Source organism: Anomaloglossus baeobatrachus, chromosome 1 (genome assembly GCF_048569485.1).
Source record: "Anomaloglossus baeobatrachus isolate aAnoBae1 chromosome 1, aAnoBae1.hap1, whole genome shotgun sequence".
Lineage (NCBI taxonomy): Eukaryota > Metazoa > Chordata > Amphibia > Anura > Aromobatidae > Anomaloglossus > Anomaloglossus baeobatrachus.
This window is the reverse complement of record NC_134353.1, coordinates 458,607,541-458,679,629: the sequence shown is the minus strand read 5'-3', so window position 1 is coordinate 458,679,629 and position 72,089 is coordinate 458,607,541. Positions and strand designations below refer to the sequence as shown.

At 46.0% G+C, this 72,089-nt stretch overlaps 1 protein-coding gene across 1 annotated transcript; it reads left to right on the top strand.

Annotated features, from left to right (window-relative positions):
- Window positions 1–22,373: 22,373 nt before the first annotated feature.
- On the top strand, window positions 22,374–68,261 carry FAM174C (family with sequence similarity 174 member C). The gene is made up of 5 exons (XM_075337913.1): window positions 22,374–22,483; window positions 32,358–32,406; window positions 39,891–40,144; window position 41,994; window positions 68,139–68,261. The coding sequence occupies exons 1-5, from the start codon at window positions 22,434–22,436 to the stop codon at window positions 68,259–68,261; spliced, it is 477 nt and encodes a 158-aa protein (XP_075194028.1). The 5' UTR covers window positions 22,374–22,433.
- Window positions 68,262–72,089: the final 3,828 nt, after the last annotated feature.

Sequence of the window (72,089 nt, the reverse complement as noted above, 5' to 3'; positions counted from 1 at the left end):
TGGGGTTATATAGATGTAATTCTGTACTGCTGGTGGTTCAGATGATGAATTTCTGTACTGCTGGTGGTTGTGATGCTATGTTTCTGTACTGTTGGGTGTTATAATTATGTATTTCTGTACCTCTGCTTGTTCTGGTGCTGTTACTAGTTCTGATCCTGTACACAAGTAACAATACATACATTCTGAAATTGGACAACCCCTTTACTAGAATTGGGCTACACTGCTTAATTTTATTAGTAAAGTCTTGTCCAGGTTTGAGATGAAAGTTTCCAGTCTCTCTAGGTGACTGCAGGCTTCTGAATTCTCACAGCACTTGCACACTTTTCGGATTTTCCGGTGCCAGTGACGAGAGTGGACGGTCATATGAGCGCAAGTATGAGATTTTTATATTTCTGGCCACATTCTGACTAGATGGGTCCGGCCTTACTCAGTTCATTTTTATTGAGCGAGGCCATACATGTCTAGTGAGCACGTGACCACATGTGTGTAAATCACATACTTGCAGTTTTGTGACCTCCCACTCACCGCCGGCACCAGAGAATCCTGACAGCAGGCAGTGTGAGAATTCAGAAGTCTACAGTCACATAGAGTGACACACAATGACTGCAGATTTTTATCTCAAACCTGTAGAGGCCCTTTACTTATAAAATTAAACAGTGTAGCCCAATCCTAACAGCATGTAATATACTCCCTGTCAGGATTCCACTCTGCTTCTGGTTCCAGCAGACACCACATGGCCTCTGCACTCATATGTGATTTTCATTCTTGCATGAGACAATTAGCTTTTCTTCCTACATTTCTCATTGAACATTGAGAGAATTATTAAGAGCAGCTCGTCATCACGTGATTAAATGTGCAAATCACATATAAATAATTGGTCACATGGGGGGGCGCCAAATTGAATTCTTGCCCCGGGTGCCGGAAAGCCTAGATACACTTCTGGTTATATCACACAAAATAGTTACTAAATAACATTTCCCACATGTCTACTTTACATCAGCGCAATTTGTGAAACATAATTTTTTTTGTTTAGAAGTTAGAAGGGTTCAAAGTTCATCAACAATTTCTCATTTTTCCAACAACATTTACAAAAACATTTTTTTAGGGACCACATCACATTTGAAGTGACTTTGTGACAGAAAATACCCAAAAGAGACACCATTCTAAAAACTACACCCCTCACTGCTCAAAACCACATGCTTCAAGTTTACTAACCCTTTAGGTGCTTCACGGGAACTAAAGCAATGTGGAATCTTAATTAGCCCCACATTTTACATTTTCACAAGGGTACCAGGAGAAAATGCACCATACAATTTGTCGTGCAATTTCTCCTGAGAACGATGATACCTCATGTTGTGGAAATCCTGTTTGTGCACAAGGCAGGGCCTGGAAGAGAAAAGCGTCATTTCAATTTTAGAGAGCAAAATTGTCTGGAATAGATAGCGGACGCCATGTCGCATTTCAAGAGCCTGTGAGGTGCCTAAACAGTGGAGCCCCCCAACAAGTGACCTCATTTTTGAAACTAGGCCCCTCAAAGAATTTATCTAGATCTTTAGTGAGCACCTTGAACCCCCAAGTGCTTCACAGAATTTTATAACGTTGAGCTATGAAAAAGAAAAAATACATTTTTAACACAAAAATATGACTTTAACCCCTTCGCGACCGCGGGCAGTAAAATTACGTCCTATTTTAACGTGACGTAACGACCAGGGACGTAATTTTACGGCCTAAACTTCATTTGATTGCCATGGCCATAGCAATGGCTTTCAAATGATGTCCCCTGCTGTTTCTTACAGTAGGGGACCTTTGCTTGACCCCAGGATTCATTATCCCTGCCAGCAGTGATCGGTATCTCTGTTTTGTCATGGTTATCCGACTTGTAGCCTGCCTTTATAACTTTCACTATTCTAAAGGCCCAGTCACACACAACGACTTAAGGCCCCGTCACACTAAGCAACATCGCTAGCAACATCGCTGCTAACGAACAACTTTTGTGACGTTGCTAGCGATGTTGCTGTGTGTGACATCCAGCAACAACCTGGCCCCTGCTGTGAGGTCGTTGGTTGTTGCTGAATGTCCTGGGCCATTTTTTAGTTGTTGCTGTCCCGCTGTGAAGCACAGATCGCTGTGTGTGACAGCGATACAGCAACAACTAATGTGCAGGCAGCAGGAGCCAGCTTCTGCGGAGGCTGGTAACCACAGTAAACATCGGGTAACCAAGAAGCCCTGTCCTTGGTTACCCGATATTTACCTTTGTTACCAGCCTCCGCCGCTCTCACTGTCAGTGCCGGCTCCTGCTCTGTGCACATGTAGCTGCAGGACACATCGGGTTAATTAACCCGATGTGTGCTGTAGCTAAGAGAGCAGGGAGCCAGCGCTAAGCGGTGTGCGCTGCTCCCTGCTCTGTGCACATGTAGCTGCAGCACACATCGGGTAATTAACCCGATGTGTGCTGTAACTAGGAGAGCAGGGAGCCAGCGCTCAGTGTGCGCTGCTCCCTGCTCTCTGCACGTGTAGCTCTGTGCGCTGGTAACCAAGGTAAATATCGGGTTGGTTACCCGATATTTACCTTAGTTACCAAGCGCAGCATCTTCCACGCGGCGCTGGGGGCTGGTCACTGGTTGCTGGTGAGCTCACCAGCAACTCGTGTAGCGACGCTCCAGCGATCCCTGCCAGGTCAGGTTGCTGGTGGGATCGCTGGAGCGTCGCAGTGTGACATCTCACCAGCAACCTCCTAGCAACTTACCAGCGATCCTTTACCTTTAAGGTCCAGTCACACTAAGCAACTTACCAGCGATCCCAACAACGATAGGGATCGCTGGTAAGTTGCTAGGAGGTTGCTGGTGAGATGTCACACTGCGACGCTCCAGCGATCCCACCAGCAACCTGACCTGGCAGGGATCGCTGGAGCGTCGCTACACGAGTTGCTGGTGAGCTCACCAGCAACCAGTGACCAGCCCCCAGCGCCGCATGGAAGATGCTGCGCTTGGTAACTAAGGTAAATATCGGGTAACCAACCCGATATTTACCTTGGTTACCAGCGCACGGAGCTACACGTGCAGAGAGCAGGGAGCAGCGCACACTGAGCGCTGGCTCCCTGCTCTCCTAGTTACAGCACACATCTGGTTAATTACCCGATGTGTGCTGCAGCTACATGTGCACAGAGCAGGGAGCAGCGCACAATGCTTAGCGATGACTCCTTGCTCTCCTAGTTACAGCACACATTGGGTTAATTAACCCGATGTGTCCTGCAGCTACATGTGCACAGAGCAGGAGCCGGCACTGACAGTGAGAGCGGCGGAGGCTGGTAACAAAGGTAAATATCGGGTAACCAAGGACAGGGCTTCTTGGTTACCCGATGTTTACTGTGGTTACCAGCCTCCGCAGAAGCCGGCTCCTGCTGCCTGCACATTTAGTTGTTGCTGTCTCGCTGTCACACACAGCGATCTGTGCTTCACAGCGGGACAGCAACAACTAAAAAATGGCCCAGGACATTCAGCAACAACCAACGACCTCACAGCAGGGGCCAGGTTGTTGCTGGATGTCACACACAGCAACATCGCTAGCAACGTCACAAAAGTTGTTCGTTAGCAGCGATGTTGCTAGCGATGTTGCTTAGTGTGACGGGGCCTTTAGGGGTGCTTCACACACAGCGAGCTCGCTGCCGAGATCGCTGCTGAGTCACGCTTTTTGTGACGCAGCAGTGACCTCATTAGCGATCTCGCTGTGTGTGACACTGAGCAGCGATCTGGCCCCTGCTGCGAGATCGCTGCTCGTTACACACAGCCCTGGTTCCTTTTCTTCAAAGGCGCTCTCCCACTGTGACACACAGATCGCTGTGTGTGACAGCGAGAGAGCGACGAAATGAAGCGAGCAGGGAGCAGGAGCCGGCATCTGGCAGCTGCGGTAAGCTGTAACCAAGATAAACATCGGGTAACCAAGGTGGTTACCCGATATTTACCTTAGTTACCAGCCTCCGCAGCTCTCATGCTGCCTGTGCTGCCGGCTCCGGCTCTCTGCACATGTAGCTGCTGTACACATCGGGTTAATTAACCCGATGTGTACTGTAGCTAGGAGAGCAAGGAGCCAGCGCTAAGCAGTGTGCGCGGCTCCCTGCTCTCTGCACATGTAGCTGCATTACACATCGGGTTAATTAACCCGATGTGTACTGTAGCTAGGAGAGCAAGGAGCCAGCGCTAAGCTAAGCGGTGTGCGCTGGTAACTAATGTAAACATCGGGTAACCATACCCGATGTTTACCTTAGTTACCAGTGTCCGCAGCTTCCAGACGCCGGCTCCGTGCAAGCGCAGCGTCGCTTGCACGTCGCTGCTGGCTGGGGGCTGGTCACTGGTCGCTGGTGAGATCTGCCTGTTTGACAGCTCACCAGCGACCATGTTGCGATGCAGCAGCGATCCTGACCAGGTCAGATCGCTGGTCGGAACGCTGCTGCATCGCTAAAGTGTGAAGGTACCCTTACCAGCGATCCTGAAAACGATGTGACCTGATAAGGATCGCAGGTAAGTCGCTGGGAGTTCGCAGGTGAGATGTCACACAGTCAGATCTTACCAGCGATGCAGGAACAATACAGGTCGCAGTAGTGACCTGTATAACGATCTCAGCAGTCACTGTGACCCCTGTCACCAGTGTCAAACACAGTGATGTGTCCTGCTCAGCAGGACATCACCTTTGAAGAAAATGGCCTAGACCATTCTTCAACAACTAGAGATCTCACAGCAGGGGCCTTATCGCTGGTAGATGTCACACATAACAAGATCGCTAACGGGATCGCTACTGAGTCACCAAAACGGTGACTCAGCTGCGATCTCGTTATGTGTGACAGTACCTTTAAGGTCCAGTCACACATAACGAGATCGTGAACGAGATCGCTACTACGTCACACTTTCTGGATCGTTTATGAGTCGTTGTTGAAATCGCATGTTGGGTGTCACACATAACGAGTTTATGAACGAGCATGCGTCCCGTATAACGATCTTTCAAATCGCTGGGACCCTGTCACACAGCAACTATGTTAACGATTCCAATCCCATTAGGGGCGTAGTAAAATGCAGTGAGTCACGTAGGCGTGCATTTGCGTCGCCTTTTCCATACCCCCCTCCACTTTCATTGGCGGCCAATACTGCGTTCTGATTGGGCATGCAGGGGGCGTATCTAGCGGTTAAATTTTGGATCGCGTCACCCTTTGTCACTTCTTTTGCGCTTTGCTTTGAGATAGAACCTGCGTCTCCACCCTGATTCCTTCGTCCATTGTACCCGGTCGCTTTGTTGGTGTGTTTTTCGGATCGAAGCCACACCTGCACCTGGAGCTAACCAATCGGTGCAGAGAGGGGCGCGGAAACGGGGACGCAACAACACGCCTTCGTGCATCTCATCTAGGTCGTCAACGAAATCGTTAATAGGGTGTCAAACATACAGATTCATGCAGCCCAGCAGGACTCCAACGAGCCAGAAATGGCCCAAGCTGTTCGGCATCGATCAGCGATTTCGCAGCAGGGGGTGAATCGTTGGTACGTGTCAAACATGACGAGATCGCAATTGAAGTCGTTCTTGCGTCACAGAAACTGTGACGTAGTAACGATCTCGTTTACGATCTCGTTATGTGTGAAGTGGCCTTTAGTTTGTGAAATGCTATTGTGCCAGGATTAGCTATGTTATCTAATCCTTAATTGTGTTAACTTTCACAGCAGCCCTGGTCATTGTTTACCAAACTATCAGGCTGCGTTTACTTTATATCTACATTCAGATTGTCAAAACTAACATTTACTGGTTGCTGTGATTAGAGGTTATTAAGGGTGCCTTCACACTTTAGCGATGCTGCAGCGATCCGACCAGCGATCTGACCTGGTCAGGATCGCTGCTGCATCGCTACATGGTCGCTGGTGAGCTGTCAAACAGGCAGATGTCACCAGCGACCAGTGACCATCCCCCAGTGAGCAGCGACGTGCAAGCGACGCTGCGCTTGCACGGAGCCGGCGTCTGGAAGCTGCGGACACTGGTAACTAAGGTAAACATCGGGTATGGTTACCCGATGTTTACATTAGTTACCAGCGCACACCGCTTAGCTGTGTGTGCAGGGAGCAGGCACTGGCAGCGTGAGAGCTGCGGAGGCTGGTAACGAAGGTAAATATCGGGTAACCACCTTGGTTACCCGATGTTTACCTTGGTTACAGCTTACTGCAGGCTGTCAGACGCCGGCTCCTGCTCCCTGCACATTCAGGAATGTTGCTCTCTCGCTGTCACACACAGCGATGTGTGCTTATCAGCGGGAGAGCAACAATAAAAAAATGAACCAGAGCTGTGTGTAACGAGCAACGATCTCACAGCAGGGGCCAGATCGCTGCTCAGTGTCACACACAGCGAGATCGCTAATGAGGTCACTGCTGCGTCACAAAAACCGTGACTCAGCAGCGATCTCAGTAGCGATCTCGCTGTGTGTGAAGCACCCCTAACCCTTGCAGATTAATACATGGGTCTCTGTATTTATTCTTTGATATTATTGCCTCTCTTCTCCTAGAGCTCTTAAAGCCCCGTTACACACTGAAACTTTCTAGCGGGGATCGCTACAAACTCTCTGGTGAGCTGTCAAACAGGCAAACCTGGCCAACGAGGCAACAGCGATCCGGACCTGCAGAGCGACCTAGCTGGTCATTGGGACGTTGTAAAGCAGCTTTTTGAAAGGGAAGTCGCTAACGAAGTCGCTGTAAAGTCCCCTTACACACTAAAACTTTGCTGCACAGCGGGAAACAAAGGACCAAAGAATGGTCCTGAACGATTTGTAGCGATCATAACTTCACAGCAGGGGCCAGGTCGCTGATGTGTTTCACACACTGCAATGTCGCTGGGGAGGTTGCTGTAACGTCACAAAACCGGTGACGTTACAGCGATGTCATTTGCGATGTTGCAGTGTGTAAAGCCACCTTTACTTGCAATGTGCAATATATAATAAGCCCCATTTATGGTCACACCGCCCAATTTCTTGCTGTGTTGATTTTAAATTTGTCTGTGTATGTCCCTTATGTGTCACGCATAATAAATAATTTGTTAAACTTTTTCAAAAAATTGTGTGCATTGATGCCTTTATTGATAGTCTATTCAACTTTTAGACTAAGGGCGGCTTTGCACGTTGTGACATCGCAAGCCGATGCTGCGATGTCGCACGCGATAGTCCCCGCCCCCGTCGCAGGTACGATATCGTGTTATAGCTGGCGTAGCGAAAATTATCGCTACGCCAGCTTCACATGCACTCACCTGCCCTGCGACCGTCGCTCTGGCCGGCGACCCGCCTCCTTCCTAAGGGGGCGGGTCGTGCGGCGTCATAGCAACATCACACGGCAGGCGGACAATAGCGGCGGAGGGGCGGAGATGAGCAGGATGTAAACATCCCGCCCAACTCCTTCCTTCCGCATATCCTACGGAAGCCGTGGTGACGCTGGTAGGAGATGTTCCTCGCTCCTGCGGCTTCACACACAGCGATGTGTGCTGCCGCAGGAGCAAGGAACAACATCGGACCGTCGCGTCAGCGTAATTATGGATTACGCCGATGCTGCACCGATGATACGATTACGATGCTTTTGCGCTCGTTAATCGTATCATCTAGGCTTTACACACTACGATGTCGCATGCGATGCCGGATGTGCGTCACTTTCAATTTGACCCCACCGACATCGCACCTGTGATGTCGTAGTGTGCAAAGCCCGCCTAAGTCTAATTTCTTTAGTAATTTTTTGATACTGTGAGATCCGGCTATGATCTGCTCTAGCAGCTTCAACAACTCATAGCCGGAGCTCTAAAATGTCGCCCCCCAGCCCCTGCAGCACTGATTGGAGCGATCGTGCTATGACGCGCAATCGCTCCAATCAGTGTGCAGTGGGGCGGTCTGATCTGCCGGTGGCCGCCCTCCCCAGGCCTGTGCTGGCCTGCGAGCCCTCCCCCAACATGTCTGCAGCGTGCAGTGGCTGGTACTTGTGGTACCACGCCACCACTGCTGCCGCCGCCGCCGTAGCTGAGGTCACCGCTAATGCTGCACATGAGTACTGTGCTCACCTTGCAGCCCGTGCGCGCTCCTGTGGTGCCCCGTGCGCGCTCCCGTTATGGCCCCTGCCCGTGCCACCCTGCGATCTGCCCCTCCACGCCCCGATCTGCCCCCCCCGACATCCCGATCTGCTCCCCCCACAATCTGACTGCCTCCCCCATTATCTCTATTCTGCTTCTGCAGCTCCCTCTCCGGTCTCCCCCTCTGCTCTCCCCCCCCTCCCCCTCTGCTCTCCCCCCTCTCCCCCTCTGCTCTCCCCCCCTCTCCCCCTCTGCTCTCCCCCCCTCTCCCCCTCTGCTCTCCCCCTCTGCTCTCCCCCGACGTCCTCTTACCTGTCTTCACCGGCTCGTCTGAGGTCTTAACTGGCCCGATCACATCTGCCTCCATCGCTGGGTCCTTCTTGGGCATTCTGCTGATCTGCCCAACGTCCTGCCTGCTGCTCCTGTAAAGCTGTTCCTCCTGCAGCTCTTCTGGTCAGTGATCCTCTGGGTACTGTGAGTATAACTTTTTTTTTTTCTGTATCCCCTGTCCATTTTTACACTTCATCCATCCGTGCGTCCCGCCGAGCGCTGATCAGGGATGCAGATAACGGATCTGCATCCCTGCTCAATTTTTGGCATGACTTTTTTTTCCGTATCCCCGACGCTTTTTGTATCGCATCTGTCCGTGCGTCCCGCGAAGCGCTGATCAGGGATACACATAACGTATCTGCATCCCTGCTCAATTTTTGGCGTGACTTTTTTCCGTATCCCCGACGCTTTTTGTATCGCATCCGTCCGTGCGTGCCGCCGAGCGCTGATCAGGGATGCACATAACGGATCGGCATCCCTGCTCAATTTTTGGCGTGATTTTTTTCCGTATCTGCGACGCTTTTTGTATCGCATCCGTCCGTGCATCCCGCCAAGCGCTGATCAGGGATGCACATAACGTATCTGCATTCATGGTCAATTTTTGGCGTGACTTTTTTTTTCCGTATCCCCGACGCTTTTTGTATCGCATCCGACCATGCGTCCTGCAGCGGCCGATTAGTGCACCGTGTATGTGCGTTTGAAAAGTCAAATGGCATTTCTTCTCTTCTGAGCCCTGCCATGCGCCCAAACAATTACTTTCCACCACATATGAGGTATCTACGTACTCAGGAAAAATTACACAATATGTTTTATGGTGCAGTTTTTCCTGATACCGTTGTAAAAAAAAAAACTACCTGATTGATGCAAAAAAATTGTGGTTAAAAGAAAAAAAATAATTTTCACGGTTCAACGTTATCAACTTCTGTGGAGCCCCTGCGGGTACAAGGGGCTCACTAAATATCTAGATAAATTCCTTGAGGGGGTCTAGTTCCAAAATTGGGGTAATTTGTGGGGGAGCTCCACTGTTTAGACACCAAACGTGATATGGCGTCCACTAATGATTCCAACCAATTTTGCTGTCAAATGGCGTTCCTTCTCTTCTGAGCCCCGCCATGCGCCCAAACAATTACTTTCCACCACATATGAGGTATCTGCGTACTCAGGAGAAATTGCACAATACGTTTTATGGTACATTTTTTCCTGATACCCTTGTGGAAAAAAAAGCTACCTTGTTTGAGTGACAGTTTTGTGGTGAAAAAAAAAATTGTATTCCTGGCTCAACATTATCAACTTCTGTGGAGCCCTTTGGGGCTCGCTAAACATCTAGATAAACTCATTGAGGGGTCTAGTTTCCAAAATGGGGTCACTTGTGGGGGAGCTCTACTGTTTAGGTACCATAGGGGGTCTCCAAACGTGACATGGCGTCCGATAATGATTCCAACCAATTTTGCTGTCAAATGGCGTTCCTTCTCTTCTGAGCCCCGCCATGCACCCAAACAATTACTTTCCACCACATATGAGGTATCGCCGTACTCAGGAAAAAATGCACTATAAATTTCATGGTGAATTTTTTCCTCATACCCTTGTGAAAAAAAAGCTACCTAGTTGAAGCAACAGTTTTGTGATAAAAAATTTTTTTTTTCTTTTCACGGCTCAACGTTATAAACTTCTGTGAAGCCCCCAGGGGTTCAAAGTGCACATCAAACATCTAGAAAAAATATTTGAGGGCTCTAGTTTCCAAAATGGGGTCACTTATGGGGGAGCTCCCTTGTTTAGGCACCTCAGGGAGTCTTCAAACCCGACATGGCGTCCGCTAATGAGTGCAGCTAATTTTGCACTCAAAAATTCAAATCGCGCTCCTTGCCTTCCGAGCCATGCCGTGTGTCCAAACATTTGATTTCCACCACATATGAGGTATCTGCATACTCAGGAGAAAATGTACAATACATTTTATGGTGCATTTTTTCCTGATACCCTTGTGAAAAAAAAGCTACCTAGTTGAAGCAACCGTTTTGTGGTAAAAAAAAATGTTTTTTCTTTTCACGGCTCAACGATATAAACTTCTGTGAAGCCCCCAGGTGTTCAAAGTGCTTACCAAACATCTAGAAAAAATACTTGAGGGCTCTAGTTTCCAAAATGGGGTCACTTGTGGGGGAGCTCCATTGTTTAGGCACCTCAGGGGGTCTTCAAACCCGACATGGCGTCCGCTAATGAGTGCAGCTAATTTTGCACTCAAAAATTCAAATAGTGCTCCTTGCCTTCCGAGCCCTGCCGTGTGTCCAAACATTTGATTTCCACCACATATGAGGTATCTGCGTACTCAGGAGAAAATGCACAATACATTTTATGGTGCATTTTTTCCTGATACCCTTATGAAAAAAAAACAACCTAGTTGAAGCAACCGTTTTGTGGTAAAAAAAAATTTTCTTTTCTAGGCTCAGCGATATAAAGTTCAGTGAAGCCCCCAGGTGTTTAAAGTGCTCACCAAACATCTAGAAAAATTATTTGAGGGCTCTAGTTTCCAAAATGGGGTCACTTGTGGGGGAGCTCCATTGTTTAGGCAACTCAGGGGGTCTTCAAACCCGACATGGCGTCCGCTAATGAGTGCAGCTAATTTTGCGCTCAAAAATTCAAATGGCGACCCTTCCCTTTCGACCTCTGCCATGCGCACAAACAATTGATTTTTACCACATATCGGGTATCAGCGGACTCAGGAGAAAATGCACAGTAAATTGTAGGGTGCACTTTCTCTTTTCTCCCTTGTAAAAATGAAAATGTTATGGCTAAAGTAACATTTTTGTGTTAAAAAGTAAAATTTTCATTTTTTCCTTCCACATTGCTTTGGTTCCTGTGAAGCGCCTAAAGGGTTAATAAACTTCTTGAATGTGGTTTTGAGCAGTGTGAGGGGTGCAGTTTTTAGAATGGGGTCACTTTTGGGTATTTTCTGTCACCTCGGCCTCTCAAAGTCACTTCAAATGTGATGTGGTCCCTAATTCTTTTGTAAATTTTGTTGGAAAAATGAGAAATTGCTGATGACCTTTGACCCCTTCTAACTTCCTAACGAAAAAAAATTTTGTTTCGTAAATTGTGCTGATGGAAAATAGACAAGTGGGAAAGTTTATTTATTAACTATTTTGTGTGACATATCTCTCAGATTTATGGGCATACATTTTCAAAGTTTGAAAATTGCGAAATTTTCATAATTTTCACAAAATTTCCTAAATATTCACAAATAAACGCAAAAAATATCGGCCTAAATTTACCACTGACATGAAGTACAATATGTCACGAAAAAACAATCTCAGAATCGCCAGGATCCGTTGAAGCGTTCCAGAGTTATAACCTGTCAAAGTGACACTGGTCAGAATTTAAAAAAATGGCCCGGTCATTAGGGTGTTTTAGTGGCCGGGGGTGAAGGGGTTAACCCCAAATCTTTAATTTTCACAACGGTAACAGGAGATTTATTTACAAAAACTAGGTGTAACAGAAATATCAATGTGAACATGAGTTAAATGAAGTACAGTGGGGGAAAAAAGTACTTAGCCACCAATTCTGCAAATTCTTCCACTTAAAAAGATGAAAGAGGCCTGTAATAGACATCATAGGTAGACCACAACTATGAGAGACAAAATGAGAAAACAAATCCAGAAAATCACCGCGTTTGATTTGTCAAGATTGTTTTTTAAAATTATGGTGGAAAATAAGTATTTGGTTAATAACAAATGTTCATCTCATAGTGGAACCTTGGATTACGAGCATAATTAGTTCTGGGACTGTGCTCTTAAACCAAGTTACTCTTATATCAAAGAGAATTTTCCCATAGGAAATAATTGAATCTCAGACAATTCATTCCACAACCCAAAAATATTTACTGTATTTATACAAACTTATTACAGTAATACAAGATACTGTACTCTATTCATATAAAGTTATTACAGTACAGTAATACAAAATAATGTACTAAGTACTGTATTAAGAAACATATAAAGCAAATAAAACTGCACATTAGCTTACAATAGGATTGTTTGGTGTGTGGGAGGTACTATAGAGAGAAAAAATGATGTATAAATATGACAACCTTTATGCTAGTCCAATACACACCCCAAATCTATTCTCCACAAAATAAGGGCAGAACTGAGCCAAATGTGGGGTAGGAATACTGCCCAGGCAATTACATTACAAGCAATGTGCTGTACTGGTTATCAGAAAGAAACTACAGTACTGTATCCACAAATGTAAATTCATAGACATGCTATATAGTATATACTGTACTGTACAATGGTATACTGTATACAGTATATATGAACAGAAAGTTACCTCCAGAGCAGGTCAGAGTGTGGTGAAAAGACAGAACCGGAAGTGTGCACGGTGAGGATTTGCTCTTATTGCAAATCATTGCTCTTAAACAAAGTTACAAATTTGTAAAAAGCTTTGCTTGTCTTGTAAAATGCTCTTAAACCAAGTTACGCTTAATCTAAGGTTCCACTGTATATTCTTTGTTGGCAATGACAGAGATCAAAGGTTTTCTGTAAAGCGGGCTTTACATGCTACGACATCGTAAGTGATCTTGTTGGGGTCTCGGAATTTGTGACGCACATCCGGTTGCTTTAGCGATGCCGTTGTGTGTGACACCTATGAGCGATTTTGCATCCTCGCAGAAACGTGCAAAATCGCTCATCGGCGACATGGGGGTCCATTCTCAAATATCGTTACTGCAGCAGTAACAAAGTTGTTGACATGTCAATTGTTTTTGCCATTTGGGTTTTGCCCTGCAAAGCTGAGTTTTTGACCAAAGTTCTGCAACAAAAAGGCTGCAGTTTGAACTGCAAAGTGCGGACAAGAAACCCAAATTCCCATAGACTTTGCTTGAAAAGCATAACACAACCATTTTGGCATTAAACGCTGCAGTTGAAAAAGCAGCAAAAAAGCAGGTAAAAAGCAACGTGCGGACATAGCCTTATACTGATAACAAGTTCAAACAGGTGCCATTACTACAGGTAATGAGTGGAGGACAGAGGAGCCTCTTAAAGAAGAAGTTACAGGTCTGTGAGAGACAGAAATCTTGCATGTTTTTAGGTGACTAAATACTTATTTTCCACTATAATTTGCAAAATAAATCTTGCCAAATCAGGCGCGGTGATTTTCTGGATTTGTTTTCTCATTTTGTTTCTCATAGTTGTGGTCTACCTATGATGTCAATTGCAAGCCTCTCTCATCTTTTTAAGTGGGAGAACTTGCACAATTGGTGGCTGAGTAAATACTTTTTTTCCCCACTGTGTATACAGTCTACATTGAGTGGGGGTGCCATCTGACATTAGGCTATAAACCCCCGTTGCTAGGTAGGGGACAGATGTTCAATTAGGAACAAAATAGGATTATATTTGCCCCATACCTAGCATTTATTTATTGGTTTATTTACCAATTTATCAATTTACTAACCTACCCTCTTGACAACTGATTGAACTCCCAGTATCTACTATTTTTCTGAGTGGTAGACCCCATTGTTATTATTTCATGTGTTTTTTCATAAGGTTTTAAGTATATTTAATAAAGTGGTCAAAAACTACTTTTGAGGCACCGTACAAAGTGAAGAAGGGAAGGAGTGTCATATTCAGTTCAGATTTAGTTGGAATGGTTTGTGGGTGCCAAGTCATATTGTCAGAGCCCCTGAGGTGCAATAATAGCAAAAATCCCCCACAGATAACCCCATTTTAAAAAAGCAACCCCTCAATGAATTCATCCAGAGGTGCAGTGAGCATATTGATACTACAAGTGTGTCACAAAATTGTATACTATTGGGCGATGAAGAAAAAATAATTATAGTTTTACCATTAAAATGTTGTTTTAACCCCAGGTTTCCAATTTTATCAAGGGGAATAGGTACAAAAAGGCCCCATAATGTGTTCCACATTTTTTCTTGATCATGACAATACTCCACATGTAATAAAGGGTAAGCTGTGCTCAACCGCTATGGCCCTGGTGCTCGGGAGAAAAAAGTCCAAATATCCAAATATATACTCCGACACACAGTAAAGAAAAATGAACAGTCCAGGTATTGTGGTATGCTTGTGCTCTTTTATTAATTCATGTATTAAAACGGTTCTGTCTGACGTTGCGGCTCACGCAAGAGCCTTCATCAGAGACAGGTGAGTACCGTATGTTGAAAGAGGTTCTATTAGCACATGTGAAAAGAAAGAGAAGTATGTAGATACTCAAGAAGGACACTTGGTATGGAGAAGATATATGTATAGCATAAAAGCACTGTCATGTTCTATGAGTAGAGGCTCACAATTAGTAAGGAATCATAGGATAGCACTACTGTAGGAAGTATACTATAAAATGGTAAGTGAGGGGCTCCCTCACTTGTCACATCATGCTGCGATAGGTATTCTCTGGTGCTCTCACCATTCCTCTACCATTTTATAGTATACTCTACATACCTCATGTGACCTTTCCCCATACACCACTGTTCTATGAACAAGTAATACATAAGACTGACCATCACACGTATACTATCTTGCACATCGCATTCCTACAGTAGTGCTATCCTATGATTCCTTACTAATTGTGAGCCCCTACTCATACAACACGACAGTGCTTTTATGCTATACACATATCTTCTCCATACCAAGTGTCCTTCTTGAGTATCTACATACTTCTCTTTCTTTCCACATGTGCTAATAGGACCTCTTTCAACATACAGTACTCACCTATCTCTGATGAAGGCTCTTGCGTGAGCCGCAACGTCAGACAGAACCGTTTAATACATGAATTAATAAAAGAGCACAAGCATACAACAATACCTAGACTGTTCATTTTTCTTAACTTTGTGCCGGGGTACATATTTGAATACTCCACATGTGACTGCACAGTAATGTTTGGCCACATCACAGAGCTCAAGCGGGAAGGAGCGCCATTTGATATTTGGAGCACAAATTGTCCTAGAATAGTTTTCAGACTTCATTTGCAGAGCCCCTATGTGCTAGAACAGCAGAAACCCCCTCAAGCAGCGTCGGACTGGCTACCGGAGGAATCTCCAGTAGTGCCAGGCCTGGATTCAGTTACCTGCATTGCACTCCGGAGCTCTCCCCTGCAGCCTGGACTGATCTCAGAGTTTGCAGGACTGAGCTGCGAGCACCGAGTGATTGATTCCTCGGCGATTGCGGTTCAGTTCATGACAGCTGTGGACAGGCCAGGCTGATCTCCGGAGTTCAGGTGAGAGCACCGGAGATCAGCCTGGGATATCTGCAGCTGTCATGAACTGAACCGCAATCGCCGGGGAATCAATCACTCGGCGCTTGCGGTTCAGTCTAGGCTGCACTCTGGAGCTCAGGTGAGAGCTCTGGAGTGCAATGCAGGTACCTGAATCCAGGCCTGGCATTACTGGAGATTCCTCCGGTAGCCAGTCCGACGCTGCCCTCAAGTGACCACATTTTGGAAATACACCCCTCCTGGAGTTGATCTATGAGTGTAGTGACATTGATTTAGTCTCTGCAAAACATCCATGAAGTCAAACGCAGTGAATGTTGCAGAATTAAAAATTGTAAATAAGCCCTTGTTGTGCATTGTAGTGCTCGTACATTGTGCGCAGCTAGTGATTTCTGGACACCTACATCCTGTAAATTAAGCAGGCTTCCTCACTACAACAATGTCAGACATGTGGACGTTAACCGTGGTTTAGGCACACTGTGCGGCTCAGAAGGTAGGCGGGCATTTGCATTTTGGAGCACAGATTTTGCTGGATCTCTTTTTTGAGTGGGGAGCCATAGCGCTTTTCCAGAGCCTTTGTGCTACCAGTAATGTGGATGCCGCCTATATTTCCGCTAACAGATAACGGACCTGAGTGGAGACTTGTGTTTTTGTGGGTTGAGTTGAATGCTATTTAGTGGCAATTTGGGGCAGAGAACATTTTTTTTAATTTTTTATTTATCAACATACCTGAGTATAATATACAAGCAACAAAATCAAGTGTACAAATGCCACATAGTATAGTAATACAGTCAACATTCCCTGAAACGAACATTTTTGATCAGTTGAGCACTTACGTCTGGGTTTCCATCTGCATCTCCAAAATACGTGATTTAAGTGAAACTTCCTATGGATCCATTCAGTATAATGAGGCAGCAGAATTACTGCAGACTCCGTCTGACTTCTGTTCCACGGTGTTTGTATTTTCAGAGGTAAACAAAACGGTTGTTGACCACACTTTTGTGCATGCCTAAAAAGATGGACACTGCCAGATCACAGGCAGACAAGAGTTCAAAGTGACTGCCCTCGCTTCATTACAGTGAATTTTCCGTAGGGAATTTTATCTGAATCAGGTTTTTCAGAGATTTACACGTAATCCCCGGTGCAAAGGTGGAGCACAGGATCAATGTAAGCTGAGCCTTTGTCACACGGCATTTTGCTCTTGACTTGCCAAGTGTCATGGCGGCATTAGATGTTGTTCAGACCACAGACTCTAAGGCCTTGTTCGCACGTACCTGCTGAATATTCTGCAGCGATTTGACAGCACATGTGCGCTTCAAATCGCTGCAGAAACATTGCATAATGGATGCAGTTTTTCTGTAGAACAAAAGCCGATTTCATGCACTATGGCTGCTGCCCCCACCATAGACAGAGTGTTAGCTGCATCCAAAGCGCACGGAATAATTGACATGTTGCTTTTATGAATGCACGGATTTGGGTGAAAATTTTAGCATCCAAATCGCTGCGTTCAAAAAAGCAACGTGCGCATGTGTCATGCACAATCTTCATAGATTAACACTCCTCACTATACTTTCTCTGGTGCTTCTGAGTTACACGGGCAGGCTTCAGTGACGACAAACTGTGTGTTCATTAGTGATCGCACTAGCAGGAGTTCATTTCTGCTAGCCTGCTGGTTACTTTTCAGATCACATGTTGCAGAAGACCTAAGACAGGTACTCCCCCGCCTTTTTAAGATTGAGGAATTGGTCTTCCTTTACCGACTATAGCTTTCTGCTACACCGGTCCACGTGCTGTTGTTTTCCAGCCTAGTGATTTACTGCATGTTGCTTGATGTGCTGTGTAATTCCTCCTGGCTTTAGTTTTCCCCCTTATCACTTGCCTGATTACTTTGTGTGAGCGTGCTGTGTGATAGAGTTTTGGTTTGCCCTTTTCTCTATCACTCTTGGTGTTTACATGCTCCTTTCACAGACCCTCTTCCCAGGGTATGGAGGGTTGGAGTACTACATTAGGGCTGGTCAGGAGCAGGGGTAGGCAACCCAAATATCCTGACCATGAGACGTATCTGTAGCGCCCCTGAGAGCCTCAGGGCACTAGAAGGAACTGCATCCTCTCGGGGATGCAGAACCTATCCCCTGGGATCTGGAGTAACAGTGCCATTGACCACCAAAACACAAATCAAATCCTAGGGAACTCTCCACACCGGGCATAAAGGGGTTAACAGAAGGGTTTAGCCAGCTTGGTGGGAGGAGTTACGGAGTCTGAGTCGGAGTCAGTTGGAGTCAGACGGTGCACGTTGAAGTGTGCGGACGTGCCGGAGCTGGGTCTGTGTAACAGAAACCCCGGGGCATGGGAGAGAAGTCGCCAGGACGGGTACCGGAGATACTGCTGGGACCGGAGCACGAACGGGGCACAGGGCCCTAACTCAAATGTCAAGTTTTAAACGGTTTGATAAATACCTGTACAGTGTGGAAACCTTCACGGACTTCACCGAACCAAATAATCCGAGGGCATCAGCAGCAAACTAGGATCAGGGTCCGGACACTTACCTCCCCAAGTAGTGGAAATTCCTTTCCCAATCCAGCAACACATCTGAGATAGATGTGAATTAAAAATTCATTTTATTGAAAAATTATTAAAATAACAATCATTAGGACATTAAAAAATTTTTTTTTCTTAAAAAGAAAGCGTCTTACGCGTTTCTGGCCATTGTGGCCCTTAGTCATAGACATGTCTATGACTAAGGGTCACAATGGCCAGAAACGCGTAAGACGCTTTCTTTTTAAGACATTTTTTTTTAATGTCCTTCTAATGATTGTTATTTTAATAATTTTTAAATAAAATGAATTTTTAATTTACATCTATCTCGGACGTGTTGCTGGATTGGGAAAGGGATTTCCACTACTTGCTGCTTTATATGTCCTTGCACCGTTCTGGGTCCTGGAGCCAGGTGAAATGATCTTGTGGGTGAGCTGAAATAAACTCTTTTTCCTTGCTACACTTACCTCCCCGCAGGGTCCGTGCTGCCCGCCATACGGAGAAGGAGACCAAATGCTTCAAGCTACGGGGACTCAACTACAAGAGAGTGCCGGGGACAGAGTAACCTGGGTCACTACATTGGCACTGATACTCCTGGGACCGGAACCAGCCTACCGAGGGTCCATGTGAGTAGAGACTGTTAAAGTCAACCTGGTGTGGTCTCCATCATTCTGTGTGACGCCCCTGAACTAGTCAGGATGTCAAAGGGTACTGCACCCTCTTTATCTTTTGGTGCAGGACTCAAACCCTCATGGTTCCGGGTTCCCAACCTATAGTACTGCCTCCATCCGCATCCAAATCCCAACCACACCTCACACCACACCCTGACAGACACACCAGTGGGCTGCCTAGCTGGAATAGGGCCGCCCACCTAGGGGTCGAGTAGGCCTGCGGGAGGGAAGTGAGCAGAACTGTGTTAGCCCTCAAGAGGTGAGGGGCTGAGGGAGTAGTAGCTCCCTGTATGTAGTCGGTTGGGTCGCAGACAGTGGTCTGGGCCCGGAGGAGTCGGAGACCCGGTCGCAGGGTATTGAGGCTGGGTTCCTAGACCCGGTCTTGGAGGACGGACAGCATCTCAAGCCTAATAACCGGACCCAGGGCCGAAAGCACGGCGGGGTACAGGACCCTAGGTTGGGGAGTAGCTTCAGGCAACCTGGCAATTAGCCTGTGGAGGATAGTGTCTTCACGAACTGTCCCCAAGAAGCTCAGAGATCGGGGGCACTAGCGCAACGAGGGGGATAGGGCTTTCCAATCCATGCAGCCTGCAAAAATCCCAAGTGTGAGCCCCTGAGAGCGCAACTCCACTACCAACAAATAGGGAGAGGGACCCGGACAGCTTTAAGCCAATGGGCCACCAGAACATTCCAAAATTTGTGCATGGAGGCAGGCACCGGACCATCCGGCAGTACCAGAGGAGATGGACACCCGGACGAGCTCCCCCAAGAGGGCAGCGGTACCCAGAGACTTGGTTTACTTTTGTGTCAGAGTCTGCTTTGCGGTTGCAGCACTACCAACACTGCCTGAGTACGGTGTCCACCCATGCTTCCAATCTGCACCACGCTCCCCTGCACCTCATCATTACGAGTGCCGGGGCCTCCCCCTACCCGTGGAGGGAACATCGTCTGGCTGCCCCACTCCATCACCCCCAGGTACTCCCATCGGCAGCAGCGGAACTCCCCTTACTGCGAACCACGGGTGGCGTTACAAACTCTAATCCCCTGTAAATACCCCCTTTACATTTGAAGTGGCCCCGAGCCCTCGAGTCCAGAGACCCTCGAGCCATAGCACCCCCGGGATCCGAGCGGTTCGACTGCTGCAGGGATGGCACACTGCACTCTCACAGCTCCCAGACACTGCCTTACCTGCGGAGGGCCCAACACAAACACTGCCATTACCATCAGCTCTGGGAGTACCCACGTTCAGCAGCGGCGGTTTCAATCCTTAACTGCAACCCGCAGGTGGTGTCACATGACAATAACTTTCATCCCCTGTAAATACCCCCCATTAACAACAGGGGCCCAGAGCACGGGACCGGGCAACGGCCACCAGAAGTGACATTCCCACATGCAGAGTCTGCCCGGGACCGAGTACACCATTCCCTGGGCGCTACATATCTCTGGGATCAGGGACAGCTAGGGGCTCCCTAGCCTGAGGACCAGCTCGTGCCACCCTGTTACTCATTTTTAGGAGGCAGAAAAAACAAATTAACACAGTCAAGAATTGGCTTTATTTATTTTTGTGTTACGCTGTACACCGTGCAGTATAGGTGATTAGGCGTCTTCATTCCTCCGGACAGTACAATTACAGCGATACCAGATACTGTAGATTTTTAGGTTTGGCTACTATCACACCAAAAACGTTTTTTACAAAATAAAGACTTTTTGCATAACTGAATCTTGAAAGCTAGAGTTTTTTATTTTTCTGCCGACAGATCGCTTTCTATTCCACTTTTTGTAAGGAAGAATCAAGAATAAACAGCATTTCAGGATTTTTTTTGTTGTTCACCTTCTCATAAACGTAATAAGATTTTTATTCTTCAGGTCAGTACAATTACAGCAATTCTACATTTATAATGGTTTTTTTTTCAGTTTTGCAGCTTTTACACCATAAAAACAATTTAATAGAACAAACAATTTTTTTGCATTGCTGTATTCTGAGAGCTATAGCTTTTTTCTTTATTTACTAATGGAGCTCTATGGCAACTTCTTTTTTGAGGACAAGATGACATTTTCAGCGTTATATTTTTTATTTACATATGACTTTTTGATTGTTTTATTTAACTTTTTATGTCAGCTGTATGATGAAAAGACAGTTTTTTCTATGTTTTTTTATTTTATTTTTTTATGGTGTTCAATGAAGAGGTTGAATAGTGCGACAGTTTCATAGATTGGGTTGTTACTGATGCGGCGATACCAAATATGTGTACTTTTTTGTTTATTTTTTTACATATTTATTGGAAAATTATTATTTTTTTTTGTTCTTCATTTTCTAACAATATTTTTTTCACTTACTGACATTACCTGTTATTGCTGTGATCGCAGCTATTTGCAATGCACATTCATTGAAATACAGTATTGCTGTCAGTACAGCACTGACAGAAGCATCTGGGGTCTTGTTCGTGGCATGATCCCAGATGCTTTCCATACTTTGGTGACCCGGTGACAGTACAATGTTGGGAAGGGGTGAAGGTCCCCTACCTATAGTTTCTGGCAAGGTGCACTCTCCTCCTTGAGTGACAGTTTTGGTGAGTAGTAGTAATACCATAGCAGAACTATAACGCTCAGCCCAAGTCCTATCACATTCAGTGGTTTATTCTGGAGCCTATTATGTATTTATATGTAGACATAACAGTGTATTTGAACAGTCACACAGCTCAGGACAGTGAGAACCATGATTAGGAGAACTACTGTGGAAGAAATCGATGCTGTGGGTTGATGATTTTGCAATATATTAACCAGCTAATTGCTGTAGAAAAATCAAGACTGGAGAGAGGAGACTGGGATGTTAAGAGTTAACCTCTCTCCTGGATACAGTGACTGGCGGGAGGATCACATTGCCTGGACTGGCTGGTTGCTCTCCTGACAGGTGCGTATGAGCTTCATGTACCTCTATGCAGCTGACCCGCTCCCTGCCAGGAGAGCCGCCGGCCGGTCCTGGCAATGCGATCCTCCCGCGAGTCACATGCAAGTACAGCTGTACACTGTGAAAGAAAAAAGCTCCCAATGCAAGGGAACGACAGCAGATAGAAAAAGCAAGTCCATTTCACACTTACTGTCATTCTAACTAAAGCAATTTAATAACATGACAATATGGCGGTGATGAATTTGGCCCATGTTGGGCTATGTGCCTCGCACTGAAATCTAGGGCCATATTCCCACTATACTTTGTGCCGCTTTCTGGCTCCAGTGTTAGTAACTATATGGGCCATTGTCCTCCTGTGGTCACTGTATCACACACTTTTCAGGAAAGTATCTAACCCAGGCACAAGTTGGAAAAAGTAGCTTTTTTCGCCATTGTATATGATGTGCAGAGAACCCAGGCTACAAATCTCACATCCCCAGAATAGGGGTTAATGCAGACAACCCGTCACGGGAAAGAAAGCCACGATGTACAGTAGCGGGAGCGGTGCTGGTTAGGAGGCGTAGACCCCATGTTGCGCATGCTCTCAGCTGACTTTACCTGCGACCTGAGCTGTTCCATCACGTGACACTACGTGATGACCTCATGAAATCATGTGACTTTGCCAGTGACGTGTCCGGCGCGTGTTGGTTGTGGGGGACTCGGAGAGGTCGATGCAGGAAGTGGTGACATCCATGGCGATATCTACGGCGGCCGGCCACCGGTGAGTATAGACGCCGCCGGGTACGGGCCCGGGACACTGCCGCTGTAGAGCCAGCACGGGGATATAGTCACAGGGGCTTCTGCAGGAGTCAGGCTGCGGGGGCCGGCGCAGGTAAGTAGGCGGATTCTTAAAGGGAAGCTGTCAGGTGCAGTATGCACACAGGAGCACGAGCAGTTCTGTGTACATATTGCTATGCCCTGCCTAACCGTCCCTGTATACAGGAGCATAGATACAGAGATCTTTAGAAAAAGATTACTAAAGATCTTATATCATATGCTAATGAGCACAGGGACTAGTCCCAATTGCGTTTCTCCGCTTAGCTAGTCGGCGCACATCGCATGGTATCACACCGCTGTGGGCGTACGAACATGCTAATGAGTATGCAGCACCGCGCACATTCCTCACTGTTTATGGCGGCCGGCAGAGGATGGATGTGCACTGGGCATGATCCGGAGTCCTCGCACTGCCGATCATACGCACTGTATCTCACTGAAGATAGGAAGCTTACACCCAGCATCAGTTTACAGCACCTGATCGAAAGTCCTAGGGACGCCGGATCATGCCCACTGCGAATCCATGCTCTGCCGGCCGCCATGAACAGTGAGGTATGTGCGCGTCGCTGCGCATTCATTAGCATGTTAGTATGCCCACAGTGGCGTGCTGCCATGCTATGTGGGCTGACTACCTAAGGGGAGAAGCGCCCTTGGGACTAGTCCCCTCGCTCATTAGCATAAGATAAAAGATCTTTAGTAATCCTTTTTCTAAAGATCCCTTTATCTATGCTAGTGTATACAGGGACGGTTAGGCAGGGAGTAGCATTATGCACCCAGAACTGCTCGTGGTCCTAGCTACATATTGGACCTGACTGGTTCCCTTTAAAGGGGTAAGATTTTTTTATTCCATCCCTACCAGAGTTTGTGCTTAAAGGGAACCGGTCACCAGACTATAAGCTGCGGCCACCACCACGGGGCTTTAATATACAGCATTCTAACATGCTGTATATAAGAGCCCAGGCTGCAGTGTAGAACAGAAAAAAACACTTTATAATACTCGCCTAGAAGGTCGCTCCGGTGCAGAATGGTCAGATGGGTGGAGCTGTTCTCCGGGATCGGCGCCTCCTCTTTCAGCCATCTTGGTCTTCCTTTTTCTGAAGCTGCGGTGCATGACGCGTCTACATCATACACACGCGCCGGTATTGAGGTCCTGCGCAGGTCAAATCAAAGTATTGTAGTGCGCCTGTGCAGGACCTCAATGCCGGCGCGTGTGTATGACATAGACACGTCCTGCACCCAGGCTTCAGAAGGACAAAGATGGCTGAAAGGGGAGGCGCCGATCCCGGAGAACGAAGACAACCATCTGACCATTTAGGTGAGTATTTCAAAGTGTTTTTTTTCTGTTCTACACAGCGGCCTGTGTATATACAACATGTTAGAATGCTGTATATAAGAGCCCACTGGTGGTGACCGCAGCTTACAGGGCAAAAAAGTGTTGACAGGTTCCCTTTAAAACAAGCTTGACAGTCCCGCATCCTCCCTTACTCGAGCTATGCTTCTCTGCCGCAGGTCTGCTCTTCGCTGACGTACCACAGCAGTGATATTACATACAGGGCTGTGGAGTCGGAGTCGTGGAGTCGGAGTCGGAGCTCATTTTGGTGGAGTCGGAGTCGGTATAAAATGCACCGACTCCGACTCCTAAAATATATAATAAATTGGGGACATGAGTGCAATGCAGAGTGTGCTGAATATTTTACTAAATAATATTTAGTATAATGCTTATATTTAAGTGAAAAATTTATTGTAGTACAATGTGAACATCAGACATTTAATAATTTTTATGATACAATAATCAAGATATTTGGATAGAACATAAAATATTTATTGGAATACAACTTTAGAACACAAAAAACTAATAAATTGTAAATATGTAATATATATATATATATATATATATATATATATATATACACAGTGTATATACACACACAAGATATATATAATCTACTGTATATTACATAGTGTATTACATATTTACAATTTATTACAGTTTTTTTGTGTTCTAAAGTTGTATCCAATAAATATATTTTATATTCTATCCAAATATCTTGATTATTGTATCATAAAAATTATTAAATGTCTGATGTTCACATACACATGTTCATGTACTACAATAAATTTTTCACCTAACTATAAGCAATATATGTAGGAGCCGGAGCCGGAGTCTGAGGCGGAGTCGGTGCAAGAGAATTTGAGGAGTCGGAGTCGAAGGTTTGGCTTACCGACTCCACAGCCCTGATTACATATACAGTCAGATTTTCCAGTCAAATGCTTGAGTTGTTCCCCACTGACTTCCTTTATACTGGGTGCACGAGTTGTGCCCATCCAAGCATGGCAGTGCTCGCTCTTCACTGATGGCGTCAGAGCTCGTTCTGAAACGTGTATTATACAGACGTGTGCTATCCAAGTAAAAGACTACTCACTGATCATTGAAAATCAGGGCTGTTCATATGATACATGCAGACCCTCATAACATGCACTATTCACAGTATCAGATGAGACTTGCCTAGACAAGTCTTACAGGTACGTAAAAACATCGGCTCCCATATGAATTATCTTTGTAGCATTTGATTTTTGCAGATACATTACCATTATTAGACCCTGTGCGCACGGTGCAGTTTGTTGCCCAAATCTGCATGTCTATCCTCATCCCAGTACAGTGTATTAGGCTATGTTCACATTTCCATATTTTTGCATCAGTTACCTGTGTTGCTTGACGCTTGTGACTGATGCGTTGTACAATGGGTGACAAGAAATGGAATTGTCAGGAGAAAGCGGATTCCTTTGGTGAAATTTTTTCAGTATAGAAACGAGAGAGAGAGAATGATCAGCTGATCGCTCTGAAAAGCTGGCCACGGGAGATCAGCTGATCGCTGTGAAAAGCTGGCCACGGGAGATCAGCTGATCGCTGTGAAAAGCTGGCCACGGGAGATCAGCTGATCGCTCTGAAAAGCTGGCCACGGGAGATCAGCTGATCGCTCTGAAAAGCTGGCCACGGGAGATCAGCTGATCGCTCTGAAAAGCTGGCCACGGGAGATCAGCTGATCGCTCTGAAAAGCTGGCCGACGGGAGATCAGCTGATCGCTCTGAAAAGCTGGCCGACGGGAGATCAGCTGATCGCTCTGAAAAGCTGGCCGACGGGAGATCAGCTGATCGCTCTGAAAAGCTGGCCGACGGGAGATCAGCTGATCGCTCTGAAAAGCTGGCCGACGGGAGATCAGCTGATCGCTCTGAAAAGCTGGCCGACGGGAGATCAGCTGATCGCTCTGAAAAGCTGGCCGACGGGAGATCAGCTGATCGCTCTGAAAAGCTGGCCGACGGGAGATCAGCTGATTGTTCTCTCTCAGCTGATCGCTCTGAAAAGCCGGCGGCTGGCTTTTGAGAGCGATCACCTGGCTTTTCAGCTGATCACTCTGGAAAGCCGACCGCCGGGCGATCATTTCAGTTTAAAACATCACTGGGCTTGGGAAAGAGGAGCTTGTTTTAACCTGGTGGAAATTAATGAGGTAGAAGCTTGTCAAGAAACCGAGGTTACAATAACACCTGAATAGACATCTGTAACGCACCAGTGTATGTGTGTGTGTGTATGTATGTATGTATGTATGTATGTATGTGTATATGTGTGTGTGTGTGTGTATAATATATATATTTTTATACTTTTACATGGGCCCCGTGCGTATTAGTACCTATGAAACTGAACATTGTGCAGAAGTCGAGCGCTGAGCAAGCAGCTGAACATTAAGTCAGGAAAAGCTTTGTGTTCTTTTCCTCCACAGCAGGAAAGAGTGAGAAGTGTGACCCGCACAACATGTGGCCCACCAAAGGATTTGTTGAGGCCCACAAAGAACCAAGAGATGTCAGCTCCCTTCTTCCTAAATTCACATTTATTTGCATCTGAAAGACACATACATTCGAATACTTGAGGGCTGAGGCAGAAGAGTGTCGTCAGCCACTGCCCTGATATGCAGCGGCGTGATGAGGTCATCAATGTGATAACCTCATCATACTGCTGCTATCCCGACAGAGGCAGCAGAGAGTCAGAGATAGCGGGCAACGCTAAGCGCTTCAGAGGAACTAAAGATTAAATGAGCTATTATTTTAGATGAGCATTTTGTTGTTTCTCCATGAGCACATTATGGGGCAGTGGAATAGGGGCAGATTGTGAAAGTGGGCACAGTAAAGCAGGGGGAATGGGATGAGGGGGACCTTATGCAGAGGTAGTATGGGGCAGATTATGGAAACAGTCAGTGTGTAGGGATATTATGAAAAGGTCAGTGTTGGGAATATTTTGGAGGGTGGCTATGTGGGGGGATATTCTGGAAAGGGGTGCTGTAGCGGATATTTTGCAAAGGGGCAGTGTGGGGAAAGGACAGTGAGGTGCAATTATTTATATAAAGGGCATAGCATGGGAGATATTTATTTATTTGGCAGTATAATTATACTTTTATTTTTAAGGGCACTGTGTCAGAAAGTGCTACTGAAAACAGGGATGTCTGGAGAGATGAGCTGTGGTCATGAAATCTCATCATCGCATCTGTACTATATGAAGACAAAATTGATGAGAATGACATGAATCATTGAAGATGTCACCTATAAGGTACCTGGATGTAAGTGGTTATTTCTGATACTGACTGACTCATCAGGACTGTGGTTCCTGTATGGTGCGCAGTCTGATTGCTGGTAACAACAGTCCCAGAATCTCTTTACACAATTGTTAAGGACATTGTAGCGCTCGCCGCTGAAGATGGTAAAACTGTGAGCAGGAGTAGACCCACTGGACCACAGGGGAACACTGGGCTTACCCTTTAGTGGGAGGGCTTGACTAAGCGCCCACTGTGAGGCAGACGCCAGGTGCCACTCCCAGGGCAGTGACCGTGACTTTGGCAGCCGACTTCCCGGGCAAGGACGGACACAGACGCCAACAGAGTTTCTAGTGTAGACATGAACCATTAGGATGGCTGAGGCTGAAAACATGGCCAGGGTGGACAGGCACAGTCACTAGTATAGACAGGAAGAACCTGGACAGCTGAGGCAGGTAGCACAGCCAGGGCACACTAGTATAGACAGGAGTCAACAGGACGGCTGAGGCAGGCAGTATGGACAGGTACAACCACTTTTATTTACAGGAGCCACTGGGACAGCTGAGGCAGGTAGCATGGACAGGTACAGGGTACCAGCATGACGAGGATACAGGCATGTACACTGGCTAGTGAATGAATAGCGGACAAAGTGACCTGACAACTAGCTGGCAAGGGAATAAAATACTAAGTAATCACTGCTCAGGCACCTCCTTTAGTGGGAGAGTGCTTTAAGTACCTGGTGCTACTCAGCAATAGGCTGAGAGACACTTCCAGGAAATGAAGCTCTGGCCCTTTAAGAGATGGGTAGCAGTGCGCACGCACGCCCTAGGAGCAGTCCCGGAGGACCTGTGTAGTGCACACAGGCCCCGGGGAGGGGAAGCAGAGGACACCCACGTGGAGGACTGCAGGGAAGCCAGGCAGCATGGTATGAGCCAGCTGCGTTGTTGAATCTGCGTCCCTGCAGGGGGGAGATCGAGCAGTCCAGGGACGCTGGTGCTGCAGACATACTTGGAGTTGTAGGATCATGTGTTTAAAATTGTATAAGGGGTTGATTTGATATTATAATCGCTGTACTGTACTAATTTAATTATATATTCACTTATATAACGCTATTAATTCCCTAGCACTTTACATACATCAGCTACACTGTCCCCACTAGGGCTCACAATCTAAATGCCCTATCAGTATGTCTTTGGAGGGCGAAGTTTGGTGATGTATTCATGTGCTGACGACGGTTCTGGCACTGCGATCATGGGCTGACGGCGGTTCTGGCACTGCGATCATGGGCTGACGGCGGTTCTGGCGCTGCGATCATGGGCTGACGGCGGTTCTGGCGCTGCGATCATGGGCTGACGGCGGTTCTGGCGCTGCGATCATGGGCTGACGGCGGTTCTGATCTTAGTAATTCCTAATGTGCTTCATGGCTATGTTAACAGTTAAATCCTCATAACTTACAGTTGTGAGCTTGAGGAGGATTTGGCGACTTTTGCTCCAAAAACTCAGTGCAAATATATGTTCAAACCGTTTTTTTTTTTTTTAAACAGAAACTGAGCAGAAACTTGAACACCTAGGGCGCTTTTCCATCTGCGATTTCCTGGTGCGAGTGCGATCCGATAAAAAATCAGATTAACACTGGTGGGAGTGCAATCAGACCGTTTCCTCTGTCCCGTTTTTCTCCATATGAATTTGGCTCTCGGTGCGATCGCAGCATGTTGCGTTTTGCACCGAGTCTCGGCTCACGTGTGTGTAAAATCACACTGCACTCGCTTGTTATGCGACAGCAGTGCGATGTACACAGAGACAGACAGCGGAGGAGATGGGGAGAAAGTGTTCCCTCCATCTTCTCCGCTCCTGTGATCCAATCGCAACATCGCATCACACCCGCATGACCCTCGGCTGACACCCGCAGCAGAGGGTCATTAGCATATCGCTCCTGATGCTCCCGCATCGGAAGCGGTACGCAAGTGGAAAAGAGCTCTTACTCAAATACTCAAAATTTGGTTCTGGTGATGTATTAATGTAATGGTGGTGTTTGTGGTAGTGTATTCATATATGTACCCTAATTTTTTTTGCGGCACTTTGGATTAGTTCAGTATGGAAATGTGGCCGTTGGACCTAAAAATGTTGAGCATCCCTGCTATGGAGCCAAGATTCCTGTGTCCTAATAGGTTTATTACCCTCAGTACTACTATTAAAACTGCATTTATGAAAGAAAACAAAAATGTGCCTGGTCAATAAGGGGGAAAATAGCCTCGTCATGAACTGGTTAACAGATAATGATTAGTTTCCCTACAAACTGCTTACGAAAAACCCGCCTTGTTTTGGATCCTATGGGTTTTTATAATGTCTCTCGGGTCCTGTTTGTATTGGTAATTGGCAGAAAGTGCAGTGGACTAAGTAAAAATAAAAACTTGACAAGTTGACCATATTTTCTCAATCTCTGTAGAGTATTCTTATATTTGGCTACCGTTGTTATTTCCCCCCCGCTGTTTTATCTTTTTTTTTTCCTTTTATCCTTTTGTTTTATAAGCCTGTTTGTTGACTGACTCCTTTTTTTTATTATATGCCAAAGTTCATTAGCAAAGGGAGTTATAATGCTTTGTGTAGGCAAAGACCTACATATAAACCTGAGATCTATCATCAGTTACAGTTGTGCTCAAAAGTTTACATACCCCGGTAGATTTTTTTTTTTTACCTTTCTTGGCCTTTTTACAGAGAATACTGTATGAATGATAACACAAACTCTTTTTTTTTTCCCACTCATGGTTAGTCGTTGGGTGAAGCCATTTATTGTCAAACTACTGTGTTTTTCTTTTTTAAATTGTAATGACAACCAAAAACATCCAATTGACCCTGATCAAAAGTTCACATATCCTGGTGATTTTGGCCTGATAACATGCAGAGAAAGTGACATAAATAGTTTTGAATGGCTAATAAAGGTAACATCCTCACCTGTGACCTGTTTGCTTGTAATCAGTGTGTATGCATAAAAGCTGGGTGAGTTTCTGGGATCCAGGCAGACTCTTGCATCTTTCCTCCAGCCACTGACATTTCTGGATTGTGAGTCATGGGGAAAGCAAAAGAATTGTCAGTGGATCTACGGGAAAAGATAGTTGAACTGTATAAAACAGGAAAGGGATACAAAAAGATATACAAGGAGTTGATAATGCCAGTCAGCAGTGTTTAAACTGTAGTTAACAAATAGAAAATCAGGGGCTTTGTAAAAACCAAACCACAATCGGGTAGACCAACAAAAAGTTTGGCCACAACTGCCAGGAAAATTTCTTTGGGATGCAAAGAAAAACGCACAAATAACATCAGCTGAAAAACAGGACTCACTGAAAACTAGCTGTGTGGCTATTTCAAGATGCACAATAAGGAGCCACTTGAAGAAAAATAAGCTGCATGATCGAGTCGTCAGAAAAAAGCCATTGCTGTGCAAATGCCACAAAGTATCTCGGCTACACTATGCCAAACAGCACAGAGACAAGCCTCCAAAGTTCTGGAACAAGGTTATTTGGAGTGAGGAGACCAAAATCAAACTTTTTGGCCACAATTATAAACGTTACATTTAGAGAGGTGTCGACAAGGTCTATGATGAAAGGAACACCATTCCTACTGTAAAGCACGGAGGTGGATCGTTGATGATGTGGGGATGTGGGAGCTACAAAGGCACAGGAAACTTGGTCCAAGATGAAGGAAAGATGAATGCCGCTTGTTATCAGCGAATACTGGAGGCAAATTTGCACTCATCAGTGTTGTGAATGTCCGTTATGCTTTTGCTGCTGTGAGGCTCCCTCTTGTGGCCAGGAATGGTTTGGTCAGAGACTAGGTTGTTGAGCAATGGTCATTTCCTTTGCTAACGCTCTGCTTATTTAAACCCTGGTCTGATAGCAGGCTATGCCGGATGTCAGTTGTTCTTTGTACACCAGCCTGCTTCATCCTGCTCCAGACCATATCTACCCCAGATAAGTGCTTGGCTCTTTATTCATTGTTTGGTTCTTTTTGCTCTTATCTGAGTTTGTCATTTGCTGTGGTTGTTTTCAGTTTATTTGCATGCAGGGATCTTCCCTCTCAGTTGCTTAGCAGGGAAGCTCCCTGCAGCTATGTTTGGAGTATTCCTCCTATTAGTCCATGTGTTTGTTGCTTCTTGAATTTGTAATGATTCCTGCTTTCTGTTCATTGGTATGACTAGAGCGCCTGGTATAGGACGGAGTTCAGATTGTGCGATCTCAGGGCTTTTTATACTATCAGGTTTTTGGATTTTTACAGGGTTTTTCTCTGGCCACCAGCAGTCCCTTTCCAATCCTGTCCTATTTAGTCAGTAGGGCCTCACCTTTTGCTAATCCTATCATCTATCTGTGTATTGTGTTTTCCTATATTACCGCAGTCTTTTTGAATGTGGGGGGGCTTGCTATTCTTTATCTATTTTCTGAGGCAGAGAGTTATTCATCTTTCCTTCCTTTAGGATAGCTAGTTCTCCGGCTGGGTTCGCGATGCACAGGATGTTAGTTCACCCCTCGGCTACTTCTAGTGTTGATGGTTAGTAAGGTGATGGCGGCCAGATTAGTTGCCAATGCTCTTGTCACCTTTTACCAATGGGTTATGGTGGTCTTCCATGGTTCCGGATCAGCCTGGAAGATGAACATGGTACGTACTTGGAAGTTCCAACATGACCGATCCAAACTACAAGGCCAACTCAACCTGTCATTGGCTACAGCAGAACAAAGTGAAGGTTCTGGAGTGGCCGTCTCAGCCTCCTGACCTCAATATCATTGAGCCACTTTGGGGGAGAACTCAAGTTTCCGGTTCATGCAAGAAAGCTGAGGAAGTTACAGGAGCTGGAGGTTTTTTTTTTTTTTTGCTAAGAAGAATGTGCAGCTTTACCGTCTGAGAAAATAAAGAGCTTCATACACAACTACCACAAAAGACTTCATCAGGAACCATCCCTTTGACTTGAGATTTAGGACACGCGGTGCGGTCTATACATAGCTGAGCCCTCCAGTACTGTAGCCGTATCATCCGTGCATGGGTGCTTTGTGTCATCTGAGGCCTCTTCAAATCTAGGAGCCCACCAGAAAGCGGTCAGGTTTCAGGGTTGGAGTGTTGTATTAGCACTGATTGTACATTTTAGGAGCTGCGAGGTCCACCATATGAACAACATTTTTCTGAAGTTCAATGTGTTTTGTATTATATAATGTTAGCACATTTTTTTAATTTGCACATTTTGTTTTCTGACAGTAAGGAGTACCTCGGAGCCACCCTAGGACAAAGTGTCAGAACTATGGAGGTCAGTACATTAAACTTTTGCATGTTTTTTTTCAATATTTCTAATTGCAGACTACAGCTGCCACTCTTCATTCTCGGAATATTAGCTCAATAAACTGCCATATTTATTCTGTTGTCTCAGTCCGGTTAGGCAGCTGTTTGGAATATGGTTTCCTGTGCATAACCCCCATTAGTAAAGGAAGTGGTGAGGATGATAGAGTAACTTGATTGACCTAAATATATAGTGAAGAAACATACAGCAGAGCCTTCATGGAAGACTCCATCAGATTTACAGAAGAAAAATGCATTTTTTTCCATCAGTGACTGACGCCTTGTTGGAGCCAGGCAGACCTAATTATGTCGATGGGGTTCATCATGTAATAAAACGTGTAGAAAAACCTCACATTCAAATACAATACATTGAGCTACTGCGGCTAATAACAATTTGCATGATGCTTCTGGCAGGAGTGTGTGTTTTTTCTCTGCGGGCACCTTTCACAATGAACTGGACTTCAACAATGCTCCAAAAACCGCTACCAAAAAGGTATAGCTTCAATATCTGTAATAATTTCTCATTGAAATAATAGTATAGTTGTGAATACAAAACACAAACCGATATCCAAAGTATAAATAATCTTACCGTAGCACAACAGTAGGGATTTAACCGTGGTTTATATGCTTGGTCTTCACAATTCACTTAGGCTATGTGCGCACTAGGCGTTTTTTTCACGCTGCGTTTTTATGTGCGTTTTTGTCTAAAAAACGCACCCGCGGCTAAAAAAACGCGGCAAAACGCATGCGTTTTTGCCGCGATTTGGTGCGTTTTTTGCTGCGTTTTTGCTCACTGCGTTTTTAATCAGTGCACAATGCCATTAAAGATTGTTGATGAAAAAAAAAAAAAAAAAAGGTCTGATGTCATTTCCTTCTTCAAAATGTTCATTGTATGCAGGAGAGCAGACAGCTGCAGAACTAGTGTATGCAGGAGAGCAGACAGCAGCTGCAGAACTACAAGTCTCAGCATCCTCCATTCACTAGTGTATGCAGGAGAGCAGACAGCAGCTGCAGAACTACAAGTCTCAGCATCCTCCATTCACTAGTGTATGCAGGAGAGCAGACAGCAGCTGCAGAACTACAAGTCTCAGCATCCTCCATTCACTAGTGTATGCAGGAGAGCAGACAGCAGCTGCAGAACTACAAGTCTCAGCATCCTCCATTCACTAGTGTATGCAGGAGAGCAGACAGCAGCTGCAGAACTACAAGTCTCAGCATCCTCCATTCACTAGTGTATGGAGGAGAGCAGACAGCAGCTGCAGAACTACAAGTCTCAGCATCCTCCATTCACTAGTGTATGCAGGAGAGCAGACAGCAGCTGCAGAACTACAAGTCTCAGCATCCTCCATTCACTAGTGTATGCAGGAGAGCAGACAGCAGCTGCAGAACTACAAGTCTCAGCATCCTCCATTCACTAGTGTATGCAGGAGAGCAGACAGCTGCAGAACTAGTGTATGCAGGAGAGCAGACAGCAGCTGCAGAACTACAAGTCTCAGCATCCTCCATTCACTAGTGTATGCAGGAGAGCAGACAGCAGCTGCAGAACTACAAGTCTCAGCATCCTCCATTCACTAGTGTATGGAGGAGAGCAGACAGCAGCTGCAGAACTACAAGTCTCAGCATCCTCCATTCACTAGTGTAAGCAGGAGAGCAGACAGCAGCTGCAGAACTACAAGTCTCAGCATCCTCCATTCACTAGTGTATGCAGGAGAGCAGACAGCAGCTGCAGAACTACAAGTCTCAGCATCCTCCATTCACTAGTGTATGCAGGAGAGCAGACAGCAGCTGCAGAACTACAAGTCTCAGCATCCTCCATTCACTAGTGTATGCAGGAGAGCAGACAGCAGCTGCAGAACTACAAGTCTCAGCATCCTCCATTCACTAGTGTATGGAGGAGAGCAGACAGCAGCTGCAGAACTACAAGTCTCAGCATCCTCCATTCACTAGTGTATGCAGGAGAGCAGACAGCAGCTGCAGAACTACAAGTCTCAGCATCCTCCATTCACTAGTGTATGCAGGAGAGCAGACAGCAGCTGCAGAACTACAAGTCTCAGTATCCTCCATTCACTAGTGTATGCAGGAGAGCAGACAGCAGCTGCAGAACTACAAGTCTCAGCATCCTCCATTCACTAGTGTATGCAGGAGAGCAGACAGCAGCTGCAGAACTACAAGTCTCAGCATCCTCCATTCACTAGTGTATGCAGGAGAGCAGACAGCAGCTGCAGAACTACAAGTCTCAGTATCCTCCATTCACTAGTGTATGCAGGAGAGCAGACAGCAGCTGCAGAACTACAAGTCTCAGCATCCTCCATTCACTAGTGTATGCAGGAGAGCAGGCAGCAGCTGCAGAACTACAAGTCTCAGCATCCTCCATTCACTAGTGAATGCAGGAGAGCAGGCAGCAGCTGCAGAACTACAAGTCTCAGCATCCTCCATTCACTAGTGTATGCAGGAGAGCAGACAGCAGCTGCAGAACTACAAGTCTCAGCATCCTCCATTCACTAGTGTATGCAGGAGAGCAGACAGCAGCTGCAGAACTACAAGTCTCAGCATCCTCCATTCACTAGTGTATGCAGGAGAGCAGACAGCAGCTGCAGAACTACAAGTCTCAGCATCCTCCATCCAGGACTGTATGCAGTTTTTTGCCCAAAAAGAAAAAAAAAATGACGTGGGCTTCGCCATATTTTTGTATGCTAGCCGGGTACAGCAGGCAGGTACGGGCTGCCCCCAACCCCCAGCTGCCTATTTGTACCCGGCTGGGAACCAAAAATATAGAGAAGCCCTTTTTTTTAATTATTTCATGAAATAATTAAAAAAAAAAAATGACGTGGGCTTCGCCTAATTTTTGAGTCCAGCCGGGTACAACTAGGCAGCTGGGGATTGGAATCCACAGTGCAGGGTACCCATGCTTTCTGGGCACCCCCACTGTGAATTGCAGTCCCGCAGCCACCCCAGAAAATGGCGCTTTCATAGAAGCGCCATCTTCTGGCGCTGTATCCAACTCTTCCAGCTGCCCTGAAGCCGGGTGGCTAGCCGGGTAATAATGGAGTTAGGACTAGCTGTATATTATCAGCTAGCCCTAAGCCCGAAATTCATGGTGTCACGCCAATATTAGACATGGCCACCATGAATTTCTAGTAATGATAAAAAAAAAACACAACACACAGAAAAATATTTTTATTAGAAATAAAACACAACACAATTAGTGACTCCATCTTTATTGAAATAAACCCCCCTCCGCAGTAATCCTGGGTCAGGGTCCCGCGCCGTCCAATCAGGATCCAATATCATCTGATCGGTTTGCTGGAAGGCAAAGCGATCAGATGATGTGTCAGAATCAAGTGCCTGAATCCCATCACACATCAGCTGATTGTATAAAAGCCGATTATACAATCAGCTGATGCATCAGTAGAAAAAAAAAAAAAAATAATACTCACTTATGTGCTGTGCTGATTACCGGCAGCTCCTGGAGCGATCGATTGGACAGGAGTCTGATCCTATACGATCGCTGCCGGAGCTGCCGGTAATCAGCTGATGAAGTCCCCTGACGGCAGGATCAGCTGATAGCCGGCCGGGCGCCCGCGTCACCGCGATCAGCTGATGCGTCAGGTGACTGCATCAGGTGATCAGCGCCAGGTCCTGCAAGCAAGGTCCTGCCCCGGGGAGACTGCACACAGCCAGAGCGGCGGGACCGGGAGGAGATGGGAGCGGGCATGGCACCGGGACCCTGCGGACAGGTGAGTATATGACATTTTTTTTTTTTTCTACTGTTCACTTTGGTTTTCGCCGCTGCCTCCACCTCCCGCCCGGACATGGCGCCGCACGGATCTGACATGCACAGGACGGGAGGTGGAGGCAGCGGTGACGGTACCGGGAGGATTCATGCTTCTGTGTTTACCAACAGAAGGAATCCTCTTCCTGTACACGTCACTGTAGTGCCCACCCCTTGCGTTTATAGCTGCGTTTTTAGTCATAGAAACGCGGCTATATGCGTTATTCATTGCGTTTTTAACATCTCATTGAATTCAATGAGTGAAAAACGCAGTGGAAAACGCAGAAATAATTGACATGCTGCGTTTTTGTGGTCACCACAAAAACGCAGCTAAAAAAAAAACGCTGTGTGAGGACAGCACTTCTGAAAACCCATAGACATTGCTGGGGAAGCAATGTCACTGCGTTTTCAGCACAAAAACGCGGTAAAAAACGCCGCTAAAAACGCGGCAAAAACGCCTAGTGCGCACATAGCCTTATTTGTCTTTGAAGTGGGTCCTGATGTAGCCCTTTACACAAAGGAGTCGAGGACACACTTAGCACCCTGACGAGTGCAGGCATGAAAACATGCTTTATCCTTGTGTTGGCTTCATGTCATTGTTGGACCTAAATCATTCCTTTTCAGTTTTGTTCTCAACCCTGTCCTGACATTTTATTACATCATTTGTCCTTTTCCCGTACTTGTTGCAGGCTCAGTAACTGAGTCTGCGTTATTCCTGGAAGATGATTGCTGTGTTACACAGCCAGCATCTCTTGGCATTGAGCAGGACTAAACTTGGCTCGGTGATTTTAATTTTTTATTGCTACAGGCAGCATTAAAAGGCAGCATTTTTTCTCTCCATATTTTGATATGTATTAAAAAAACAAAAACAAAAAATTTTCACACTGGCCATTTGGGCTTTTTTCTTTTACTTGCATCCTTTCAGGTGGCGTTTTCAGAAAGGCTCACTATCATCAGAGGGAGGAGGGCAATGACAGATAACAGATCAACCAATCACCAGTGATGTCACAGCTGACCCTGTTCCCTCTTCCTTCACAATCACCTTTGGACATCCTCATTACAATACAAAAGATAGGGTCCTCGTTAGCCTACAGTGCTGGCCAAAAGTATTGGCACCCCTGCAATTCTATCAGATAATACTCAGTTTCTTCTTAAAAATGATTGCAATCACAAATTCTTTGGTATTATCTTCATTTATTTTACTTGCAATGAAAATACACAAAAGAGAATGAAACAAAAATCAAATCATTGATCATTTCACACAAGACTCCAAAAATGGGCCAGACAAAAGTATTGGCACCCTTAGCTTAATACTTGGTTGCACAACCTTTAGCCAAAATAACTGGGAACAACCGCTTCCGGTAACCATCAGTGAGTTTCTTACAATGCTCTGCTGGAATTTTAGACCATTCTTCTTTGGCAAACTACTCCAGGTCCCTGAGATTTGAAGGGTGCCTTCTCCAAACTGCCATTTTGAGATCTCTCCACAGGTGTTCTATGGGATTCAGGTCTGGACTCATTGCTGGCCACTTTAGTAGTCTCCTGTGCTTTCTCTCAAACCATTTTCTAGTGCTGTTTGAAGTGTGTTTTGGGTCATTGTCCTGCTGGAAGACCCATGACCTCTGAGGAAGACCCAGCTTTCTCACACTGGGCCCTGCATTATGCTGCAAAATTTGTTGGTAGTCTTCAGACTTCATAATGCCATGCACACGGTCAAGCAGTCCAGGGCCAGAGGCAGCAAAGCAACCCCAAAACATCAGGGAACCTCCGCCATGTTTGACTGTAGGGACCATGTTCTTTTTTTTTTTTGAATGCCTCTTTTTTTTTTTTTCCTGTAAACTCTATGTTGATGGCTTTTCCCAAAAAGCTTTACTTTCGTCTGATCTGATCAGAGAATTCTTCCAAAACGTTTTAGGCTTTCTCAGGTAAGTTTTGGCAAACTTCAGCCTGGCTTTTTATGTCTCGGGGTAAGAAGTGGGATCTTCCTGGGTATCCTACCATACAGTCCCTTTTCATTCAGATGCCTACGGAGAGTATGGGTTGACACTGTTGTACCCTCGGACTGCAGGGCAGCTTGAACTTGTTTGGATGTTAGTCGAGGTTCTTTATCCACCATTCGCACAATTTTGCGTTGAAATCTCTCGTCAATTTTTCTTTTCCTTCCACATCTAGGGAGGTTAGCCACAGTGCCATGGGCTTTAAACTTCTTGATGACACTGCGCACCGTAGACACAGGAACTTTCAGGTCTTTGGAGATGGACTTGTAGCCTTGAGATAGCTCATGCTTCCTCACAATTTGGATTCTCAAGTCCTCAGACAGTTCTTTGGTCTTCTTTCTTTTCTCCATGTTCAATGTGGTACACACAAGGACACAGGACAGAGGTTGAGTCAACTTTAATCCATGTCAACTGGCTGCAAGTGTGATTTAGTTATTGCCAACACCTGTTAGGTGCCACAGGTAAGTTACAGGTGCTGTTAATTACACAAATTAGAGAAGCATCACAGGATTTTTCAAACAGTGCCAATACTTTTGTCCACCCTTTTTTTTATGTTTGGTGTGGAATTGGAATTATATCCAATTTGGCTTTGACAATTTTTTTTCATTGAAGACAAATTAAATGAAGATAAAAATACCAAAGAATTTGTAATTGCAATCATTTTCAAGAAGAAACTGAGTATTATCTGACAGAATTGCAGGGGTGCCAATACTTTTGGCCAGCACTGTATGTGCGCACGCTGCGTTTTTTTGACGCTGTGTTTTTGGCTGCTAAAGCATAAAAACGCACCCGCAGCAAAAATGTGCAAAAAAACACATCGGTAAAAACGCATGTGTTTTTACCGCGTTTTGGGCTGCGTTTTTGATCTCTGTGTTTTTCCAATGCATTGCATGGGGGGAAAATGCAGAAAAACGCAGGAAAGAATTGACATGTCCATTTTTTTTTAAGCTCAAAAATGCAGCTTAAAAAAAAAAGTTGTGTGCGGACAGCAAAAATGAAAACTCATAGACTTTGCTGGAGAAGCAAAGTCATGCAGTTTTGAGCCTAAAAACGCACCCGAAAAACATGCAAAAACGCACTGTGCGCACATAGCCTTAGTGTCTTCTTGCTCCCACCATATTAGAATGCCTCGTATCAGCCTATATTGCTGAGATAGGCACTATACTTAGGTTATAAAGGTTTCCTTTGGGAATAGGCAATTATTTGGTGATTATTTTTATTTTTTTTTTTTGAGAATTTATTAAAAATTCTAATTTAACATGCTCTTTCAGATGTAGATGCTATTGGTTCCAGGAAATTGACTTGGACCATGCCAATATTTGTTCTTGTGTACATGTGTGGAGAACAGTTTTGTGGCAGCTTATTCCCCTCTTCCATTAAATGTGTGTGTGGTAGAAGAAATAGCTGTTGGCAAGACCTAGTCTCCCAGGTTCTTGAGTGTGTGGCCTTTTAATGTGCTGACAGTAGATGGATGACGCTGGTTTCATAGACTGGTTGCCTGTGAGGCGGAGTTTGGGTCAGGAAACCGGTGCCGGTCCATATTTGGACTGCGAGACAAGCATTTGTGAACCGGCATCATGTTTATAGGCAGCGTTCTAGCATGACGAGATTACACAGCTAGTCTGATATAGAGGGCTAGATAGCATTTTTCTTCTATTTTTAATTGCTCTGTGTTTATTTTTGCAGGTGTGGTGCTTTTCATGTTTACTGATATTTATGGTGCCAGTAGTTTCGGGTGTTGAAGGAAATAGTAATGCTACACTCACCACAGTCCCTAGTTCAACAGTTGTCACAAATTCTTCAATCTCAAAACCTACCCAAGTCACAAAACCTACCCAGCTGTCCTTCTGGGGAAACTTTGAAATGATGCAGCGAGCCTTCTATGTGCTAATTGGAATTAGTGTGCTGGCCGTACTCTACTTTGTCATCCGTACTTGTAGGTAAGAAATGTTTGCTGCTCATTCACTATATGTCAATTTTTACTTCTCTATGTGAGAAAAGATCCATGAAGGGGTTGTCCTGGCTGAACTGAAAAGTTGAACTGTGACCACAGCACGTTGTCACAATTTTCCTGTATTACCTTGCTGCTGAGCGGCCATGTGACTGCGCGTATGAGGCGTGTGTTCACGCCACCTAGAGGCTCACGAGAGAGTTGCGATCAGTACTGCACATGGCCGCCCACCCGCTGCTCGATAAATACAGTACACAGCGATACATACACTACCATTCAGCACTTTCCAGACACACACAGTGACTGCACACCTCGTTTGAGATTGAATGACCCCTTTATATCATCTAGTATATTCTGAAAACAACTCCAGATGTCCCCTATTGTTGCATATGTCACTCTATAGTTTCCTAATAAAAACATTATATTACTGTACCTTAGTAAGCATACAACACAGCATCTTTGGGGCATTTATTATTTGTCATGTATTTGGGGTTAAAAATAATTTTTGTGTTTGAATAATTTTGAACAGGTTGGTTTACTCAGCCGATATAACACTCCTCTGTGGTCATAAAGCCACACATAGGATAACTGGCATCAAAACAAGCTGACTGATGGATTCACACAGGCTATCTGCAGTGAAACCACGAGGATGGGAAGTACCGTATTTTTCGGACCATAAGACGCACTTTTTTTCCCCCAAATGTTGGGGGAAAGTTGGGGGTGCGTCTTATGGTCTGACTATAGGGCTGCGGCTGGGAATGAGGGTGCTGCGGTGGAGCGGGTCATCGGGGGCACGAGCAGGCTGTAGCAGCCTGCTGTGACCACGTGGGCCCGTTCATTACATATACACGCCCATCCTCCCGCCCATTTCTCAGCGCAGAAGCCGGCGCTGACAGGTGGGCGGGAGGACGAGCAGGGATGCGCGCATAGTAAAGAGCCGGTCCGCATGATCACCCCTGGCAATTACAGCCTGGAGTGATCATGTGCGGATGTATTCACTGCTCCCCGCGTGTCATCATCAGTGCAGGGTGCAGTGAATCAGTACACTCACCCGTCCCCGTGTGTGGAGCCGTCCCCCTGCAGCACGCGATGTCTTCCTGTCTGTGCCGGTCAGCTGATCTGTGCTGGTCAGCTGATCGGCACAGACAGGAAGACATCGCGTGCTGCAGGGGAACGGCTCCACACACACAGGTCAGCGGCGCAGAGATGAAGATGATCGGTGCTGCAGGGAGTGAGGAACAGGTGAGTATAAACTTTTTTTTTTTCTCTGTGCTATAGGATACAGGCCATATACCAGGATGGTATATGAGCACAATGGGGGCATATAGCAGGATGGGAGTATATGAGCAGGATGGATGGGGGGGTATATGAACAGGATGGGGGTATATGAACAGGATGGGGGTATATGAACAGGATGGGGGTATATGAGCAGGATGGGGGTATATGAGCAGGATGGGGGTATATGAGCAGGATGCTGGTATATGAGCAGGATATGGGTATATGAGCAGGATGGATGGGGGGGTATATGAACAGGATGGGGGTATATGAACAGGATGGGGGTATATGAGCAGGATGGATGGGGGGGTATATGAGCAGGATGGATGGGGGGGTATATGAGCAGGATGGATGGGGGGTATATGAACAGGATGGGGGTATATGAACTGGATGGGGGGTATATGAGCAGGATGGATGGGGGGTATATGAACAGGATGGGGGTATATGAACAGGATGGGGGTATATGAACAGGATGGATGGGGGAATATGAGCAGGATGGATGGAGGGTATATCAATAGGATGGGGGTATATGAACAGGGTGGGGTATATGAACAGGATGGGAGTGTATGAGCAGGATGGGGGAATATCAGCAGGATGCTGGTATATGAGCAGGATAGGGGTATATGAGCAGGATAGGGGTATATGAGCAGGATAGGGGTATATGAGCAGGATAGGGGTATATGAGCAGGATGGGTGTATATGAGAAGGATGGGGGTTTATAGCAGGATCATATACAAGGCAGGAGGATCATTACCAGGATGGGGTACCTTAGTAGAGAATTTGGGGACATTACCCCCATAACAGTGTCAGTAGCAGATCCTCGCCCCATAACAGTGTGTCATGACCACATTTTTTTGCTTAAAGTTTTATTTTCCTATTTTCCTCCTCTAAAACCAGGATGCGTCTTATGGTCAGGTGCGTCTTATAGTCCGAAAAATACGGTATAATGCCAGTAATGTTTAGCCCCAGCTGCATACAAGGGCATCTCAATAAATTAGAATATCATCAAAAAGTGAATTTATTTCAGTAATACAATACAAAAGGGAAACTCGTATATATTATATATAGCCATTACACACAGAAGGATCGATTTCAAGTGTTTTATTTCTGTTAATGTTGATGTATTTAAGTAAAAAATGTGTATCTTTCAAAGAACAGTTGTACAGCACCAATATCACTTGTGTGTGACAAAGGTATTGCTATAGAGTAAGTGCCCATGTAATTTCACCAATCACCGTCACTAAGGGGTACTTCTCACATAGCGAGATCGCTGCTGAGTCACGGTTTTTGTGACGCAGCAGTGACCTCATTAGTGATCTCGCTGTGTGTGACACTGAGCAGCGATCTGGCCCCTGCTGTGAGATCGCTGCTCGTTACACACAGCTCTGGTTCATTTTTTTGACGTTGCTGTCCCGCTGTGAAGCACACATCGCTGTGTTTGACAGCGAGAGAGCAACGATCTGCATGTGCAGGGAGCAGGGAGACTGATTCTGGCAGCCTGCGGTAAGCTGTAACTAAGGTAAATATCGGTTAACCAAGCGAAGGGCTTCTCTTGGTTACCCGATATTTACCTTGGTTACTAGCGTCCGTCGCTCTCACGCTGCCAGTGCCGGCTCCCTGCACACGTAGCCGGATTACACATTGGGTAAATAAGCAAAGCGGTTTGCTTATTAACCTGATGTGTACTCTGGCTACGAGGGTAGGGAGCCAGCGCTAAGCGGTGTGCGCTGGTAACAAAGGTAAATATCGGGTAACCAAGCGCTTTTTTACCCGTTATTTACCTTAGTTACCAAGCGCAGCATTGCTTCCATGCGTCGCTGGGGGCTGGTCACTAGTCGCTGGTGAGATCTGCCTGATTGTCGCTGGTGAGCTGTCAATGTAGCGACGCACCAGCCATCCTGACCAGGTCAGATCACTGGTGGGATCACTGGAGCGTCGCTAAAGTGTGACGGTTCTCTAACAGTGTACATGGGTGCCCTGACTGTCTTCGAAGTGCAGTTGGCAGAAAAACTGAGACTTGGATATTTTGATTCCAACATACACAGTCCTAGTTTGTTTTTTTTTTGTTTTTTTTTTTTTACAGAAGATAAACTGTTACTAGAGTGGTCTGGCAGTGGTTTATTCCCCTCCCCTGTAAAGCTGGTGTCACACATAACGATGACGACAACGACGTCGCTGCTACGTCACCATTTTCTGTGACGTTGCAGCGACGTCCCGTCGCTGTCGCTGTGTGTGACATCCAGCAACGACCTGGCCCCTGCTGTGAGGTCGCCGGTCGTTGCTGAATGTCCAGCTTCATTTTTTGGTCGTCACTCTCCCGCTGTGACACACACATCGCTGTGTGTGACAGCGAGAGAGCGACGAAATGAAGCGATCAGGAGCCGGCACTGGCAGCTGCGGTAAGCTGTAACCAGCGTAAACATCGGGTAACCAAGGGAAGACCTTTCCCTGGTTACCCGATGTTTACGCTGGTTACCAGCCTCCGCTCTTGCTGCCAGTGCCGGCTCCTGCACTGTGACATGTGGCTGCAGTACGCATCGGGTAATTAACCCGATGTATACTGTAGCAAGGAGAGCAAGGAGCCAGCGCTAAGCAGTGCGCGCGGCTCCCTGCTCTCTGCACTGTGACATGTAGCTGCAGCACACATCGGGTTAATTAACCCGATGTGTGCTGCAGGAGAGCAAGGAGCCAGCGCTAAGCGCGGCTCCCTGCTCTCTGAACATGTAGCACAGCGACCTTATGATCGCTGCTTCTGCTGTGTTTGACAGCTAAGCAGCGATCATAACAGCGACTTACAAGGTCGCTGTTACGTCACCGAAAATGGTGACGTAACAGCGACGTCGTTGTCGCTGTCGTTTAGTGTGACACCAGCTTTAGAGACAAACTAGCCTATGCCTTTGTCTAGGGTATTTGAGAAGAATTAGCTGTTATCTAAAACAAGCAATCAGATGAATTCTATTGAAGGTGTTTGTCCATCATTAAACTAAAGCTGGTGTCACACACAGCGACAACAACAACGACGTCGCTGCTACGTCACCATTTTCTGTGACGTTGCAGCGACGTCCCGTCGCTGTCGCTGTGTGTGACATCCAGCAACGACCTGGCCCCTGCTGTGAGGTCGCCGGTCGTTGCTGAATGTCCAGCTTCATTTTTTTGTCGTCATTCTTCCGCTGTGACACACACATCGCTGTGTGTGACAGCGAGAGAGCGACGAAATGAAGCGAGCTCGAGCCGGCACTGGCAGCTGCGGTAAGCTGTAACCAGCGTAAACATCGGGTAACCAAGGGAAGACCTTTCCCTGGTTACCCGATGTTTACGCTGGTTACCAGCCTCCGCTCTTGCTGCTAGTGCCGGCTCCTGCACTGTGACATGTGGCTGCAGTACACATCAGGTAATTAACCCAATGTATACTGTAGCAAGGAGAGCAAGGAGCCAGCGCTAAGCAGTGCGCGCGGCTCCCTGCTCTCTGCACTGTGACATGTAGCTGCAGCACACATCGGGTTAATTAACCCGATGTGTACTGTAGGAGAGCAAGGAGCCAGCACTAAGCGCGGCTCCCTGCTCTCTGAACATGTAGCAAAGCGACGTTATGATCGCTGCTTCTGCTGTGTTTGACAGCTAAGCAGCGATCATAACAGCGACTTACAAGGTCGCTGTTACGTCACCGAAAATGGTGACGTAACAGCGACGTCGTTGTCGCTGTCGTTTAGTGTGAACCCAGCTTAACCTCATAACGACGGCCGTACGACTTAAAGCGGCGGCAAAACAGGGTACTTATTCTGTTCCGCCGCTTTAAAGCGGCGGCCCGAAAAAACCCTGTAGCGCCCCCCAGCGACCGAAAATCTCGGGGGTTTCAGCTACCGGGGGTAGCTGAGACCCCCCCAGATTATGAATCGGGGTGTTTTTTTTGGACCCCGATCATGTGATCGGCGGTATACACTGTATACCGACGAACACATGAAAAAAAAAGAAATGGCCGGTAAAACTGATTTCTTTTTCATCTGACATGATCAAACATGTCAGATGAGAAAGAAATCTAACCCCCTAGTGCCCCCAAAGCCCCCGGTACCGGAGAGTCCCCCCACCCCCACCCCTACCCCCACCGGACATCCAAAATGGCGCCGAAGTGCACAGAAAACTGCCGCCGGCGCCGGCTCTGCAGTCATTTCCCTCCGATCTGAAATGATCAAACATTTCAGATCGGAGGGAAATGTCCTCCCCCTGACCCCTCCTCCGGTCCACTGGAGCCCTCTGGTCACTGGAGCCCCCTCCGGTTCTCCAGAGCCACCACCCCCCCTCCCCCCTCCGGAAGATGGCGGCGCACAGCGCGCGGCCGCATTCATTCTGCTCTTTCTGCCGCATGTGACACGTCACATGCGGCAGAAAGGTGTCCCCAGGTCCCACTAGGTCACCCCCCGTCACCCCCCCCCCCCCCCAAGCCCCCGGTTATACGTTACCGGTCTGCCGCTCCGTCCCGCGATCACGCCGCCTCCTTCTTCAATGCTGGCGGCGCATGCGCAGACAGCGGCTGTCAGCTGGATCCCTGCAAGCAGGGATCCTGCTGACGTCGCAACTGCACAGGCTACTCCACTGTGGACCGGGGGAGGGTGAGTGCGGTAATCTGCAGTCACACTCCTCACATGGAGAGACTGCTGTTCCAGAAAATGGGGGGTACGTTCTGTGAGCGCGCCCCTCATATTCTGGAATGAGGTTACTGCAGGTCACTCTGCCCTAGGTTGGACCGGGGCAGTGTGAGTGCAGTATTCTCAGATTACTGCACCCACACTGCTCATGGAGAGCTTGCTCTTCCAGAAAATGGGGGATACGTTCCCTGAACGTGCCCCCCATATTCTAGAAGATCCAGAGCCGGCGTGGGACCTCCAAAATGGATTACAGCGACCGGAATTTCTTTATTTTCAATAAATTGGTAAAAGAGGAATGTTTCGGGGAGTGTTTTTTCAAATAAATTTTTTTTTTGTCTTTTTTTTTTCTATTACTGACTGGGTTAGTGATGTCGGGTATCTGTTCAGATGCCGTGACATCACTAACCCCAGGGCTTGATGCCAGGTGACATTACAGCTGGTATCAACCCCATATATTACCCCGTCTGCCACCGCACCAGGGCGCGGGATGAGCTGGGGCGAAGCGCCAGGATTGGCGCATCTAATGGATGCGCCACTTCTGGGGCGGCTGCGGCCTGCTATTTTTAGGCTGGGAAGAGTCCATAACCATGGCTCTTCCCACCCTGAGAATACCAGACCCAGCTGTCCGCTTCACCTTGGCTGGTGATCTAATTTGGGGGGGACCCCAGGTTTTTTTTTTTTTTTTAAAAAAACGCCTGGGGAGCCCTCCAAATTGATCACCAGACAAGGTGAAGCTGTCAGCTGTGGTTTGCAGGCTACAGCTGTCTGCTTTACCCTAGCTGGCTATCAAAAATAGGGGGGACCCCACGTCGTTTATTTTAATTATTAATTTTTTGGGGGGCTAAATACAAGGCTAGGCACCCTTTAGTGCCACATGAAAGGCACTAAAGGGCGCCAGCTTAGAATATGCAGGGGGTGGGACATTATATTGGTTTGACATCTATCCATTCATCCATTGTAGCATTTTAGGCTGTGCGCCCACAATCGGGATTTGCAGCGTTTTGGGCGCAGAGTGTTTTCCCTGCGTCCATAGCGCTGCGTTGTGCAGTAGAAGCACAGTGGAAGGATTTTTAGAAATCCCATGCCCACTGTGCTTCTCTTCTCCGCAGCATAAACCGACCTGTGGCGCAGCTTCCCGAGCCTCAGCATGTCAATTTATGCTGTGGAGATGAGTGTTCTCTGCAGGTAGAATAGAGCTCCACAGCAGCCTGAACCCAAATCGTGGGCATGGGCAGCTGCGTTCTCCCGTGGACAACACTCACATCTCTGCAGGAGGCTGACACTGTGTACTAGACGCCGTGTCGCTGGATCATGGCCACATAGCCTAAAAGTGAGACATTTGTTGCTACAGCAACATTTTTGTGAAGTACCTGTGGATTCAAAATGCTTACTATACTCCTGAATAAAATCCAGTTTCCAAAATGGAGTCACTTGTGGGGGGTTTCTGATGTATAGGTACCCAAGGGGCCCTGCTAATGTGACATGGTGCGCGCAATTTATTTCAACTTTTCCAGAATTCAAATGGTGCTCCCTCCATTCCAAGCCCTCCCATTTATCCAAACAGAGGTTTTTGGCCACATGTGGGGTATCCCTGTGCTCATAAGACATTGGATAACAACCTGTGGGGTCCACGGTTTGTTGTTGTCTCTTGAAAAAGTGAGAAATTTGATGCTAAAGCAACAGTTTTGTGAAAAAAATGAAAATTTTCAATATGGCAACCTAAGCTTATCAAATTCTGTGAAGTACTCGTGGATTCAAACTGCTCACTATACACCTAGATAAACGCCTTGAAGTGTCTTGTTTCCAGAATGAAGTCACTTGTGGGGGACCGCCACTGTTTAGGCACCTCAGGGGCTCTCCAAATGCAACCTGGCGTCCGCTATTGATTCCAGCCAATTTTGCAGTCAAATGGCACTCCTTCCCTTCCGAGCCCTGCCATGCGCCCAAACAGTTGATTTCCACCACATATAAGGTATCGCCAAACTCAGGAGAAATTGCACAATAAATGTTATGCTGAATTTTTTCCTTTTACTCTTGTAAAAAAAAAAGCTACCTGGTTGAAATAACAATTTTGTGGTAAAATTTTTTTTTTTTTTTTCATGGCTCAACGTTATAAAATTCTGTGAAGCACCTGAGGGTTCAGGGTACTCACCAAACATCTAGATAAATTCCTTGAGGGGCCTAGTTTCCAAAATGGGGTCACTTGTGCGGGGTTTCTGCTGTTTAGGTACCTTAGGGGACCTCCAAATGCGACATGGTGCCCGCAATCTTTTTCAGGCAAATTTCCTTTCTAAAATTCAAATATTGCTCCTTTCGTTCCAAGCCCTCCCATTTGTCCAAACAAAGGTTTCAGACCACATGTGAGGTATCACCGCGCTCATAAAAAAGTGGTTAACAAACCTTGAGGTCACATTTTTGGAATTACCTCTTGAAAAAGTGAGAAAATTGATGCTAAAGCAACATTTTTGAGAAAATTATTAAAATTTTCAATATGACAACGTAACGTTAACAAAATCTGTGAAGTACCTGTGGATCTAAAATGCTCACTATACCCCTAGATAGAAGCCTTGAGGGGTCTAGTTTCCAAAATGGTGTCACTTGTGAGGGATTTCTTCTGTTTAGGTACCTTAGCGGACCTGTAAATGCAACATGGTGCCCGCAATCTATTTCAGCCAAATTTGCTTTCCAAAATTCAAATATTGCTCCTTCTGTTCCGAGCCCTCCCATTTGTCCAAACAGAGGTTTCTGACCACATGTGGGGTATCGGCGTGCTCATAAGAAAGTGGGGAACAAGTTTTGGGGTCCATTTTGTTGTGTTATTTCTTCTAAAAGTGAATAAATTTGGGTTAGAGCAACATTTTTAGGTAAAATTTAATTTTTGCTTTTTTTCATTCCACATTGCTTTTGTTCATGTGAAGCACCTGAAGGGTTAATAAACTTCTTGAATGTGGTTTTGAGTACTTTGGGGGGTGCAGTTTTTAGAATGGTGTCACTTTTGGGTATTTTCTGTCATCTAGGCCTATTGAAGTCACTTCAAATGTGATGTGGTCCCTAAAAAACTGGTTTTGTAAATTTTGATGTAAAAATGAGAAATTGCTGATAAACTTTGAACCCCTCTAACGTCCTAACAAAAAAAAATTTTGTTTCCAAAATTGTGCTGATGTAAAGTAGACATGTGGGAAATGTTATTTATTAACTATTTTGTGTCACAGAAATCTCTGGTTTAACGGTATAAAAATTCAAAAGTTGAAAATTGCTAAATTTTCAAAATTTTTGCCAATATTCAATTTTTTTCATAAATAAACACAAAAAATATTGTCCTAAATTTGGTACTAACATGAAGTCCAATATGTGACGAAAAAACAATCTCAGAATCACCGGGATCCGTTGAAGCGTTCCAGAGTTATAACCTCATGAAGTGACACTGGTCAGAATTGCAAAATTTGGTCTGGTCATTAAGGTGAAAATTAGCTCCGTCACTAAAGGGTTAAGTGACTGGTTTCTGGTTACACATTTTCTACAAGACAATGTATTGTTGAAACATATCCATGTAAAATATTACAAAGTCGTCCCCCCCCCCCCCCCACCTATAATACACATTAGATTGTGAGCCAAACCCATTGATTATAATGGGATTGGCTGATTATCTTATCTGTGTGTTGGTGTCCTAAAGGCCACGTCACACTAAGTAACATCACTAGCAACATCGCTGCTAAGGAACGACTTTTGTGACGTAACAGCGATGTTGCTAGTGATGTTGCTGTGTGTGACATCCAGCAACAACCTGGCCCCTGCTGTGAGGTCGCTGGTTGTTGCTGAATGTCCTGGGCCATTTTTTAGTTGTTGCTCTCTCGCTGTGAAGCACAGATCGCTGTGTGTGACAGCGACAGAGCAACAACTGAATGTGCAGGCAGCAGGAGCCGGCTTCTGCGGACGCTGGTAACCAATGTAAATATCGGGTAACCAAGAAGCCCTGTCCTTGGTTACCCGATATTTACCTTCGTTACCAGCATCCGCCGCTCTCAGCTGTCAGTGCCGGCTCCTGCTCCCTGCACACATAGCCAGACTACACATCGGGTAATTAACCCCATGTGTGCAGGGAGCAGGAGCCGGCACTGACAGCTGAGAGTGGCGGATGCTGGTAACGAAGGTAAATATCGGGTAACCAAGGAAAGGGCTTCTTGGTTACCCGATATTTAGCTTAGTTACCAAGCGCAGCATGCTTCCACGCGTCGCTGGGGGCTGGTCACTGGTTGCTGGTGAGATCTGCCTGTTTGACAGCTCACCAGCAACCCGTGTAGCGACGCTCCAGCGATCCCTGCCAGGTCAGGTTGCTGGTGGGATTGCTGGAGCGTCGCTTAGTGTGACGGTGCCTTAAATCTCTCCTGTCCGCATATGACAGATTTCAGCATCCTGGATCCTTTCATTTTCACAGGCGAAAAGCCGCCATTATAAGACTATGTGCGCACGCTGCGTTTTTTGGCGTGTTTTGCGTGTTTTTTGGGTGCAGCTTTGGTTTCAAAACTGCATGAATTTTCTTCCCCAGCAGAGTCTGAGATTTCAGTTTTGCTGTCCGCACATTGCAATTTTTTTGCTGTGTCTTTGTGGTAACCACAAAGGTGCAGAATGTCAATTCTTTTGGTGTTTTTCACTGCGTTTTTCACCCTTTGATTTCATTGAGGTGTGGAAAACTGCAATGAAAAACGCAAGTTGTTATTTTACATGCATTTTTTGGTTCGTTTTTATGACTAGACTCCAGGTCTGCGGGCATTGATCGCTGGTGTTTGTCCAGATACAACTCCCCATATAAAGTCTATGGGGACCAGAATCGGGCGCAAAGGAGTAGGAGCAAGCGCTAAATACTCACCGATCACCAGGCGGCTGTCACACTACTCCCGCGGCCGCTCTTGCATTTTCCAGAGCCGCCACTCATTAGGCTCAGAACATATTCACACCTTCCCTCCTGACCGGTAGCTGTGACTGGTTGCAAGCAGACACGTCCCCACGCTGAGTGACAGCTGTTTCACTGCAACCAATTACAGCCACCGGTGGACGGGTCTTCATCGTGCGGTAAAATAAATAAATAAAAAAACCCGACATGCAGTCCGCCCCCCCCCCCCCAATTTTGATACCAGCCAAGGTTAAGCCACATGGCTGAAGGCTGGTATTCTCAGGATGGGGAGCTCCACGTTACGGGGAGCCCCCCAGCCTAAAAATATCAGCCAGCAGCCGCCCGGAATTGCCGCATCCATTAGATGCGACAGTCCCGGGACTCTACCCGGCTCATCCCGATTGTCCTGATGCGGTGGCAATCGGGGTAATAAGGAGTTAATGGCAGCAGCCTATAGCTGCCACTAAGTCCTAGCTTAGTGATGGCAGGCGTCTATGAGACACCCCCTCATCACTAAGCTGTAAGTGAAAGTAAATAAACACAATCACCCAAAAAATCCTTTATTTGAAATAAAACACAAAAAAAGCCCCGTCTTTCACCACTTTATTAACCCTTAAAACAACCCTCCAGTTCCAACATAATCCACACGAGGTCCCACGACGCATCCATCTCTGCTACATCTGACAATCACAGCGAGCAGCCATAGAACATGACTGCTCGCTGTGAGGGTCAGGCCGCAAGTGAACTGAGCCGTGCGGGATCAGCGGTGACTTCAGCTGTCACCGCACATCACCTGACTGAAGTCACCACTGATCTCGCGCTCACTTCAGTCAGGGCTGGATTTGCGGTAACAGCTGGAGGACTCCAGGTATCATCGCACATCACCTGACTGAGTCCTCCACCTGTTATCGGAAATCAGGCCGCGGTTGAAGTGTGCCGTGAGATCAGCGGTGACTTTAGTCAGGTGATGTACGGTGACAGTGGGAGTCCTCCATTTGTGACCGCATATCAGGCTGCGGCTGAAATGAGCCGCGAGATCACCTGAGGGACGTCAGCGCTAATCCCGCTGCTCACTTCAGTAAAGGCCTGACAGGTGGAAGACTCCTGCGTTTTTCTTTGGCCAAAAACGCTGCTCTTTGTAGTCACCACAAAGATAAAAACACTGCATCTTTGTGGTAAAAAAAAGATGCAGCATGCGCACATAGCCTAAATGTCTGCAAACAGCTTACTCCGTTTTCCATTCCCAACATATGTGTATGGGCAAGTTGGACGAGATATGGAAAAACTGTGATTCAGATATAACCCCTGTTGGAAAGACTCAATATAATGTGACAGATGCAGTCCCTTTGGACTCAGTCTGGTCTCTGCAGTGTCCCATTATGTTAGGAGTCTGTTTAGCGCACAAGTGTAGACAACCACAGTTCTATGCACACCTAAAAAGATGGACACCAAGCGAAACGGACACTAAGATGGAGTCTGAAGTACCTCCATCTGAGTAATTAGAGTGAGGGATTATGTCGGGTTTTGTCTGAATCGCATTTTTGATGGATTTACACAGAAACCCCAAGCGCAGAACACAAGAATGTGATCCCGGCTTTATACTGAAAGCCATCAAAAAATGTATTGTACCTCAAGGTTACTAATAACCCCTAACTTATCCTGGACAAACCAGCCCCCACTCAGGTCTGTCATCTGTCACTGAAAATATCGGATGCTCCCACGTTCCTGGAAAAGCAATGGCTCCCACCCCAGAAATACGATCCAGTGACGTCTGTGCTCTCAAATCTAAATGCCCCCTTCCTTCTAAGCCCCCTGTGCCTAAACCGCAGTAAGTGGCCATGTGTGGGACATTATTATATTGTGGAGAATGCACTTACGGGGTGCTTGTCTACAGAAGCATAAGCTGGTTACCATTCATGGGCACTAAGCTGGCATGTTTGCAGTTATCCAGAAAGAAATCATGGTGTGGATGTTACGAAATAGTTACTGCAGATGAATTAATTATGAGGTGTAATTTCTACAATACATTCACTTTTGAGGTTTTTCTGGCACTTAGTTGCTTTGCAAATGTTGGCCCCAAACTATTCTAGCAAAATCTGTGCTCCAAAAGCCAAATAGCTCCTTTCCTTCTCAACCCTCTGTGTGGCCAAACAGTTTCTGACAACATCTAAGGCATCACTGCATTCTGGAGATTAAATTGTGTTGCTCAGTTTCACCGTTTAACTGACAAATTAAAAAAATTATATTTTTGCCTCTAAAATGTTAAATTTCCGCATTTGAGTGTTATAAAATTCAGTGAAGCATCTGTGGGTTCAAAATATTTACTACACCCCTAGATGAATTCATTATGCAGCGACATTTCCAATATGGGGTCAGTTTTGTGGGTTTCTGCTGATTTGGCACCTCATGGCTCGGTATGTTAAGAATTCTCAATATACCCCTAGTTGAATTCCTTGAGGGGTCTAGTTTAAAAAATGGGGTCACTTGTGCGGGTTTCTGCTGTTTTGGCATCTCAGGAGCTCTGCAAATGCAACATGGCATCCACAATCCTAATCTAGACAAATTTACACTACAAACATCAAGGGGCACTTCTTCCTTTCTGAGCCCTGCCATGTACCACACAGAAGTTTTTGACCACATATGGGGTATCATCCTGTTCTGGAGAAATTACGTAACAAAACATGGGGTCTCTTTTTTCCTATTATCAATTGTAGAAAGTACACATTTGGGGCAAAAGCAACATTTTCATGAAAAAATGAAAATTTCCAATATAACTAATGTTATCAAATTCTGTGTAGTACCCATGGGTTCAAAATGCTTACTAAGCGGCTGGATAAAATCCTTGAGGAGGGTACATTCCAAAATGGGGTCACTTGAGGGAGTTTCTGCTATTTAAGCATCATAGGGGCCCTTCAAATGCGCGACATGGTGCCTGCAATCTCTTTCAGCTAAATTTGTGTTCTGAAATTCAATAGGTGCTCCTTCTCTTCCAAGCCCTCCTGTTTGTTCAAACAGAGGTTTCTGACCACATGTGGGCTATCAGGGCGGTCAGAAAAAAACAGTTACAAATTGGGGGATTCATATTCTCATGCAGAGAAGAGTTAAAAATGTTCCTGAAGGCCGTTTTGAAGTATTTGAGGGGTGAGGTTTTTAAAATGGTATCTCTTTTGGGAAATTTTCAGTATATGAGCCCCCTCAAAATCCATGAAATCTGAATAGGTCTCTGAAGAAACAGGTTTTGTAAATTTCTTAAAAAAATTGCTGCTAAACTTTTTTTTTTTTTTAAATCAGGTTAATTTTTATTATTATTATTATTATTATTATTATTTATTATTATTATTATTAATCAACAAAAACATAGTATATGTAACAGTCCCTTCCCCTGGGAAGACCGTTCAGGAAAAGGGATAAGACCGTCTCCAGAATAACATTGGTTATATACAATAAAATGGAATAACATAAACAGTGCACCTGTAACCCACATCCACCATCAATACACGTCACAGAATAAATGAATCACTTTAGCATACTCCTCACTACCGAACCATGTCACATGGACCCCACCCACCATATGTAAATCAGCGTTATATAGAAGAACACCCTAGATCAAAAATTGATAAGTGATAAGAAGAAGAAGGACCTGATCTCCCATGGTATCCTGCAACAATGTTGGGGAGGAAAGACCCGGTGTAGTTTTGGATTTCAAACCTATACATCTGAGCTGACCATTACATGTATGTATAGAATCAGCCTGATAGTGCCAGTATAGCCCTGGCTTTAGGTTATATACGAAAATCCTGGTGATTAGTTCCCTTTAAAGGGGTTGTTCACTACCCCTTCGCATTCCCAGTGTTTGGCCCCATTAAAATAAAAAAAAAAAATACCTTATACTCCCCTTTCCAGCGGAGCTCTTCCGTCAGTACCGGCACTCGTGCTCCCAGACGTATGAGTAATCAACAATAGATGAGCGCTGCGGCAGCCCTGACTTCTTATTAATTACTAGAAGGTGGCCCGATTCTACGCACCGGATATTCTAGAATTTACGTATTGTGTAGTTCATGTATGATTTTTGATATATATATATATATATATATATATATATATAGATGTTGTTGTGTGTAGTTACCAAGTGTTTGTGTAGGGCGCTGTACATGTTCTGGGTGTTGTCTGGGTGTGGCGGGGGGTGAGAGCGGTGTTGTATGTGTGTTGCGTTGTTTGTGGAGCGCTGTGTGTCTGTCGCGTTGTGTGTGTGTGTGTGTGTGTGTGTTGCGCGGTTTGTGTGGGTGTGGTGTGTTTTGGGGGGAGGTATGTTTTGTGCAATGTGTGTGTCGTGCGGTATGTGCGTATATTTATGTATGCCGCGGTGTTTGTGTGTTGGGTGTTGTCTGTGTGTGTGGGTGTCTGTGTATGGCGGTGTTTGTGGTTCCCTGTGTGTGTGTGTGTGTTGGGGGGAGGTGTGCACCTCCCATCGTGCTCCATCCCCCATGCTGCATACCCCCCATCGTGCTCCATTCCCCATGCTGCGCACTCCCCATCGTGCTCCATCCTCCATGCTGCGCACTCCCCATCGTGCTACATCCCCCATGCTGCGCACTCCCCATCGTGCTACATCCCCCATGCTGCGCACTCCCCATCGTGCTACATCCCCCATGCTGCGCACTCCCCATCGTGCTACATCCCCCATGCTGCGCACTCCCCATCGTGCTACATCCCCCATGCTGCGCACTCCCCATCGTGCTACATCCCCCATGCTGCGCACTCCCCATCGTGCTACATCCCCCATGCTGCGCACTCCCCATCGTGCTACATCCCCCATGCTGCGCACTCCCCATCGTGCTACATCCCCCATGCTGCGCACTCCCCATCGTGCTACATCCCCCATGCTGCGCACTCCCCATCGTGCTACATCCCCCATGCTGCGCACTCCCCATCGTGCTACATCCCCCATGCTGCGCACTCCCCATCGTGCTACATCCCCCATGCTGCGCACTCCCCATCGTGCTACATCCCCCATGCTGCGCACTCCCCATCGTGCTACATCCCCCATGCTGCGCACTCCCCATCGTGCTACATCCCCCATGCTGCGCACTCCCCATCGTGCTACATCCCCCATGCTGCGCACTCCCCATCGTGCTACATCCCCCATGCTGCGCACTCCCCATCGTGCTACATCCCCCATGCTGCGCACTCCCCATCGTGCTACATCCCCCATGCTGCGCACCCCCCATCGTGCTACATCCCCCATGCTGCGCACCCCCCATCGTGCTACATCCCCCATGCTGCGCACCCCCCATCGTGCTACATCCCCCATGCTGCGCACCCCCCATCGTGCTACATCCCTCATGCTGCGCACCCCCCATCGTGCTACATCCCCCATGCTGCGCACCCCCCATCGTGCTACATCCCCCATGCTGCGCACCCCCATCGTGCTACATCCCCCATGCTGCGCACCCCCCATCGTGCTACATCCCCCATGCTGCGCACCCCCCATCGTGCTACATCCCCCATGCTGCGCACCCCCCATCGTGCTACATCCCCCATGCTGCGCACTCCCCATCGTGCTACATCCCCCATGCTGCGCACTCCCCATCGTGCTACATCCCCCATGCTGCGCACTCCCCATCGTGCTACATCCCCCATGCTGCGCACTCCCCATCGTGCTACATCCCCCATGTTGCGCACCCCCCATCGTGCTACATCCCCCATGCTATAATAGTTCTCCTATTATACTCAGAGAGGAGTATAATAGGAGGACTGTAATAGGAGGAGTAGTCCTGGGGGGAGAGGAGTATAATGCCGGCTCCCTGCACATGTGTACCGGGAGCCGGTGTACGCTGGTAACTATGATACACATCGGGTAACTAAGGGACCTTAGTTACCCGATGTGTATAATGGTTACCAGCGTTCACGGCCTCCGTCAAGATCCCAGCATCGCAAGGTTATGTCTGGCGCTGCTGGGATCCTGACGGAGCCGGTGTACACTGGTAACTATGATACACATCGGGTAACCAAGGGACCTTAGTTACCCGATGTGTATAATGGTTACCAGCGTTCACGGCCTCCGTCAAGATCCCAGCATCGCAAGGTTATGTCTGGCGCTGCTGGGATCGTGACGGAGCCGGTGTAGAAGCAAGCGATATCCCAGGATGTTGTGAGTGTGTGGATGTAATGTGTGAGGTGTGTGTGAGAGTGAGTGTGATCTGATGTGTGTGTGTGTGTGTGTACTCACCTGGGAGTCGGAGCTCCGTGTCAGTTGGGCCAGAGCGAGCTTGCATTGCGTGAGGGGGGCGGGGCCTGCAGAGAGCCGGGGCGAGAGGCCAATCCGTGTGGGGGGGGCGGAGCCATGGCGAGCCCAGCGGCCAATCAGCTTTGTGTCACCGTAAGGACACAATTTTGGAGCATGACAGACAGACAGAATAAGGCAATTATATATATAGATATGTCCAAAGGTGAGGCGAGTGAAGCAGGCGGTGATGGGGCGCGGGGCTCGCATTATGTAACAAGCTCACGTGAGCCCCAGGAATGTCAACACCACCACCGCTTCGCCGGCATGGGATGGGAGGGGAGTATAAGCTTTTTTTTATTTTAATGGGGCCACATTTGGGGACTAAGAAGGGGTTGTCCTAGGAGTGGACAACTTTTTTAAGCTAAAACAATACATATATACTATAGGTGCAAATATATAGATATGAGCAATATTCCCAAACATACATTGTACACTTATATTTACACACACACACTTGTGTGCACACAAGGAGCATATACACAAGGCAACAAAGTGACATTCAATAGGAACAAAAATAGTATAGAACCAGAATGCTACCTCAATTTAAATCTTGTAAAAACACCATTTATTGAAATTCATTTAAAATTCAAAAAGTTCCACCTGTGAAAAAATGACACACAGAACACATATACCAGGACCATGGAACAGCTCCACGATATCTGCCCACAGGAACAAAACCAATTATTCCATATATTGATGTCAATAATAATCCTGCCAAGGGATCAGATCTAAATGACCCTCACTCTCTCTTTCCTCTACCTGCCAATGGAGGTGCGACGTAAAGTCACAAATCACCCTAAAGGTAATGAGGTGCCCCCATTCCTCGGCGGCTTTCCCTTCTAGAGGTATCCCTAGTCTCCCTCAAGTTATAATATAGGCTAGGGATACTAACTTTTTTACCAGGGAAGATGGAAAATTGAACTTATCTGAAAGATGAGTCAAAAATTAGTAGTCCCTCAGCAGTCCGTTTTTTCATAATGTACAGGCGTCTGGGCTTTCCATGGTCCTCAACCCAATAACATAAATGCACATAGTCTCAGTCTCAACGCGTTTCTCCCCATATGATTAGTCAGGGTTCATCAGGAGACAAAATGAAAGATAACTGGCCCAATCGCCTGTGGAACAAACAAATATCAGAACCCCACATCTAAACCACAAAAACAGAGAGTCCTAGAAGCACATGGAAGACATACCTGATAGCTGTTAAGGGGGCTACTCATTTAGCAGCACACACCTCTCCTTGTGGATATGTATAATGGCCGCCTTACCATGTGCCTCACTCTCCTTAAATATCATCAAATAGGGGCTGACCTGTTCGGTGACCGCCCCCAGGAACGCCCCATTAGGGTGGGAAACCCTCGATGTATGCACCACATGCAGTTAATCAGCTACCATCATCCTAGGCAGCCACCCCCACAGACACCCCGTCCCCTAGGAAACCGGATGTATACTACACGTGCAGTCACCATTTTGACAGACCGGAAGTGACGTATAATCTAAATCATCACATATCCCAACTCACGTAACCCAGGTGGGCGTCGCCACACTGTCACCTGAAGGCACGGACCGTCCCCAGTCAGAACAGCAATTACCCTCCGTAACGCCCCGTTATTCGGGGACCCCGGAGGTATAAAACACGTGCATTCGCCATATAGACGAAACCGGAACCCAAACCGGAAGTAAACAGACCCACGTGACCCGTCCGGGTCACGTGACCCGAACATACCTCGTCATCGGATCATCACATCCTCCTCCCAGCACAGGATGGGGAAACCCGGAAGTGACGTATGATCTAAGACGTCACACATCCCATACCGGAAGTGAATAAACCAACGTGACCCGTCCGAGTCACGCGACTCAACACACCACGTCATCGGGTCCCTACATCCTCCTCCCAGCACAAGATGGGGAAAACACGGAAGTGACGTACAATCTAAAACGTCACACGTCCCAGCTCATGCCGCCCAAGTGGGTGTCGCCACCGATAACCTGACAGCGCGGGCCGTCCCCCATCCTCTCTCCCCACCTCGCCAACCCCCTCCAATCCTAAACATAATATTGGTCACATTGGTCAAATTCAAGTCCAGACCCAAGCCACAGCCTATCAGTACTATACAGGGGAAAATAAAGATAGACAATAAGCAATTCAATTATCCCAATGCATCATCATTTCACAGAGAGCTGAGGTCACACCGGGAATGGACAGACCCACATGTTCCCTCCGGATCATATAACAGGACCGGCCATGATACCGGACAATATATATTCAAAGTCATATGTCGACCATGTGTTCAAGAAGAAGTGGAAGGTGGGAGGGGGGAGGGGGGGGGGGGAGGGGGGAAGAAGGAGAGGGAAGGGGGGGGGGGGAAGGAGGTTGAAAAGACCACCAAAGATAATCACTGCAACAATGTTAACATCCATAAAGATGTTTCCAATACGTTGGTTCCCATATATCAGCATCCCACATGGGTTCAGAGAATGGGGTAATATAGATAAACACAAATTAATCAAAAATGGGATGGTGAAAAATAATTCCACTCATCCAAACACGACTTCTTCCTTTACGGAAGGATATTAGCCTGGCGGGTATAGATAAGAACTTATTCTGATGTAGCCTAGGGTGCTTATCTCCTCAAGATAGACACCTCCTATAAGAAACAACCGAAGGTCAGCTGTTCATTCAGACCTTTTGGATGTACACAATCAAAGCGATATATCCATTTGGTCTCCTTTTGTAGCAAAAGTTTATTCCAATTGCCTTTCCTAATTGGCTCCGGGACCACTTCGATGATTTTAAAGCTTATGGAGTTCAGATTTCCCCCATGTACTTGTCTGACATGTCGTGAGATCGAGGCATCCCTTTCATTTCGTACATCCCCCAGATGTTCCCCGATCCGCTTTCTTAGTTCTCTTTTCGTTTTCCCAATGTAGTCCAAGGGGCAAGTGCATTTGGCCACATAGATAACCCCCTCGGTACTACAATTGGCAAAATCACGAATATCATATTCACGATGCGTACATGCCGACACTACCTTCTTCCCTGGTGAAATCCAATTGCAAAATTTACATCGTCCGCATCTATAAACTCCATTCACCTTCCTGTCCAGCCATGTCCCTTCTTTTTGTGGGGCCTGATACAGACTGTGTACTAGCCTGTCTTTTAAAGACCTCCCCTTACGGAAGGTGATCATGGGCCGTACTCCAATGAAATCCTTCAGATTCGGGTCCGCCCTCAAAATTCCCCAATGTTTGTCCAAAATTTTGAAAACCTCCCGGTTAAGATTATCAAATGTACCGATCACCCTTGTGATGTTCTCAGATTCCTCCCTTTCTCTGGCTACTAATAGCTCCTCCCTGTCTCTCAATACCGCGTGTTTGTATGCCTCTTTAAGGGGACCAGCCGGATACCCTCTTTCAGTGAACCTCTGACAAAGATCCCCCGCCTGTCTATGAAAGGCTTCACTTGTGGAACAATTACGTTTCAGTCTTAGGTATTGGCCCTTTGGTATCCCTCTTTTTAACGGTTCAGGATGGTGACTGGTCCAATGCAAAAAACTATTGGTTGCAGTCTTTTTTCGAAAAACCTGGGTTTCTATCTGCCCCCCAGTTCCCCTCATCAGAAGGACATCTAAAAAGGCCATTTGGTCAATGCCTATATCATAGGTAAATGACAGACCTACATCGTTTCTGTTCAGGTGTTTCACAAAGTTCTGAAAGGAGCCGACTGTCCCGGTCCATTAGGACCAGGACATCGTCAATATAACTGCCCCAATAGATGATGTGTTTTACCCATTCCGAGTGCGGTTCCTGGAACACACATGGTGTCCTCCCACCAGCCCAGGTAGAGATTGGCGTACGATGGGGCGCATGAGCACCCCATCGCAGTACCCTGAGCTGGTGGTAATATTTCCCATTAAAGATGAAAAAATTATGGGTCAAGATGTGTTCCAACAGTTTTAAGGTGAACCTACTATGTTTCTCGTAATGGGTGCCTCTGCTATCCAAGAAATATTTAACCGCCTTCAGACCTGTATCATGCGGGATGGAGCTATATAGAGCCCTCTACATCTATTGAGGCAAAAATAGTATCTTTATTGATCATTACTCCATTGATCTTTCTCAAGAGATCACTTGTGTCCCTGAGGTAAGATGACAAAGAAACCACGAATGGTCTGAGAATGGAGTCCAGGTATACACCAACGTTCTGAGTAAGGGAATTAATCCCTGCTACAATAGGTCTCCCTTTTAAGGGAGTGGTCCCCTTGTGAACTTTAGGTAACGTATAGAACGTTGGTGTAACCGGAAACCTCTCGTGCATGAAATCAAATTCATTTTTGTGAAATAAGGCGATCTCCAAGCCCCTCGGACAAAATATCCACTAATACTTTACCTGAATCCTATAGTTGGATCCCGTTCCAGGGTCGCATAGCCGTCATGATCACGTAAGATGGAATAGCACATTTTCTGGTAAATGTTGTGATTCATGACGACTATGTTCCCTCCTTTGTCCGAAGGCTTGAAGATCAACTCCTTTTTTTTTGGCAAGTAATGACAAGGCATCCAATTCGGATTTGTTCATATTAGGGGGGAAAACCAGTTCTCACATCAGACAGTGCTTTAAAATCCTCAGCAACCACTTTGAGAAAAATGTCTACACTGTCCAGGTCCCCCTCTAGGAGGTTGTTTTTCACTCTTTCTTTTGAGGGTAGTGAAAAGGCTTTCACTACCCTCAAAAGAAAGAGTGAAAAACAACCTCCTAGAGGGGACCTGGACAGTGTAGACATTTTTCTCAAAGTGGTTGCTGAGGATTTTAAAGCACTGTCTGATGTGAGAACTGGTTTTCCCCCTAATATGAACAAATCCGAATTGGATGCCTTGTCATTACTTGCCAAAAAAAAGGAGTTGATCTTCAAGCCTTCGGACAAAGGAGGGAACATAGTCGTCATGAATCACAACATTTACCAGAAAATGTGCTATTCCATCTTACGTGATCATGACGGCTATGCGACCCTGGAACGGGATCCAACTATAGGATTCAGTAAAGTATTAGTGGATATTTTGTCCGAGGGGCTTGGAGATCGCCTTATTTCACAAAATGAATTTGATTTCATGCACGAGAGGTTTCCGGTTACACCAACGTTCTATACGTTACCTAAAGTTCACAAGGGGACCACTCCCTTAAAAGGGAGACCTATTGTAGCAGGGATTAATTCCCTTACTCAGAACGTTGGTGTATACCTGGACTCCATTCTCAGACCATTCGTGGTTTCTTTGTCATCTTACCTCAGGGACACAAGTGATCTCTTGAGAAAGATCAATGGAGTAATGATCAATAAAGATACTATTTTTGCCTCAATAGATGTAGAGGCTCTATATAGCTCCATCCCGCATGATACAGGTCTGAAGGCGGTTAAATATTTCTTGGATAGCAGAGGCACCCATTACGAGAAACATAGTAGGTTCACCTTAAAACTGTTGGAACACATCTTGACCCATAATTTTTTCATCTTTAATGGGAAATATTACCACCAGCTCAGGGGTACTGCGATGGGGTGCTCATGCGCCCCATCGTACGCCAATCTCTACCTGGGCTGGTGGGAGGACACCATGGTGTTCCAGGAACCGCACTCGGAATGGGTAAAACACATCATCTATTGGGGCAGTTATATTGACGATGTCCTGGTCCTATGGACCGGGACAGTCGGCTCCTTTCAGAACTTTGTGAAACACCTGAACAGAAACGATGTAGGTCTGTCATTTACCTATGATATAGGCATTGACCAAATGGCCTTTTTAGATGTCCTTCTGATGAGGGGAACTGGGGGGCAGATAGAAACCCAGGTTTTTCGAAAAAAGACTGCAACCAATAGTTTTTTGCATTGGACCAGTCACCATCCTGAACCGTTAAAAAGAGGGATACCAAAGGGCCAATACCTAAGACTGAAACGTAATTGTTCCACAAGTGAAGCCTTTCATAGACAGGCGGGGGATCTTTGTCAGAGGTTCACTGAAAGAGGGTATCCGGCTGGTCCCCTTAAAGAGGCATACAAACACGCGGTATTGAGAGACAGGGAGGAGCTATTAGTAGCCAGAGAAAGGGAGGAATCTGAGAACATCACAAGGGTGATCGGTACATTTGATAATCTTAACCGGGAGGTTTTCAAAATTTTGGACAAACATTGGGGAATTTTGAGGGCGGACCCGAATCTGAAGGATTTCATTGGAGTACGGCCCATGATCACCTTCCGTAAGGGGAGGTCTTTAAAAGACAGGCTAGTACACAGTCTGTATCAGGCCCCACAAAAAGAAGGGACATGGCTGGACAGGAAGGTGAATGGAGTTTATAGATGCGGACGATGTAAATTTTGCAATTGGATTTCACCAGGGAAGAAGGTAGTGTCGGCATGTACGCATCGTGAATATGATATTCGTGATTTTGCCAATTGTAGTACCGAGGGGGTTATCTATGTGGCCAAATGCACTTGCCCCTTGGACTACATTGGGAAAACGAAAAGAGAACTAAGAAAGCGGATCGGGGAACATCTGGGGGATGTACGAAATGAAAGGGATGCCTCGATCTCACGACATGTCAGACAAGTACATGGGGGAAATCTGAACTCCATAAGCTTTAAAATCATCGAAGTGGTCCCGGAGCCAATTAGGAAAGGCAATTGGAATAAACTTTTGCTACAAAAGGAGACCAAATGGATATATCGCTTTGATTGTGTACATCCAAAAGGTCTGAATGAACAGCTGACCTTCGGTTGTTTCTTATAGGAGGTGTCTATCTTGAGGAGATAAGCACCCTAGGCTACATCAGAATAAGTTCTTATCTATACCCGCCAGGCTAATATCCTTCCGTAAAGGAAGAAGTCGTGTTTGGATGAGTGGAATTATTTTTCACCATCCCATTTTTGATTAATTTGTGTTTATCTATATTACCCCATTCTCTGAACCCATGTGGGATGCTGATATATGGGAACCAACGTATTGGAAACATCTTTATGGATGTTAACATTGTTGCAGTGATTATCTTTGGTGGTCTTTTCAACCTCCTTCCCCCCCCCCCCTTCCCTCTCCTTCTTCCCCCCTCCCCCCCCCCCCCCTCCCCCCTCCCACCTTCCACTTCTTCTTGAACACATGGTCGACATATGACTTTGAATATATATTGTCCGGTATCATGGCCGGTCCTGTTATATGATCCGGAGGGAACATGTGGGTCTGTCCATTCCCGGTGTGACCTCAGCTCTCTGTGAAATGATGATGCATTGGGATAATTGAATTGCTTATTGTCTATCTTTATTTTCCCCTGTATAGTACTGATAGGCTGTGGCTTGGGTCTGGACTTGAATTTGACCAATGTGACCAATATTATGTTTAGGATTGGAGGGGGTTGGCGAGGTGGGGAGAGAGGATGGGGACGGCCCGCGCTGTCAGGTTATCGGTGGCGACACCCACTTGGGCGGCATGAGCTGGGACGTGTGACGTTTTAGATTGTACGTCACTTCCGTGTTTTCCCCATCTTGTGCTGGGAGGAGGATGTAGGGACCCGATGACGTGGTGTGTTGAGTCGCGTGACTCGGACGGGTCACGTTGGTTTATTCACTTCCGGTATGGGATGTGTGACGTCTTAGATCATACGTCACTTCCGGGTTTCCCCATCCTGTGCTGGGAGGAGGATGTGATGATCCGATGACGAGGTATGTTCGGGTCACGTGACCCGGACGGGTCACGTGGGTCTGTTTACTTCCGGTTTGGGTTCCGGTTTCGTCTATATGGCGAATGCACGTGTTTTATACCTCCGGGGTCCCCGAATAACGGGGCGTTACGGAGGGTAATTGCTGTTCTGACTGGGGACGGTCCGTGCCTTCAGGTGACAGTGTGGCGACGCCCACCTGGGTTACGTGAGTTGGGATATGTGATGATTTAGATTATACGTCACTTCCGGTCTGTCAAAATGGTGACTGCACGTGTAGTATACATCCGGTTTCCTAGGGGACGGGGTGTCTGTGGGGGTGGCTGCCTAGGATGATGGTAGCTGATTAACTGCATGTGGTGCATACATCGAGGGTTTCCCACCCTAATGGGGCGTTCCTGGGGGCGGTCACCGAACAGGTCAGCCCCTATTTGATGATATTTAAGGAGAGTGAGGCACATGGTAAGGCGGCCATTATACATATCCACAAGGAGAGGTGTGTGCTGCTAAATGAGTAGCCCCCTTAACAGCTATCAGGTATGTCTTCCATGTGCTTCTAGGACTCTCTGTTTTTGTGGTTTAGATGTGGGGTTCTGATATTTGTTTGTTCCACAGGCGATTGGGCCAGTTATCTTTCATTTTGTCTCCTGATGAACCCTGACTAATCATATGGGGAGAAACGCGTTGAGACTGAGACTATGTGCATTTATGTTATTGGGTTGAGGACCATGGAAAGCCCAGACGCCTGTACATTATGAAAAAACGGACTGCTGAGGGACTACTAATTTTTGACTCATCTTTCAGATAAGTTCAATTTTCCATCTTCCCTGGTAAAAAAGTTAGTATCCCTAGCCTATATTATAACTTGAGGGAGACTAGGGATACCTCTAGAAGGGAAAGCCGCCGAGGAATGGGGGCACCTCATTACCTTTAGGGTGATTTGTGACTTTACGTCGCACCTCCATTGGCAGGTAGAGGAAAGAGAGAGTGAGGGTCATTTAGATCTGATCCCTTGGCAGGATTATTATTGACATCAATATATGGAATAATTGGTTTTGTTCCTGTGGGCAGATATCGTGGAGCTGTTCCATGGTCCTGGTATATGTGTTCTGTGTGTCATTTTTTCACAGGTGGAACTTTTTGAATTTTAAATGAATTTCAATAAATGGTGTTTTTACAAGATTTAAATTGAGGTAGCATTCTGGTTCTATATTTGATTTTCTACCTACGCAAATAGGTTTCTAAGTGTTTAAAAAACAAAAATAGTAGTAAGAATGTTTAGGGGTGTGTTTTTAAATTGCATTTCTGCACAGATTAGATTTTGAGTTTCGGTGTTGGACAACCCTTTGAAGCTCTTAGCTCAAACTGTATAATAAAGAAAATTGTGGCATTTGCTTAGTAGAACTTAACAAAGAACACAGCAGACTACTGACTTGTGCCACATATCTAAATGTAGACCTTGCAGCTATCGTTAAGTGGTGAGGTGAGTGAAGGGGTCCAGGGTTGGGCACCTTTGTTAGCCAAATAGCACCACTTGGTCTAGACTCTTGGTCTACAGCAGTGGCCCAGTCACTAACTCGGCATAACTCAGTCCTGCTGCATAATACAATGGCAGACTCTTTGTAAAAGGAACCTGACCTGTCCCCAATTGCTATTAACCTGCAGATATTGAGTTAATCTGCAGGTTACTAGCGCTCTAAAATGCCCCGTCTGCTGCACTGAAAGCTCAACCACCAGGAGGAAATGAACTTTTTTTTTTTTCCTCCTGGCAGCCTCCAGCTTTCAGTCATAGAGGTACCACAGTCGCTGTTTATTAAAGTGTGCGGTGGCTGTAACCATGTCCTGCCACTGATTGACAGCTGGCTCGGAGTTGATACACTGCAGATCCGACTATCATTGTAGGGACCTGGTTACAGACACCACATACTACTGTACTGCACAGGGACTGAAGCCGTGCCTCTACGGCTGCCAGCAAGAATAACATTAACTTCCACATGGTATTTATGTGCAGGTTAATAGTGTTTAGGGACATAAGTTCCCTATAAGTGTAATATTTATGACTACTTTAAAAACATACTACTACATTTTTGAAGATGTCAGGCTTGCTGCATGAATTAAGTGCATTTAGCAACTTCACATTTATTTTTTTAATACAGTGTATTATTTTAACTATTGGTCTTGGTCTTTGTATTTGACTAAAAAAAATGTCTCTTAGGTATTGCGACATATGAAACCTGTCTGAAACGTACGAACAATATGCCCTAGTGTAGATAGTCTGATTCCTGTCGTAGAAAATGTAACATTATATAATAAAGGCCCTGTCACACACAGAGATAAATCTGTGATAGATCTGTGGTTGCAGTGAAATTGTGGACAATCAGTGCCAGGTTTGTGTCTGTGTACAAATGGAACAATATGTCCATGATTTCACTGCAACCACAGATCTGCCAAAGATTTACCTCTGTGTGTGACAGGGCCTTTACTCTCGTAAACTTGGAGCCTATTTGTGACCAAAACTATTGAACAAAGATGAAATATGTGCAAAATTGCATCTATTGCATTGTTTTAGTCTAAGGGGCACTTTGCACACTACGACATCGCAAACCGGTGATAGCTGGCGTAGCGAACATTATCGCTACGGCAGCTTCACACGCACTTACCTGCCCTGCGACGTCGCTCCAGCAGGCGACCCGCCTCCTGATTAAGGGGACGGGTCGTGCAGCGTCATAGCAACGTCACACGGCAGGCGGCCAATAGAAGCGGAGGGGCGGAGATGAGCGGCACGTAAACATCCCGCCCACCTCCTTCCTTCCTCATAGCTGGCGTGAGCCGCAGGACGCAGGTAGGAGATGTTCCTCGCTCCTGCGGCTTCACACACAGTGATGTGTGCTGAGGAACAACATCGGAACATCAGTCATTTCCATATTATGGAAATGACAGACGCTACACCGATGATACGATTACGACGATTTTGCGCTCGTTAATCGTATCAAAAACGCTTTACACACTACGATATCGACTGCGACGCCGGATGTGCGTCACTTTCAATTTGACCCCACCGACATCGCAGCTGCCAGATACTAGTGGAGCTAGGATCAAACACGTGTTTAATACCTTATTGTGTTAAATTGCCTTTTCACCATTGGAAAATGGGTATCTTTTGTTAATTGCATTTTAATTCCATCATTTCAGCCTAAAAAGAAGCCACAAAGGAAGAAGTATGGGCTTCTCTCAGACTATGATGACACCATGGAATTGGGATCCATGGACAGTGATGAAGAAAAAATATTTGAGTCGAGAAGCATAAGAAGGTAAGCACTTTTTGGGGGTCCACTGATCTGCGACTTGTGTATCTTGTAAACAAAAAATAAATAATAACTAGATAATTTGTATATATATTCTTTTTCTTCCATTGACAGGTGATCACTAACCACAAACAAGCCCTGTCCTTGTGATGACACAGCAGATGGTTTCCTTCTGTGTTCTGAGGGGTGTGAGATCTGACCAAATTCATTGGTAACGTTATCTACTGATCCTGGAAAGCCTGACTGACCTGAGCCTCGGATGGTTTTACTCTGTGCACTTCCATACTAAAGACTAAGGCGTGGCACTTGTGATTCTCTGGCCTTTACACAATACGTACATTCCATTTTCAGTGTGGACTATGCTTCTAATGTTGACTGGAACTAATGGTTGAATAACAAGTGCTTTCCTTTTTTACCTTTTTCAGCAAAAAGTATTTGTTGACTTCTCTTAACAAGACCAGATATTTGTATGGGTCTCCTGTCAGGGAATGTGGCAACATGCAAGCTCTTACTTGCTCTGTGCTTCTAATTTTGTATGTTGTGCAGGATATTTTGTAACACATTTATTTTTCCACTGTTCCTTTTTATATATGAATAAAACCTTGATTTAATCTGGATGTAGCTTTGATTCCTATTTCAGACCTCTTTCACACATCCGTGTAAAACACTAACGTTTTTCACCATCCATGGTGAAGGTGCGTATGTTTGTGTGTGTCCGTGTGTTTTCCGTGTGGCATCCGGATAGCACACACAGTATGAGCTGGCATACTTATTGGTCTCTAGCACTGCTGTTACTTCCGGGTCTGCGCTGAGTGCAGTGAATATGCATGAGCTTAATGAGCGGGCCTGGAAGTAACAGCAGAGGCAGAGACAGCAATACAGAAGACTGATATGTATAAAAATTCTTTATTATGTGACGTGTTTTCTCCGGTATGTGTCACACGTATGTCACACACATCACATCAGTCGCACAGTCCGTCTGACACCTGTGCTGCTGTCCGAAAAACGGACATGTCAACGGTGTCAAACACGGAAACCACGAACGTGTGCACAAAGACCATTGATTTTAAGAGGATCTACGGGAGTCCGTGTCTCCGGTACGTAGGAAAATAAACGTCGCACGTACCAGAGACACGGAGGTGTGAAGGAGGCTTCAGGCACATCATTGTATGATTGCCGAGCAAGCCATTTAACCCCTTCCTAACTGGGCGATTTGTACGAATTTTTTATTTCTCCATTCACATAGTCGTATAAGGGCTTGGTTTTTTTTTTCTGGAGTTGTAGTTTTTAATTACACCATTTATTTAAATATATTTAATTTTACAATGTACTGGAAAACGACAAAATTATAAGGAGTGAAATTGCACAAAAAAGGCTGTTCACTAATTGTTTTAATTTTTATTTTTATGGCAATGCGAAACTTGTATATTTAAGTGGCAAAAATTTTGGAAGGAATTTCATAGAAATTTTTTTTTCTCTTATGTCACAATTTTCCAAGACCCTTTTTTTTACGTTTTCAGTCGGTGGGGAGATCTGAAGGCTTGTGTTTTTTTTTTTTTTTTGTTTTTTTTTTGCATGCTAAGCTCACATTTTTGTTAACATCATTTTGTGTTAGATCGATTCTTATTGCATTTTTTTGTGTTACAGTGACCGAAAAACCGCAGTTCTGGTATTATGCCATTTACCAATAGGGTTAATTTGTTTATATTTTGATAAACCAGACTTTTACTGACATGAAGATATGAAATGGTTATTTATATATTTTTTTCATCTCCTTATTTTTAATGGGGAAAAGGGGTTGATGATTTTTTTTTTTTCTTCAACTTAAAAAACAAAAAAATATATATAATATACAGTGGGTACGGAAAGTATTTAGACCCCTTTAAATTTTTCACTCTATCATTGCAGCCATTTGGTAAATTCAAAAAAGTTCATCTTTTTTCTCTCATTAATGTACACTCTGCACCCAATCTTGACAGAAAAAAACAGAAATGTAGAATTTTTTTCAAGTTTATTAAACAAGAAAAACTGAAATATCACATGGTCATAAGTATTCAGACCCTTTGCTCAGACACTCATATTTAAGTAACATGCTGTCCATTTCCTTGTGATCCTCCTTGAGATGGTTCTACTCCTTCATTGGAGTCCAGCTGTGTTTAATTAAACTGATAGGACTTGATTTGGAAAGGCACACACCTGTCTATATAGGACCTCACAGCTCACAGTGCATGTCAGACCAAATGAGAATCATGAGGTCAAAGGAACTGCTCAAGGAACTCAGAGACAGAATTTTGGCAAGGCACAGATCTGGCCAAAGTTACAAAAGAATTTCTGCAGTACTCAAGGTCCCTAAGAACACAGTGGCCTCCATAATCCTTAAATGGAAGAAGATTGGGACTACCAGAACTCTTCCTAGATCTGACTATTCAGCCAAACTGAGCAATCATGGGAGAAGAGCCTTGGTGAGAGAGGTAAAGAAAAACTCTAAGATCACTGTGGCTGAGCTCCAGAGATACAGTAGGGAGATGGGATAAAGTTTCACAAAGTCAGCTATCACTGCAGCCCTCCACCAGTCGGGCATTTATGGCAGAGTGGCCTGATGTAAGCCTCTCCTCTCAGTGCAAGACAAACGAAAGTCCACATAGAGTTTGCAAAAACACATGAAGGACTTCCAGACTATGAGAAATAAGATTCTCTGATCTGATGAGACAGAGAACTTTTTGGTCATAATTCTAAGCAGTATCTGGAGAAAACCAGGCACTGCTCATCACCTGACCAATACAATCCCAACAGTGAAACATGATAGTGGCATCATTCAGCTGCAGGAACAGGACAACTGGTTGCAATTGAAGGAAAGATGAATGCGGCCAAATTCAGAGCTATCCAGGAACAAAACCTCTTCCAGAGTGCTCTGGACTTAAGACTTGGCCGAAGGTTCACCTTCCAACAAGACAATAACCCTAAGCACACAGCTAAAATAACAAAGGAGGGGCTTCAGAACAACTCTGTGACCATTCTGGACTGGCACAGCCAGAGCCCTTACCTAACCCCAATTGAGCATCTCTGGAGAGACCTGAAAATGGCTGTCCAGCAACGTTCACCATCCATCCTGACGGAACTGGAGAGGACCTGCCAGGAAGAATGGCAGAGGATACCCAAATCCAAGTGTGAAAAACTTGTTGCATCATTCCCAAGAAGACTCATGGCTGTGCTAGCTCAAAAGGGTGCTTCTACTCAATACTTAGCAAAGGGTCTGAATACTTATGACCATGTGATATTTCAGTTTTTCTCTCTTAATAAGTTTGCAAAAATTTCTACATTTGTTTTTTTCCAATCAAGATGGGGTGCAGAGTGTACATTAATGAGAAAATAATGAACTTTTTGAATTTACCAAATGGCTGCAATGACAGTGAAAAAGGGGGCTTTCCATACCCACTGTACATAATATACTGTGTTTTTCAGCCTTTTCGGAGCAATCATAAAAGGTAACCGTAGCACTCGAGACAACAATGGGTCAAATAGAATTTTGAATTTTTGATTTTCTGCAAAATGGGGTGCACCTCAACCTATGCAAAACGACGAAACGACGTCCATGCTTCTAAGAAGCATTCATCAGTGTTTTGCCTAAACAGAAAAAGAAAAATCTAAGTATACAAGTATGGGAATCAGATACACACCTCATATTGACTATTTAGACCAAGGGCTTCGAGAGTCTGGAGGGTATATATCCAGAAGGCCTCTTGTTCCTTAAGCATCTTGATGCGGTTCCCATCCCTCCTAGGTAAGGATGTACAGTGGGTATGGAAAGTATTCAGCCCCCTTTTTCACTGTCATTGCA

Excerpts from the sequence above, each read along its gene's own strand:
- FAM174C (XM_075337913.1), top strand. The coding sequence starts at position 22,434 with ATGCAGGAAGTGGTGACATCCATGGCGATATCTACGGCGGCCGGCCAC. Across the intron at positions 22,484-32,357 it reads TCTACGGCGGCCGGCCACCG|TAAGGAGTACCTCGGAGCCA; the intron begins GTGAGTATAGAC and ends GTTTTCTGACAG. Across the intron at positions 32,407-39,890 it reads AAAGTGTCAGAACTATGGAG|GTGTGGTGCTTTTCATGTTT; the intron begins GTCAGTACATTA and ends TTATTTTTGCAG.